At 37.0% G+C, this 72,089-nt stretch overlaps 1 protein-coding gene across 1 annotated transcript; it reads right to left on the bottom strand.

Annotated features, from left to right (window-relative positions):
• Positions 1-11,954: 11,954 nt before the first annotated feature.
• PLPPR4 (phospholipid phosphatase related 4) lies at positions 11,955-56,439 on the bottom strand. Its single transcript, XM_036839477.1, has 7 exons — positions 56,264-56,439; positions 36,099-36,284; positions 29,281-29,410; positions 19,950-20,145; positions 18,253-18,310; positions 17,335-17,508; positions 11,955-14,168 (listed from the first exon to the last, which is right to left on the bottom strand). Exons 1-7 carry the CDS (start codon positions 56,339-56,341, stop codon positions 12,843-12,845), a joined length of 2,148 nt encoding a protein of 715 aa, XP_036695372.1. The 5' UTR covers positions 56,342-56,439; the 3' UTR covers positions 11,955-12,842.
• Positions 56,440-72,089: the final 15,650 nt, after the last annotated feature.

Genomic DNA, 72,089 nt, shown 5'->3' with positions numbered 1-72,089 from the left:
CTTCAGTAACCACGTTTGGATTGAAAAGTGAGTTGCAAAGATACGCTTTAACATCTTAGTAAAGAGATGTGCAACAATTTTTTTTTTCTCAATATTTTTCTCCCTTGAGTTAGATGAATTGAATGATCAAGGGTAAAAGTAAAGACTGAAAATCCAGTCAGGAAGTAAAAGTCTATCTCCTTTTTATCAAATATACAAAATTAATAATTTAGAAATAAACCTTTAAAAATTGTTTAAAAAAAGAATTCATAGTTTGAGATGTTCTATTGGAGAAGCCTTCCAATTATGTGGAATTATGAATTGGCTCTTTAGTTACTATGATCACCAAAATGTTCATGTCCACTAAAATTGACATGTGGAAACCTAATGTACAATGTGATGGTATCAGGAGGGTGGCCTTTGGGAAGTGCTTAGGTCATGAGGGTGGAGCCCTCATAAATGAGATCATCACCCTTAAAATGCAGGACTGAGAAAACTCCTTTTCCCTCTTCCACCATGTGAGGTTACAGGGAAAAGATAGCCATCTAGGAAGGGGGTTCTCACCAGACATCAAGTTGGCCAGCACTTTTTTTCTTGGACTTTTCAGCCTCCAGAACTGTGAAAAATAATTTTCTGTTGTTTTTAAACCAAATAATAATAATAACAACAATAATTTAGAAGTAGCCAAAAGAGGCCATTTAACAAGACTCTTCAGTAAGTGATGGAAAAACAAGAAGTTTCTTGAGGGCAATGATCCACTCTTACCCACATTTTTTTTTTTTTCTGTAGAGCCTAGTTTAGAATAGATCCTGGATAACATTTTTAAATTTTTTGAAACAAGGCTAAAGGCCTTTAAATGACTCAGGTCATAATATTTTCAGAGTCCTGTATAAACTGAGTACAGTTCAATTTTTGGGACTTGAACTGGAGACTGGAATTTTTTCATAATAGCATCATCTATTTTATGATTTTTAGAATTAATAATAAATTTTTAAAATTAATAATACATTTTAAAATTAATAATAAACCAATAATAATAAAATAATAAGGGATATATTATCTACAGGCAGTCAGTCGTGGGGCAAGCTCTGCACCTAAAGAGCCTGGGTTTGAGTCCTAACTTATGACATTGGGTAAGTTCTCAATCTTACAGTTCCTCAGTTTGCTCATCTGTAAAGTGGAAAGAATAATAGTGTCTACTCTGTGAGGTTATCCTGAGGACTCAAGTACACTGCTACTGCAGGTGGTAGGCACCTGTTGAGTTGGTACTGGAGTTCTGCACAGGTGCAAAGAATGTCTGCTATCTGGTTTCTAGTTTGTCACAGCATTGAGCACAGCTTGCGACAGCAACAGCAACACTTGCAGTGCTTCTTAAAGCAGTTGTGCTGGAGCCTGCATGGCCCTGAGTCCCATTGTTTTGAAGGGAGGAGAGGAAAGGAGCCACTTTGGTTCCACATTGAGGTGGCAGCAGTGGCCTCAGGGGCTGGGAAAGCAACTCCTTCCTGGTGCAGAATGGAGTTTGCACTATGTTCTCCCCTAACTGTTGATTTATACAGTGACTAATATTAGTGTAAATAAACCAACAGTGCTTTATGGCTGGATCTTATATTTCTTAAGGTCCTGCTCTAAATGCCATTTTCTTTGTAATTATAAAAATGTATTTATTTAATATTTGAGCAGTAGATTTATTATGATTTTAATAAATATCAAGTAGCTTATTCATTATAATTTCAATTACTATACTGAGATAGTATAGTCACATAACACAAATGGCACTCCTGTCTCCTGGTGGCAGCCAGCTGAATTACAGGTAGAAATACTCAAGCATTGAACATGCCTTGTCAAGCCACAGATATACTTGAACTGTTCACTGAAACCATTTACTTGAATATATCACAACTCATTGGATTTACAACCTCAACTATTTATAATGAGGAAGTTAAAATGTAAAGGGGATAGCAGGGCAGATAAATTAGGAGTTTGGAATTAACATATACACACTGCTGTATATAAAATAGATAAACAACAAGGACCTACTGTATAACACAGGGAACTATATTTAATATATTATATTAACCAATAATGGTAAAGAATCTGAAAAATAATATATATATATAAATATATATATAACTGCATCACTTTGTTGTACACCTGAAACTAATACAACATTGTAAATCAACTATACTTCAATTTAAAAAATGGTTAAAAAACCCACAAAGTATCTCCAAATAAAAATCTAAGCTCATTCAAAAAAAGTAAGTTTCTTATCAAACAAACCCTAAATTATTCTCTAATTTATATTCATGTCATTTATTAGTCTGTGGTTTTAAAAGAAATTGTACATGTATCATCTATTTGATTCTCAAAATTCATATCCAACTATCAAGAAAAATTACAAGGCATACCAAAAGGCAACAAACACAATTTGAAGAGACAGAGCAAGCATCAAAACAAGGCATGGCAGGAATGTTAGAAATAATAGAATGAAAAGAAAAGCCATAGACTGGGAGAAAATATTTGCAAAAGACTCATCTGATAATGAACCATTATCCAAATTATACAAAAACCACTTAAAACTCAACAATAAGAATACAAACCAACTGATTGGAAAATAGGCCAAAGACCTTAACAGATAGCTCATCAGAGAAGATATACAGGTGGTAAACAAACATATAAAAATATGCTCCACATCATATGTCAGCAGTGAAATGCAAATTAAAACAACAAAGAGACACCACCACACACCTATTAGAATGGCCAAAATCTAGAACAGCAGCAATACCAAATGCTGCCTAGGATGTGGAGTAACAGGAATTCTTATACATTGCTGAGGAGGATGCAACATGGTGCAATCACTGTGAAAGACAGTTTGTCAGTTCCTTACAAAACTAAACCCACTCTTACCATGTGATTCAGCAATCACACTCCTCAGTATTTATTCAAAGGATTTGAAAACTAATGTCCACACAAAAACCTGCACATGGGTACTTACAGAAGTTTGTACACAATTGCCAAAACTTGGAAACAACCAGATATCTTTCAGTCGATGAATAGATAAGTCAACTGTGGTATCCAGACAATAGAATATCATTCAGCTTTGAGAATAAACAAGCTATCCAGCATGAAGAGACATGGAGGAAATTTAAATGCACACTACTAAGTGAAAGAAGCTGATCTGAAAGGTTACATGTGGTATGATTCGAATTATATGATATTCTGGAAAAGGTGAAACTATGGAGACAGTTAAAAGATCAGTGGGTGATCATTTCACAATATATACAAATATCAAATCATTATATTGTACACTTGAAACTAATATAACGTTATATGTCAATTATATGGCAATGAAAAATACAAAACCAAACCAAACCAAGAAAATATCCATGGTTTCCAGGAGTTGGGGAAGGGGGAGAGCAGGATGAATAGGTGGAGTACCCTTCTATAATGGTGGATACATGTCATTATACATTATACATTGTGTAAACCCATAGACTATACATCACCAAGGGTGAACCCTAATGTACACTATGGACTCTGTGTGATAATGATGCGCCAGAGTAAGCTCATCTGTCGTAACAAATGTACTGCTCTACGGGGGGTCATTGATAATAAAGAGGCTATGCATATGTCGGGGGGCAGGGAGTATGTGTAATATCCCTGTACCTTCTGCACAATATTGCTGTGAAACTAAACCTTCTGTAAAAAAATAGTTTAATTTTTTAAAATCCTGGAATATTTGTTTAAGATAACAGGGCAGTAAAGATGTCTCTGCACAGTCTTTCAGCAAAGGGTAGTTTCCCAAAGACAACTCTGATTTTAACTTGAGGCTTAATCAGAAAGGGACCGGCCTGGGATGTATGTAAAGGTTTGGTTTTTTTTGTTTTTGTTTTTGTTTTTTGTTTTATAGAGGGGGACTAGATATCCAGGAGGACAGAAAGAAACATGATAAACTGAAGATCAGTGAAGACTAAACCAAGGAAAATATTGTCATAAAGATTAATCAACACTTGTTCTTGAATATCAAGAAATAAACAATTCTCTGAGAAAAGATATAAAAACTCAAAGAGTCATAAGAAAACATAAAAGAATGAAAACAGATAGCGGTGCTTAGAAAAGAAAGGAAGGAAAACAGAAATATTCACTTTATAAAGAGACACACAGAGAGAGAAAGAGAGAGATTGATTCAATAGTTAACTGGTGAAAGAATCAATTGTCCTATCTGCAACTCATTCTGATTCTCAAAGGGTCCAAATTTAAATTTCTTGGTGGAACTTAGGCAAAGTCCTTGCCACACTGTTCCCAGAACCTCTCTTCCTAGGACCTCATTCTAACACTTAGACAGAACTTAAGAAAAGATAGATGGTATGGGCTGAAACTGGCCCCTGTCGGTAGGAAATGAGAGATTTGCTAAAGGAGATTAGAAAAAAGAAAAGATGTTTCAATAATAAAGAAATTGAGGCAGAGTGAGAAACTGAGGCAATCAATCATGGACCTTTATGAAGAGTTTAACTTCCTAGATTCTTTTTTCTTTAATTATAGGAAATTAATTTTTAGCACAAAGTGTTAATATTTTTTCCTCCTACGTTTATACTGATAATTCCCTATGATTACTTGGTTACATCAATATAGACTCACATGTATGGTAGTGTGGAGAACAAAAGAATGGAGCAGCAACAAGAATTTTGCCTTTCCTCACTCTTCCTCCCATTAAACCTAAGTGAAAAGAACAGTATTGTGTTAAGCCACCATGTCTAATCGTCCTTGGTGGTGACAAGAAGGGAAGTAAGAACACACCAGCACAGCAGGCTGAGAAGCAACTGGTGGGTGGAAAACTCAAGACACAATCTGAGATAACGATCAGCCTTTATTTCCTAAAAATACTAGGACGTGACTCTTAAAAGAGATGACAAAAGTGACGATTGGTGTACACATTTATAATCTTAATTCTCACAACAAAGCATTTTAAAATAAATTTATAATTAAAAAAATAATAAATGCAGAGTTCTCAGGAAGGGTGAGAGGTTGCTCAAGGTCACAGAATTGTTGAGTGATTGAGCCAGGACTGTACTCAGTGCTCTCCATTTCTAAAATGTGTTTCCTCTTCACCACTCGTGGCAGTACCATGATGAATGGTAAGGGAAAGGAATGGATTAAGTCATAGTTTAGATATTTTTTTTTGCTTTAGCCATAGTAGTGGGGGAGGATAGTTTGCTCTTACTAAGATGGAGAAATAAATTTGGGAATATAAATCAGAAAATGTATTTTGAGAATGTTAAATTTGAGATAATTATAGATATTTAAGTAGAGATATCAATCAAGTAGGCAGTTGTATATTTGGTTCTAGAGTTCTAGGGAGAGATTAGGACTAGAGATAAAGAAGTCAAAAAATAATGCCCAAGATTAAGAACTAATATACTGCCACACAGTGTTTTAAATGCTTTGCCTATATTTACTCATTTAATCTCCATAACAACGCTAAATTATTATCCTTATTATACAGAAAAGAAAACTGAGGCACACAGTAGGTAGAGGTGGAATTTGAATACTTGTCAGCCTGACCCCAAAGACTCTTTCACTACTCCATAATTCTGAAAATAATTGTGATATCCTAGTGGCAGATTGGGTGACAATACGAGACCAGTGGACATGCCAGATCTAAATAAATTATTGATACTATAGTCCCTGGACTCTAATATCTAATTTTGAACTTGAAAAATAACCTTGAATGCTGACTACAAAGAGGGCTTTCTACTTTTTTTCTTTTAATGATAGGGTAAGTATTCTTTATTGGCACTTGCCTCTACGGAGATTACTGTGGAGGTGGGAACGTTTGAACAAACAACTTTTGCAAAATCATATCTATTGTGAGGAAACAGCTTGTTCCAAGAAATCTGGCTTAACACCATGTCAACATTTTTAAAAGATGCTTCAAATAAGAAAAAAGAGAAAACTATAGATAAATTTGGCTTCAAAGTCGTGAAGGGATTTCTGAGAACTATGGGACTTCAGGGAACAATTAAATGGACACCCATTTTTTTCTCTTCCAAACACCCTCATATTTTTTCCTTCGTATAATATATTCTATTTACTTATTTTCCTAAATTTTTTACACATAGTAGGTAGAATATACTGTATTCATTCAATTCTTATATTTATTGATCACCTACTGTGTTAGGTGCTACTTATAAAGAGCTTACAATTTAGTGTGTAGTAAATATTCAATGCCTTGTTAATTAAGGTGATTAATTGTACAAACTATATAATTGTGAAACATTGACCATGCAAAACACAGATTTATAAATATTCTCAAAAGGGAGAGATAGCTTAGCCTTTTTGAAAAATGTACCAACTCTGGTGTCATAATGTTTCATTCATTCATTCATTTCAAATGTTTGAGTGTCTAACCTATGTGGCAGGTGATGTGTTAAACATTAGGGATTACAAAATGAACAGAAGATAGTTGTTTCCCTCTCTCAGTGCCCTTCTGACCTCTACCAGTAGTGTGACTTTGAGTATATCACTTCTCATGTGTTTTACTTTTCTCATGTGTAAAACATAGATAATTATAGTGATTATACCTAAAAGGATGAGTGATATCTCAAATCCCTTCTAGCTCTAAAGTTGTATAAGGGAAGATTGAGATTTAGTCTTGAAGGGCAAAAGAGATTTAAAAAGCAGTGCCAAGACTCTCTGGAAAGAGAGTTAAAAATAAACCACATGCACACAGGCAAACACACACACAAATGAAGAAGTGAAGCCTGTTGCACCAGTAGGTTTGCATGGAGAAGTAGTGGCCTATAAGGGTCTGTAGGTTGTACTGTGAAGAGTCTTGAAGCTGTATGACAGAGACTGATCATTCTCATCTAGGAGCCATTCTCATCCTTTTCCATCTAGTTAGAGAAGACACAGACTTTTAGCTGGTAATAAGGCCTTTCAGCTAGAGACTAACTACGTCTTCCGGCCTTTTCTGCAGCAGGATGATCTAGTTTGCTCCAATTGGGTAGATTATACATGATAGATACAACTTCAGTGTCATCTTCTTAAAGAGAAAGCTGCTTATCCTTGACTTCCTCCTTCCCACCGCCAATCCTGCTGGGAAATCATGACAACTAGAGAAACTTCGGAAGCCATGAGTTACAGAGGGTAAAGCTACTTCTCCAACTACTGGCTGCTCATATCTGTATTATATGGAATGGAATCATACAGGGTGTAACCTTTTGGCTTTTTCATTCAGCATAATTCCCTGGAGATTCATTCAAGTTGTGTGTATCAATAGTTCATTTCTTTTTATTGTTGAGTAGTGGTCCATGGTATGGTTGTATAACAGTTTGTTTAACCATTCACCCAAGGAAGAACATCTAGATTATTTCCAGTTTTTGGCTATTATTAATAAAACTGAGATGAACACATAGGTACCATTTTTCTTATGGACATAAATTTTTATTTCTGTGGGATAAATGCCCAAGAGTACAATTCCTGGGTAATGTAAGTGTATCTTTAGTTTTTTTTTTTAAAGAAATTGCCAAACTATTTTCCAGAGTGGTTATACCATTTTACATTCCCACCAGGAATGTGTAAGTGATGCAATTTCTCCACATTCTTGTTAACATTTGGTATTATCATTACTTTTTAAATTTTAGTCATTCTTATAAGTATGCAGTAATATCTCATTATGACTTTCATTTGTATTTCTCAAATGGCTAATAATGTTGAACATCTATTTGTGTGCTTATTCACTATCTGCATATCCTTTTTGAAATGTCTGTTCATGTCTTTGCCCATTTTTTTATTTTTACTGTTTTTCTCTTTTAGTCTTTACTGTTTACTGTGTTACTGATTTTTTACTGTTGAGTTTTGAGGATTTTTTTTATATATTCTTGATTTGACTTTCAAAAAACAGCAAGAGAAAAGATAAATTGGACCTCATCAAAATTTAAAAACTTTGCTCTTTCAAAGACCCTGTTAAAAGGATGAACAGATAAACTACAGACTGGAAAAAAATACTTGCAGACACTGTATCCAACCAAGGACTAGCAGCTAGTCTTTGTTCTATATCCTAAAGATTTTCTCCTGTGTTTTTCACTACAAATTTTATATTTCTACATTTTACATTTAGGTCCTTGACTCATTTTGAGTTTATTTCTTTAAATACCTCTTTTTATACCTCCAGAAATATCCGTGATTATTTAATTTAGACAAAGAATAGGAAAGATTGGGCTGGGAGTGGAGTGAATTAGTTTTCCTAGTACTCAAAGATGACATATCTTCATATCTTTTCTCAGAGGGCTATCACAGGCTAGAAGGTACAAACCACACAACGGGGGGTGGGGTAGGGAGGAAGTTCCTACTATAGAGAATATCTAGCTTGTTTTCTACAAGGTAGTAGCCAGGTACAAAGTGTATGGAGGTGATTAAGAGAAAGGGAGATTTTATATTAATACAATTTTCATATTTTTTCTTCAAATTCATTCACCCACTTGTCAATTGTACTATTTTTAAAAGCTAACATTAGAGCTTAGATGGATTTTTCTCATAGGCAATGGCTGAGAATCTTAAGGTAGGGGGAATAAAGGAGATAAACTGGGCACTCAACAAGTTTGTTAAATAGAATTAGTGGCAGAACTATAGTTTTGTTCAGCTTGCCCCTCTTTATCACTGACAATAGTGCACAAACACTAGCAATCAGGGACTTTCATTGACCATTGTATGGTCAGTGAAATGGAAGTCATTTCTCTATCAGAGGACTCATCTAGACATTTTTTTTTTTGCAATTAGGAAGCATGGTCACTGGGGATTTCCTAAAATTGGGTCTTACGTGTAATATCATATACTACTACTGAAATCTATACTTCCTTCAAACTGCAGCATTTGATCCTAGAGCATTTTAGAAGCTTTCTACAGAATTAAGACAGGAGACACATTTAATAAGCTGGGGAAATGAAATATCCAGTCACAAACAGACCATTACCCATTTTCCAGGCCACATTTTCCTTTTAGATTAAACCATTTCAATTCCTTTTGGTTTCCTTCAATTATTTTAACTAAATTACTCTCTGAATCATGCATAAATTTCCATATTCCATTTGAACTGCAATATGAAATGACCCATAGATATCAAGTAAAGACTTGACCTGTAAAAGGCAGAAATGATACTGCTCTAATGATAGTTTCTTATGCATATAACCCAGAATCCACTCACCTGATACATCATGAGAAAGGTATTAGGATCAGGGGTACCTGTATATAAATCACCTGTTTTGATATATTATGTAGTAAAATGGTTGATGTAGGCTTTTAGCAACCCCATTGGCTTGCTTATATAAACTTTGTCGTCAAAGATGATAATACTCGTTAGTCATTTTAGACCAGCAAGTTATTTTCTATTTTCTTGTCAGTTTTTGCTCTCTGGATAAAATACATAATAGTAATCCATAGAAAGAACATTAGGATATCCTTTAGAAAAGATAATATAGCTGAATGTCCCCATTCCAGAGATGAAAAATTCAAAACCCAGAGAGCCTTAATATTATATTTCAACCGTTATAAGGTACACATCAATTTTTCACATGTTAATGTTTCTAAAACAAGTATGTTTTCTATAATCAGTAGCATCTTACAGTGGCTCTTGGCCAGGTGGCTATCATGGTGTAGTTGCATGGTATGCATGAATTTGGTTGCTGTTGGCACTTGCATGAACTTGGTGGCATCACTGGACAACTGTAACTTCATGTTTTAGTGAACCAGCCACTTAAGGATCATTTGATTAAATCATAAGTTCTGGCTGTGGTCTAAAAACTTGTGTGTTAATACCTTCTAGGGAGATGGACAAAGTATTAGCAGTACAACTCATATAACAGGTGTTAATGGCTTGGAAAACAATCCTGGAGTTAATAATAAAGCATTCTTTTTAAGAGAAGCTGACTCAGAGGGTAATAATGCACATCAACTACTCTTAGTAAAAAATTGATTGAGAACAATTGACCCTGACTCTTTCATATTTTCCTTTTCAATACTCTATAACATTGATATGTGAAAAATCTATGTCTAAAAAATCTAAAAGAGCTTCTTTATAAGCATAAAATCAAAATTCTAAAAGATAAGGAAACATTATATCATAGTTTGAGAAGCTTTTCCTTCTTAGTGCAATACTCTTTCTTCTAAATAATTATGAATATAATCAGTTCTGAGTCATTCTTATTTCTTCAGTTGTTTTCCTATAAGTCAAATTATTATCCATTCATACTCCATCTGAAGTAAAAGACCAAAATGCTCCAATTTTGATGAAGAAATCTAATCTTTATTTCTATGATGTTAGCACAATATACTCACACAATAGCTCTGATCTGTACTTAACAAAATACATTATAGCACTTTACAAACTTTATCAGTTTGGAAAACATTGCATAACATTTTATTAAACACAATACTTTTTATATATATCATATATATTTTCATAATTTTATTTACTTTAAAAAGATAATTAACTCTCTTTATTCAATACTTGATTTTATCAATGAAGCACAGCCTAACAAAGGAAGAAGTGCTCTCATTAGCAAATAAGATAAATAGAATACTAAGAAGAGATAACACCTGTTAGTCTCATTTATTTTAAATTAAGGTACCAGTGGAATGTAAACAATTTTTTTGTAATTTTTTTTTTACAAAAGATGTGTTATCAAATATACATGCAGAGGTCTGAGTTCTAGTGACTATCATTATATTTCCTTAACAGTGTGGTATAATTTAAGTCATTAAAAACTGTAGCCTTTGGCACTTTGAGTAGAAAACGAATATATCAATATTTATGTAAAGAAAAAAAAACTTCGATGACTAGAGAAGTACTTTAAAATCTTCTGTTAAGAAATAGGAAAGATTAGGAAATATCATACTGCACCTGAAATGCTGCAGCTTTTTTTTTTCCTTCAGAGCACTAAAACCAGTCCCCCTTCCTCTCTATAAATTGGCAAAAGCCTGTAGGAGTGTCATAATGGTGGTGGTAGTGGTTAAGAAGTGGGGAAGGCAACATTGTACTCCCACTCCCCTCTCTGAGATGGAAATTGCCAGAAGGGGTATAGTTGAATCTGTATTTTATTGCCAGAAGGGTTATAGTTGGATCTGTATTTTATTGCCAGAGTTTTCAATTCTGCTGGTTTCAGCTAAATCCCTAATGATTTAGGAGGTTGGTTACTCTACAAATCTCTGCCCTTTTCCGGTAGAAGTTGATAAGAATGTGGTACTACTCATCTCTAAACAACTACTTCTGTTCTCACTGAAAACTAAACTGAGATCAGATCAACCAGCATTGTTGTTACCTTTTGTCCCCTTGGCAATCATCAAATGCACATTAGAATTCTTCAGAAATAGAGTAAAAAGGTTTAATACTAAATAACAGGAACCAAATATTTCTTCATACTTAAAATAAAATTTTAACTTGGAAAACACCTCAAAATGTTTTGTTTTTATCTTCTTCTTATTGATAATATTGGTTTTCTTTGATTTAAGTTGAAGGCTTCATTCAGGATAGGTAGCAAAAACTGTCATTTGTATGTTGAGCACAAAAATTGTGCCTATCTAGATATTTTGAAGAAATACATTCTTAATGTATACTGTGAGTTTCTTCTTAACAATTTACATTTTTTTCAGATTCTCCCTGTTGGTATCCAATTAACAAAAATACTTTAGAGAAGACGGTAAAACCCAACTACTGTGGCTCTGATTTACTGGTTATTAGGATATCAAAAAAAGTTAATAATCTGGAACAAAATAGAAATTTTTGGATTACTTAAGATAGCAACTTAAGCCAGCTGGCTGGAAACATCTAAAGTTGGACATGACCAACACTGCTGTCAATGTAACCCACAATGTCAAGTTTTGGTTCATATTTGCTTATAAATTCACAGCAGTATGTTTTGCTCAAAGAATGTCAACTGTTATTTTTGCTTTAAAAATAGAACAACATATCTATAACATAAAAAATTTAAATCCATAAATAAAGGAGAAGGCATAAAATGCAAAATATGATCACAACAATTTCAAAAGACTCTCTAAAACAGTATTTTTTAAATTATGCAAATTTACTCACTAAAAACAGATTTTTCATTAGCAGTAACTATATTTAAATAAAAGTAAGCAGCAAAAAGCTATGCAGAAAAGTATTCTCTTTCACTGAAAGTATCCCTATCAATTTTTGTTGTTGAAGAAGTATAATTTTGAAGAAATGCACAAAACCTTTTCATTTTTTTGACTGTGACAGAGCCACTACAGAGAAGCTGCAGGGTGTCCTATTCTAACACAAAGAAGCCAACATCTTCTTAATACAGTAGCATTTCTTTGACAAGGAGTTGCACACCACTATTTCACAGCTAAATAGAATTTGAGAGTTTACATGGTATATGCACTATAATAATCAGCACCACCCATATTGAGCTTTTGGTGCAGATTCTGCAAAATGAATATATAATACTGCATGGCCTCTGCTATAGGGAAAACCTGTGTTCTGGATTCCCACAGCTAATTATAAAGAAAAATCCCTAAAGTTGGCACATTCAGGAAGTACAATAGTATACATTGAAGGAAACCACTTTCTTTTGATACTACCCTCTGCAAACCATTTGAGTTTGAAGGAAGGTCTTAAGAAGAGTCTTCACATTATCACATTAGTTAGGTTCTTGCATTGTGCTTTTCCCTCCCCTTGATGTGAAGTCTACAAGCTTGGGTAGAGTAGTTCTCAAGAGTCACTGAGTTCCGGGCTGATGGTGGATAATCTAGTTTGGTGAGAAGGTTCCCGATTCGCTGGAACAGAGCACTGGTAGAATCTACATGTGGTCTTTTGGGGGTGGCCCAAATGATTGAATGGCCATCCCTCAATCCTTATAAGCCCGTGTTGGGGAGGTTCCTTTGTAGAAGATATTCCTGGTGTTTTCGGGGCTGTTGCTTCTTTCAGGAATTAAGATGATGTTGCCCTTTCTCCGCAGGGTGGAGTCGCGGGAAGAAGAAACGGACAGGGTCTCTGAACCAATTTCGCTGCCCTCTACTGGGGTGACGCGGATGGTGGTGATTCCATGGTGGTGATGCTCGTGGTTATCAATGTTGCTTCTCTTTCGATCTCCAGAACCAAAACTGTCTTTCAGGGACTCACAGCTTTCGGAGTCCCTGTTGAGATCGTTGAGTTCATAAGTTTGGCGAAGGCTGCCCTTTTCAGGGGCTTTCCATTTCCAGGAGCCACTGCCTTCGCCTTCGGTGGACGGGATCTGTATGACGGGCCTGTTGTTCTCCGGGTGAGCCTCAACCCTCACGATCCCACTGGGTTCGTGGTCTGTCAGGGTTTTGTAGCGGATGGAGCCAGTGCAGGAGACTGTACTGCCTTCGGTGTTCTTGGGGCTGCTTTGGAGGACGCCCTGCTGCTTGGACATGGCTATGACTTGCATGATTCGAGGCTGGCTGTTGCTTCTATTACAGGCCACGGTCTTCTCCGCAGCTTTCAGCCACTTGGCCCGAGCGGAGCTGCTTTTTGGGGAGGTGCTTATGTTTTCCTGCGTCTCCTCAGGGATGTGCACTAACTGTGAGGACCCGGGGCGGGACTGAATGGACACTCTTGGTCCCCCAGGCATGCTGTTGTTACACCCGGGGACGGTGCCAGGCTGGATCTTGAGGTACTGATTGCCGGGACCATGGTGGTCTCCATTGACCCCCACCCTCGACGGCTCCGAGCTTGACCTCATTTCAATGGATCTGGGTGGTGACTGTCCAGGCTCGGTCTCTATAACCTGCAGGGACAACTTCCGACTTTCATTCTTATTCTTCCACTGGGTGAGGAGTTGCTTGGATCTAGCAGAATCCATAGAGGCATGAATGGTGGCGTTTCTTCTCACAGGGTCTTCCACGGATGGGGTGTTGGCTCTAGGCAAGGTATTGCTGAAGGTAACCATGTTTTCCTTCCCCATGGGGCTCCGTGGAGTGATGATTTCTACATCAGCATTTGCCCTTTTGAGGTTTGTCAACGAGCTAGCATCTCTATGGTTTCGGTTGAGGATGCCTTCTGTGTGAGCAATTCCGTCAGTACTGCTACCATTTTTAGCAGATAAAACTCGGCTGGGGTCTTGATTGAGGTCTGTCAGAGACCTGAGGGCTTCTCTGTGCTGAAACACACTCTCTTCGCTAGGCAGAAAATTCCCCACAGCATATAGACCCTAATGTTGGAAGAAACAATAAATATCATGCATTAGAAGACATGGTTACCAGGAGTTTGTTTTGGAGGATGTACTGAGGCACATAAATAAGTGTGTGTTCTCTATAAACCATTGACTAATACAAATAACCAAAGCCTGAAGGTACAATTACTCAGGAAATAGTTTGTAAGTTATATCATAAATCACTGAACTAACTGTTCAGAACTATGGAGTCCATTACTTTTTATTATTAGTTGGATTTTCTCTCCTTTCTCCATCCCACTGGGATGTTTTTGACAATCTTGTCCTCTGTTTTGAGAAGAGAAGTCAGACAATGAGAGAAATCAGGGCATTCTTCCCCTTTTCAAAGGAATTCATTTTTCTGGATTTATGAACCACTTGTTGAGTGACACCTCAAATGGCTTAACCGATTTATTTTGTCTTCCATTTTCAATCATACCTCATGATGGAAAGCAGAAGAGATGTGGAAATACAGAACAATGAATCATTCATAAAACATGATATCAGATTTTGTAGTGGGGCCAGAGACACGTATTTTCACAACTCACATGGAGCACAGCCCTGTGTTCAGCATTTTCCAGAATGTTCTGGGAAGAGAGGGCAGAAACTGTCACTAGATTGGGGCATTCATGTTCTTTCCTCATTTAAACCTGGTCTTAAATTTTGAAAGCAATGTTTGATCAACTCAGTACTATTACAGTACATTTGAGCCAAACTTTATTTAATCTTGTCTTCATAATCAGGTGGTCAATTTTTTGTTTGTTTCAGATTTGGGGGATAAAAATCTGAAAAAGGTTAAAGTTCAGCTTCAGAAATTTTAGGCTTTTGACACATAGATGCTCTAATCCCAGCTGGATTTTCAGTTTTTGAGATGTTTAGTTTAGAGATAAGAGCCAGCAGCAAATACCTATTTGCATGCTAATTTCAATAGAAGGTAGCCACTGTTTGCTTTTCAAATCAAATGGAAGGAATTTCATGGATTTGACATTTTATAGAGTGCCTAAAAATGAACAACAGCATTGGCTTAGAACTGATAAATTTACAATTTCAGGGCAGAATGTAAGCAGGAATGGAATAAAGTCAAGCTTCTGCCTCTCCAAGTACTTTAATTCCTAGTTAAAACCTTCTTCTTAATAATACCTATCTACGCTCTCACTGCCAGAGTTTCCAGGATGAACAGTCCCTCCCTAATGTTCCATTAATAATTACTGTATAGCACAGGGAACTCTACTCAGTGCTCTGTGGTGACCTAAATGGGAAGGAAATCTAAAAGAGAGTGGATATATGTATATGTATGACTGATTCACTTTGCTGTACAGCAAGAAACTAACACAACATTGTAAAGCAACTATACTCCAATAAAAATTAGTTTAAAAAATGATTGTATTTAAATTCGTAAGTCTAGGACCATCCTCCACTAGACTGTACATAACCTCTGCTTATATTGTTCAAAATTCAGTGCCCAGCACTGGGCTTAATAAATATAGTTGTTTAATCCTTGTTATGATATGAGGCAGATAGTTATTATCCTCATTTTATAGGTGAAGAAAACTTGGCCACATAGAAGGAGAATTGAGATTCAAGCCCAAACCCTTGGGACTTCAGGACGCCATGAAAATCAGACATGTACAAAAGCAATGCATGAACTGGAGAGAGACAGTTCTCAGTCATACTCTGTAACACCTGTTGCCAATGAACACTCCCATGGGCAACCCAGGCTTATGCACAATTCCTGACACATTAACTTTCATTTGATGTCTTTCTCCTCCACCGAAGAAAGTATATGAGGCAGTGTGAGATTTGAAGTGACGATCCTGACTATGTTAGTATATAAAAATGAAAAAAAATAAATCAATGCTCACTTCAGTACGTTTACTATTTTTTGTAAGCATTTTCTCATAATGCCTTTCACAAGTACACCAAGACCACAAGATTTAGAATGGCTCCAATAGACAGTTAATTTTTATTTCTCTGTAGATCCTCTTAGTTTCTTTCATTATTCCCTTTTTTCTTCTGCATGCGGCTTGCATATTGGTGCTTCCCTGGCTCCTTTTGTTCTTAGGACCTGGCAATTTTATATACCACCATAACTATAATGGTACTTCCACCGATAATGTCCATGATTCCCAAATCTATTCTCCACCACTCATTGCTACTTTAAGCTCCAGACCCAACTATTCAACTGCCTGTTGATCCTTAAATTGAGCTTGTCCACCTCCTTTCCCTCCACCAATTTGCTTCCTCTATCATTTACCAGGTCGGCTAATGAAGTCACCATCTGCCAGTCTTCCAAGCTAGAACCCTGGCCATTATCTCTCATTCCTTCTGTTCCCTCACCTTCCACTTAGACTTGCTCATTCACATGTCCATCTTTTTGCATATGCAGTTTCTTCAGCTTGGATGCCCTCCTTTCTTTACCCTAAGAAACTCTCATTTTTTAAAAACCGTATCACTTCTATGAAGACTTCCCTAACTTCCCTGGGCAGTTTGCTATCCTCAGAGCTCTTTGTTCATACCCTCATACATCATTTAACATGTTGTAACTTTTATACTTTTATTAATCTTTGCACTGAAACACATAAAAGATGTACCTTATTTATTAGTGTTCTGATGCTCAGTATAGTACCTGGCACGGATCAGATATTGAATAAATGTAAAATGAATGAATGAATGCATGAATGAATGAATGAAATGGACAATTTCAGTTTCCTTATGCTAAGGATATTCTTGATGGAAGATCGGGCTTGAAAATAGAGTACTGCTAAAGAATTCAATATTAGTTGGATCGTAGTTATATCCAGATGCTACATTTGTGTTGTTGGGCAAAGTACATAATTTTCCATTAAACTTTCACTTTCACTAACCTTACTTTCCTTATCTATAAAATTATACTAGTAATAGTAGTCCCTGACTTTTTTTTTGGTGGGAGGGGTAAGGGTAAAATGCAAGAATCTTTCTAAAATCACAGTTTCTGGCCCATGGTAAGAGTTTAGTAAATTATTTTACTGAAACTGAGATATATGTTTTGGCTTAGAATGGAGATGTAGTCCGAGATTTTCTCATAGATATAAACTATATTGCAAGTAAATTATTACAGTGCAAAACAAATTTTCTGCATGTTTTCCATTTTAAACTGTGCTTTATTGAATAGTAATAAATTATTTACCAAGTACAGAGCAATTCCTCCTCCTATTAAAAAGCCACAATAGACATCAACTGGGTGGTTCTTATACTGAGTTATCCGTGTTAGCCCACAGATGATTCCACAGATGATAAAGGTGAAGACCAAGAGAGGTTTCAGAAGCTTAGAGGAATCCGTTAGTGTGGAATTGAAGTACATCTTTAAAATGAAAGAACTGGGTTAAGTATTTAAGAAAGGTCATTTTACTATTCAATTATAATCAAATAAAAAGGTAAATTCAAAAGTCTGATACACGTGACATCAATTTTACTGTTCCATCCCCCCTGCTATGGCTACATTCTATACCTGGAAAAAAGGAAATACATGACAAAATTCATCAAATAAATAACAGATCTCTCATATAATTACACAAAAGTCTGGAAAAAAAATTGAAGCCATAGAATTAGCCAGATAACTGGTTAGTCTCCACGTTACTTGTCACATAATTTCAATCCATTTTTTCACATAAGATCTAGTGGACTATTAATCAGATATGGGGACAATTCATTGTATAGCATTTATCAACACTGACTTCGAACTCACTGTTACATAAAAACTGAAACAAAAATGTGTGTGTGGTGTGTGTGTGTGTACTTAACACAATTCTTTCAATTTTAGAATTTATAACATTCACGTAATTTACAATACCCTCCCATGAAGTATAATATTACATTAAAGAGGTGTGAGGCTAAATAAACATTATGACTGTGTCAAAAAATTATCTTACTGTTTATAGTAGCATCCAATTTCTACTTCTGATGCCATTGTATTGAAGGACTGCTGTGCTAGAGTTTACTGTTCTGCCATTACACAGCTATATAATCTAATTAGTCATTGGAGACAACACTCATTTCTCTGATTTTCTCTAGGACGCAGTTTGACAAAAAAGACCCAGTTACTTACCGAAACGTACACAGCTGCAAAGGCAGCAAGGGTCGCATGTTGAGAAGGGAATGATTTTCTGACAAAGGAAAAGAGTCAAATTATGCCTTCTGTTTCTGATACACTGCTAACAATCATCTCAAGAACACTGGGTGGTTACAGTGTTCAACTTAAAAGCCTCAAGATAGTAAGCAATAACTTTAATTTCTGTCTAGTTTTCTGGAGAAAGATCTGAGTGGTAAAATAAACACTGCTAATCACCGTTAGTATTAAAGTAGAGTAGTGATGCACTTTCCAATGTAAAGTGTTAGCTTTGTTAGGGATCACTTCTTTATACCATTGGAATGATGGTTGAAAGTAGAAATGGAATGGAAAGCATTATAATTGTTTATTGGTATTATAATTATGTCAGCTTAAAGGTTTATAAAACCTAAGATTTTAAAACTTTTAAACTTTTTTCTATGCTCTTAAATATATGGTTTCATTTACATACAAATTTAAAAGACAAAATTATTTTCTCACAGCGGTGGGTCTAGATGTGTTTTTTTACACTCTAGAGAGCATTGAAAAAGTCTAATTTTAACAAAATGTTTCTCTATCTATCCCACTTTAAAATAATCATTATCTCCAAAATCACAGAGTATATTATTTAGTGAAATAAGAAGCAAGGTGGGAGAGGTAGAACAGAGGATAGTGAGAGAGACACTGTAAAGGACAGACAGATGGAGAATAGAGATTTCTTTTAATGGATAAAAAATGGAAAAAATAAAATTCCGTTTTATTAATGTCCTCCTAATTATTTGGTACCCAATAAAAAGGACTACCATTCAACACAGACAAGAAAATGTAAAAGAATTGAGAAAGAATAGAGAGCATAGGTCTTAAATGTAGGTTCAAAATTATTGAATTGAATGGATCATAAGAACGTGAATGTATATAATTACATAATATAAGGCTCTGATTCTTCAAGTGTACTTAACTTATTTTTGACTCTTAATCTTTGGGAACTCAGTGAGTGAAAAATACAATTCTTATATCTTTTTTTGTTGCCCTTCATCCTTCTGTAATTTATTTCTTTTTAACTTCTCTTTCCATATAAGTTTTTTTTTTTTTTTACTTTATTGATTGAAAACAATTTAATGCCTTGGTAGTTTCTTGGGTTTTTCAGTTTTTATTTTCTGAAATGCAAGGTCAGAAGCTGTACAGATTTTCTGGGTTTACTCAAAGAAAACATATGCAATCCTAGATGCTATTTCTTTTAAAACTCTACCAAAAGGAAAATTCATATGATTTCTTTTTTTTAAAATAAAATATATAATGAAGTTGGAAATATCATAGATATCTAGCCTTCCACTTAAGTCACTACATGACACATACTGATTATAAGCCATGACTAACTATAAATATCTAAAATACACCAATTGTGATAACCTAAAACCATAAGTAGTATAAGGTAAATCACAGAACATGATTGGGGTTTGGTGATATGAAGATGAGTGGCATGAATGTGAGGCTGAAATTTGGAGACAGACAGAAGGATTCAGAATGAACCACCAGTGGGTTTCTATGGTATTATCCCTAAAGAGATCACTGAATTGAAAAGAAAAATAAAACCAAAATCATTATGATTGAAAAATGTATGCCTGCGATGATACCCCAAGCTATTAACGAACAATGAAAACACTGACATGGAAATTTTCATAATCTCCATTTCTAACCTGCCGCTGTTGATAACTGTAAGATCAGATCCTGAACAAATATCTTCTACAATGTAGGAATTTTCTTTGCAAGACACATTTAGAGAGGTATAGTTTGGCTTGCACACAGTCAGAAAGTACGGTGCCTGGTAGCCTGTGGACAGCTGGATGATATCTGTGATGAGAGCTGTAGAGCAGAGTCCAAACACATGAACACCTATAAGCAAAAGGAAAGAAACTGTTACCAAGTTAGTGCTTAATGCTGATGTGCCATCATCAACCATGCTTATTACACATTAACATGACAACCTTCACATCTGTTGTGATCATTTTCTCTGAGTTTATTTCAGGAAGATAGTAAAGAAAATGCCTAAACTTTCAAACAGATACTGAAATCCAAAATAAGGGCAATGAGTATTTCCAAAGTAGTCATTTGAGGTATTTTTGTCAGTTTGGTTAAATTGGGCCAATTCTTAATATCATTAACCATAGATCACTAGACAGACACTTGGAAAATGTTAAGGTGACAACTGTGTGATTTGAGAAGAATTAAACATGGGGAATGAAGCAAAATTCAAAATCGTTGTAAATTGCTTAGCACGTTTGAGCTTCCAGGGCTCTCTCTCCCCAGGAGTCCCTATCTGCAGCCACAGTTGCCAAAAATGTTAATCATACCAGGAATTCTAATTAAAACAGAGAAAAGTGCAGGCCAACCTTGTCATGGAAACAATAATCATACAAGAGGAGATTAACCAAGATGGCGGAGTAGAAGGACGTGCTCTCACTCCCTCTTGCGAGAGCACCAGAATCACCACTGGCTGCTGGACAATCATTGACAGGAAGACCCTGGACTTCACCAAGGAGGATACCCCGCGTCCAAGGACAGAGGAGAAGCCACAGTGAGACGGTAGGAGGGGCGCAATCAGAGTAAAATCAAATCCCATAACTGCTGGGTGGGTGACTCACAGACTGGCGAACACTTATACCACAGAATTCCACCCACTGGAGTGAAGGTTCTGAGCCCCACGTCAGGCTTCCCAACCTGGGGGTCCGGCAACGGGAGGAGGAATTCCTAGAGAATCAGACTTTGAAGCCTAGAGGGAATTGATTGCAGGACTTTGACAGGACTGGGGGAAACAGAGACCCCACTCTTGGAGGGCACACACAAAGTAATGTGTGCATCGGGACCCAGGGGAAGGAGCAGTGACCCTGGGGGAGACTGAACCGGACCTACCTGCTGGTGTTGGGGGGTCTCCTGCAGAGGCGAGTGGTGGCTCTGTTTCACCGTGGGGATAAGGACACTGGCAGCAGAGGCTCTGGGAAGTTCTCCTTGGCGTGAGCCCTCCCAGAGTCTGCCATTGACCCCACCAAAGAGCACCGGTAGGCTCCAGTGTTGGGTTGCCTCAGGCAAAACAACCAACAGGGAGGGAACCCAGCCCCACCCATCAACAGTCAAGTGGATTAAGGTTTTACTGAGCTCTGACCGCCACAGCAACAGGGAGGGAACCCAGCCCCACCCATCAACAGTCAAGTGGATTAAGGTTTTACTGAGCTCTGACCGCCACAGCAACAGTCAGCTCTACCCACCACCAGAGCCTCCCATCAAGCCTCTTAGATAGCCTCAACCACCAGAGGGCAGACAACAGAAGCAAGAAAAACTACGATCCTGCAGCCTGTGGACCAAAAACCACAGTTACAGAAAGATAGAGAAGATGAAAAGGCAGAGGGCTATGCACCAGATGAAGGAACAAGAAAAAACCCCAGAAAAACAACTAAATGAAGTGGAGATAGGCAACCTTCCAGAAAAAGAATTCAGAATAATGATAGTGAAGATGATCCAGGACCTCGGAATAAGAATGGAGGCAAAGATTGAGAAGATGCAAGAAATGATTAACAAAGACCTAGAAGAATTAAAGAACAAACAAACAGAGATGACCAATACAATAACTGAAATGAAAACTACACTAGAAGGAATCAATAGCAGAATAACTGAGGCAGAAGAACGGATAAGTGACCTGGAAGACAGAATGGTGGAATTCACTGCTGCAGAACAGACTAAAGAAAAAAGAATGAAAAGAAATGAAGACAGCCTAAGAGACCTCTGGGACAACATTAAACGCAACAACATTCGCATTATAGGGGTCCCAGAAGGAGAAGAGAGAGAGAAAGGACCAGAGAAAATATTTGAAGAGATTATAGTCGAAAACTTCCCTAACATGGGAAAGGAAATAGCCACCCAAGTCCAGGAAGCGCAGAGAGTCCCATACAGAATAAACCCAAGGAGGAAACACGCCGAGACCATAGTAATCAAAGTGGCAAAAATTAAAGACAAAGAAAAATTATTGAAAGCAGCAAGGGAAAAACGACAAATAACATACAAGGGAACTCCCATAAGGTTAACAGCTGATTTCTCAGCAGAAACTCTGCAAGCCAGAAGGGAGTGGCATGATATACTTAAAGTGATGAAGGGAAGAACCTACAACCAAGATTACTCTACCCGGCAAGGATCTCATTTAGATTTGATGGAGAAATCAAAAGCTTTGCAGACAAGCAAAAGCTAAGAGAATTCAGCACCACCAAACCAGCTCTACAACAAATGCTAAAGGAACTTCTCTAAGTGGGAAACACAAGAGAAGAAAAGGACCTACAAAGACAAACCCAAAACAATTAAGAAAATGGTCATAGGAACATACATATCGGTAATTACCTTAAACGTGAATGGATTAAATGCCCCAACCAAAAGACATAGACTGGCTGAATGGATACAAAAACAAGACCCATATATATGCTGTCTACAAGAGACCCACTTTAGACCTAGGGACACATACAGACTGAAAGTGAGGGGATGGAAAAAGATATTCCATGCAAATGGCAATCAAAAGAAAGCTGGAGTAGCTATACTCATATCAGATAAAATAGACTTTAAAATAAAGAATGTTACAAGAGACAAGGAAGGACACTACATAATGATCCAGGGATCAATCCAAGAAGAAGATATAACAATTATAAATATATATGCACCCAACATAGGAGCACCTCAATACATAAGGCAACTGCTAACAGCTCTAAAAGAGGAAATCGACAGTAACACAATAATAGTGGGGGACTTTAACACCTCACTTACACCAATGGACAGATCATCCAAAATGAAAATAAATAAGGAAACAGAAGCTTTAAATGACACAATAGACCAGATAGATTTAATTGATATATATAGGACATTCCATCCAAAAACAGCAGATTACACGTTCTTCTCAAGTGCGCACGGAACATTCTCCAGGATAGATCACATCTTGGGTCACAAATCAAGCCTCAGTAAATTTAAGAAAATTGAAATCATATCAAGCATCTTTTCTGACCACAACGCTATGAGATTAGAAATGAATTACAGGGAAAAAAACGTAAAAAGGACAAACACATGGAGGCTAAACAATACGTTACTAAATAACCAAGAGATCACTGAAGAAATCAAAGAGGAAATCAAAAAATACCTAGAGACAAATGACAATGAAAACACGACGACCCAAACCTATGGGATGCAGCAAAAGCGGTTCTAAGAGGGAAGTTTATAGCTATACAAGCCTACCTAAAGAAACAAGAAAAATCTCAAGTAAACAATCTAACCTTACACCTAAAGAAACTAGAGAAAGAAGAACAAACAAAACCCAAAGTTAGCAGAAGGAAGAATCATAAAGATCAGAGCAGAAATAAATGAAATAGAAACAAGAAAACAATAGCAAAGATCAATAAAACTAAAAGTTGGTTCTTTGAGAAGATAAACAAAATTGATAAGCCATTAGCCAGACTCATCAAGAAAAAGAGGGAGAGACTCAAATCAATAAAATCAGAAATGAAAAAAGGAGAAGTTACAACAGACACCACAGAAATACAAAGCATCCTAAGAGACTACTACAAGCAACTTTATGCCAATAAAATGGACAACCTGGAAGAAATGGACAAATTCTTAGAAAGGTATAACCTTCCCAGACCTGAATCAGGAAGAAACAGAAAATATGAACAGACCAATCACAAGTAATGAAATTGAAACTGTGATTAAAATCTTCCAACAAACAAAAGTCCAGGACCAGATGGCTTCACAGGTGAATTCTATCAAACATTTAGAGAAGAGCTAACACCCATCCTTCTCAAACTCTTCCAAAAATTGCAGAGGAAGGAACACTCCCAAACTCATTCTATGAGGCCACCATCACCCTGATACCAAAACCAGGCAAAGACACTACAAAAAAAGAAAATTACAGACCAATATCACTGATGAATATAGATGCAAAAATCCTCAACAAAATACTAGCAAACAGAATCCAGCAACACATTAAAAGGATCATACACCACGATCAAGTGGGATTTATCCCAGGGATGCAAGGATTCTTCAATATACGCAAATCAATCAATGTGATACACCATATTAACAAATTGAAGAATTAAAACCATATGATCATCTCAATAGATGCAGGAAAAAGCTTTTGACAAAATTCAACACCCATTTCTGATAAAAACTCTCCAGAAAGTGGGCATAGAGGGAACCCTACCTCAACATAATAAAGGCCATATAGGACAAACCCACAGCAAACATCATTCTCAATGGTGAAAAACTGAAAGCATTCCTCTAAGATCAGGAACGAGTACAAGGATGTCCACTCTCACCACTATTATTCAACATAGTTCTGGAAGTCCTAGCCACGGCAATCAGAGAAGAAAAAGAAATAAAAGGAATACAAATTGGAAAAGAAGAAAGTAAAACTGTCACTGTTTGCGGAATGACATGATACTATACATAGAGAATCCTAAAACTGCCACCAGAAACCTGCTAGAGCTGATTAATGAATATGGTAAAGTTGCAGGATACAAAATTAATGCACAGAAATCTCTTGCATTCCTATACACTAATGATGAAAAATCTCCGAAAGAGAAATTATGGAACCACTCCCATTTACCATTGCAACAAAAGAATACAAATACCTAGGAATAAACCTACCTAGGGAGACGAAAGACCTGTATTGCAGAAAACTATAAGACACTGATGAAAGAAATTAAAGATGATACCAACAGATGGAGAGATATACCATGTTCTTGGATTGGAAGAAGAATCAACATTGTGAAAATGAGTATACTACCCCAAAGCAATCTACAGATCAATGCAATCCCTATCAAATTACCAATGGCATTTTTTACGGAGCTAGAACAAATCATCTTAAAATTTGTATGGAGACACAATAAGACCCCCGAATAGCCCAAAGCAGTCTTGAGGGAAAAAAAATGGAGCTGGACGGAATCAGACTCCCAGACTTCAGACTATACTACAAAGCTACAGTAATCAAGACACAGTTATGGTACTGGCACAAAACAGAAACATAGATCAATGGAACAAGATAGAAAGCCAGAGATTAACCCACACACCTATGGTCAACTACTCTATGACAAGGAGGCAAAGAGTATACAATGGAGAAAAGACAGTCCTCTTCAATAAGTGGTGCTGGGAAACTGGACAGCTACATGTAAAAAGATGATGAATACTCTAGAATACTCCCTAACCCATACAACAAAATAAACTCAAAATGGATTAGAAACTAAATATAAGACTGGACACTATAAAACTCTTAGAGGAAAACATAGGAAGAACACTCTTTGACATAAATCACAGCAAGATCTTTTTTGATCCACCTCCTAGAGTAATGGAAATAAAAACAAAAATAAACAAATGGGACCTAATGAAACTTCAAAGCTTTTGCACAGCAAAGGAAACCATAAACAAGACGAAAAGACAACCCTCAGAATGGGAGAAAATATTTGCAAATGAATCAACGGACAAAGGATTAATCTCCAAAATATATAAACAGCTCATTCAGCTCAATATCAAAGAAACAAACACCCCAATCCAAAAATGGGCAGAAGACCTAAATAGACATTTCTCCAAAGAAGACATACAGATGGCCACGAAGCACATGAAAAGATGCTCAACATCACTAATTATTAGAGAAATGCAAATCAAAACTACAATGAGGTATCACCTCACTCCTGTTAGAATGGGCATCATCAGAAAATCTACAAACAACAAATGCTGGAGAGGGTGTGGAGAAAAGGGAACCCTCTTGCACTGTTGGTGGGAATGTAAATTGATACAGCCACTATGGAGAACAGTATGGAGGTTCCTTAAAAAACTAAAAATAGAATTACCATATGACCCAGCAATCCCACTACTGGGCATATACCCAGAGAAAACCGTAATTCAAAAAGACACATGCACCCGAATGTTCATTGCAGCACTATTTACAATAGCCAGGTCATGGAAGCAACCTAAATGCCCATCAACAGACGAATGGATAAAGAAGTTGTGGTACATATATACAATGGAATATTACTCAGCCATAAAAAGGAACGAAATTGAGTCATTTGTTGAGACATGGATGGATCTAGAGACTGTCATACAGAGTGAAGTAAGTCAGAAAGAGAAAAACAAATATCGTATATTAATGCATGTATGCGGAACCTAGAAAAATGGTACAGATGAGCCAGTTTGCAGGGCAGAAGTTGAGACACAAATGTAGAGAATGGTCATATGGACACCAAGGGGGGAAAACTGCGGTGAGGTGGGGATGGTGGTGTGCTGGATTGGGCAATTGGGATTGACATGTATACACTGATGTGTATGAAACTGATGCCTAATAAGAACCTGCAGTATAAAACAACAAACAAAACAACTAATACTAAACTTTCATTGGGTTATTTGTATGGAAATATGTTAATATAAATGTTTCAGACATTACATGAAATTTCTAAAAATCTTATATTTGTATTTGTATGGAAATATGTATGGAAATATGTTAATATAAATGTTTCAGACATTACATGAAATTTCTAAAAATCTTATATTTGTATTTGTATGGAAATATGTATGGAAATATGTTAATATAAATGTTTCAGACATTACATGAAATTTCTAAAAATCTTATATGTTCTGGTATAATGTTATAAGTAATAATCCTAGTTATTACTTTAAAATGTATATCTCAGAAATAACTAATTTTCTTGTCAACTGCATTATTATGAACTTTCATCAAATCTTTAACCGTGGTCATTTTTAAGTCTTTTGTCATTTACAGACAGTTCTGGGTGTACTCTGATGATTTTGCAAATATGTTCCTATAAAAGGGTTTCATCTTCAAGAAATTCATGGAAAAGACTCTGACAAGTACAGGTTTCTGGTAACTGACTGTACTGCTGAACTGAATGAATAAGCATTTTCAGAACTCTAATGAAAAACTGATGAACTCATAAAAGTGCTAACAAAAGATCAAGATGAAAAAAAAATTAATTACATGGGACTGAGTGAACTGATGAGGATGAGTATAATTTTTGTGACTTTCTGTCTGAATTAAAAAAAAAAAAAATCCCACAAGGACTCAGAGGCAAAGAATATACAAATCAATTTTCACTGCAAAGTAAAGGAGCTGTTACAGTGGAGGATTACTGGACTGAATGTCAATATTATGACATAGTATGAGTGTGTTTCATGTTTGGTAATTGCAATCATTGTTGCTTTTGTTGTGGTCATCCATGTACAATGCTTGGTGTCAGTCTATTTATGTCTTGTAAAAATAAAATACAGTGTGTGTGTGTGTGAATAAAAAAACAAAAAAAAAAAAAAAAAAAAAAAAATCATACAAGTACAGAGCTGTAGGGAGGCTTCCTTCATGTTTGGAATTCGGAGATGATATTCTTAAACCTCCCGGTTGAAATTCTATCTTTCTTTTATCTCCTGGGCCCAGTATGAAGCCATAAACTCACAAACCCTGATGCAGGCTTGTACACTCAAACTCCATTCCTGCTTCAAGTCCCTTGCCTGGCTTTATCCTTGGGAATCTAGCTCTGCTCACATACACATGATCTGAACTCACCTTCTCCCTCTACATTGTCTAGACACCCTGGAGTCACTCTGACTTGCTAGCCTGGATTCTGATTTATGATTTGCTCATAGAAATCACTGTGACAGGCACCTGGGTAACTCATCAGTGGACTCCTCCACACCGAGATGGTTGGCCTGTATGTTACCTCTTTTTGCATTTTCCTTCTCTGCTTATTGCCACCTAAAAACCACTCTCCCAATTATTTCTCCACCCACTCACCCGGATTCATGACACTGGACTTTTATTTATACATTCTAATTCCTAGCAGCATGCAAGATCTTGGAGAGGAGTATGGATAAGTGAGGAAACCCACCCATTTTTACCTTTGGAGAATGAGAATCTCTAGGGCCCCCAGGGGATGGGCATTGCTGACTCTGGGGCACACTTCTCTAGGATAGGTTGGCCCATCCTCACCATCGTGAGGCTTTTCAGAGAGGTTATGTGCCCCTTTGCCACAGCATTTTGTTACATTAGGAAAACTTCTTCTGAGATCAGCTATATGTCCTGAAGTTTTACTTCTTTGTCTTAGTTCATGACCCTGGTAAGGGGATTATTCTTGCCGTATAGTCCTTGTGTGGCAAAGATGTGCCTTTCATAGTGGGGCAGAGTCTAGGGCATGATTTAGACCAGATTTTTTCCTCTAGCGGGAGAGGTGATTGTATTTAATTATCTACTAGGTATTAAATGAAGCTATGTATTCCTTTCAGCTGAGACATTAAAGGTAGAAATAACTTTTTACTGATTTACGGGGAATCAAAACATTTACATTGGGGTGATGTACTTTGGCTTGAGTTTTCAACTCAGTTAAAAAAAAAAAGGTCTGTGACTCAAACAATATTAAGATAGTCACATGCTAATCAGAAGAGATGAAGGCTTAGATCTGGCTTGATTCTGACGCAAGCCCATTGATTTCCTGTAGGTCTCATAAAATAGGAGGTAAAGTTAGACGATATAACCAAGGAAAAATAGCCTTGATGCCGTACTCTATGGTGACATTTCTATGGATGGTAACTTCTCGATGAAAACACTCCAGGACAATTGAAATGGAATCACTGATGTGGCTAAAGTAGTTTCCGAAGGGTTATCCATTCATACTGGCCTGCTGACATTTATTCTCCATTTTAAAAAATGAACACAGATCCAAGAAACTCTTTTAAAGTAAATTCATGCTTCTACCAGAGCTAAGACAAAAATATACTGAAATGCATGGCATGTTGGCTCTCAAACAGAGATTATAACTGTAAATAACACATTTTAGATACAAAACTCAAATTTGGGTGTTTTAATGGGATTTTTAAAAATAATGTAAAATTCATCATGTATTTGACATTATACATCTAAATTATAGCTTTAAGGACTTAATATCTGTAATTAAATATAACATTTCTATTTGAAAAACATTTCCTTTCTTTGTGGTTTCCCACACCCACCAACGAATCTGACAGCTCTTCTAAGGAAAGAGTTGAAGTTGCAGCCTCCGGCATTAATATTGGGCTCCAGGCCAATTCCATTCCTTCTTTTGGACAGGCAACAGTAGAGAATTCCTTCCCCTACCATAATCTGCAAAGACAAGAGGGTGTTCAAAATGGACTTAACGGGTACAAATGAAGTATAAATTATCTCTTAACATGCCATATTTTCAATAAAGTAAAGATGTATTTTTCGTAAGACCTTTAGAGATGTGAGCAATGTCTCCTGAGTATTTGAGGGAGCAGTGAGAAGTAAGCAATCAGGGCACTGTAAAGAGCACTGCTGGATCTTCTATGCTCCTACATACTGGTCAAGGGTGTGATAGCATCCTGGCATTTTAACGCAGTTGCGTTAAATAATTTTGTTTCTTTCTTTGTAATTATACATGTAAATAGTGATTCACATCTTATCCATGAATGCTAAATTATATAAGAATTTATTTGTTCAGTGCCATTAGGGAAACGTTTCTTATACAACACCACAGTTATTATCTCAAGTGACCTTGAGACTTCCGGAGTTTTAATTTAGTCGTTTAATATGCTCAAAACTCATATGTCAGGAGAGCGCTTTCATACTCTTTGGCTTGTTTATGGATAGAGGTTTCTTGTCAGTATTTTGACTTCACCCAACTCTCCCTCTCTCTACGGAGCACATTAATTTTCTCCTCACACTACTATTCATTTAACCTTGACCTACATGTCATTGTATGAATTTTCGAAATGATTTAATTTGCTTTTTTTTTTTTTTTTTAATTTTTTGACTGTGCCGCGTGGCATGTGGGATCCTAGTTCCCCGACCAGGGATTGAACCAGCACCCCTTGCACTGGAAGCACGGAGTCCCAACCACTGGACCGCCAGGGAAGTCCCTTAATTTGCTTTAAGACTGTGACCCTATGCCCAGCAATACCCAGTGACACCTAAGTGATTAATCGCATGGTGACTGATTCTGCTCTGACTCTTAGAATCTTGACATTTCATTCTTAAAACCATGAAAACAAGATGCCTGAGGGGAGAATAAAATAAGTACCAGAGTTAGAATCAGGAATATTTTATTAGCATATAGTTTCAATAAAATAATTTGGGATTGACCAGAAGGATCAACCCATGAAAAGCATACATGAGGGTAGAAAGGTGCTTCCTAAAGCAGAGCTGTCCAATAAAATTTTCTGTGATGATGGACATATTTTCTGCATTGTCCGATATGGTAACCACGATTGAGCACTTGAAACAGCACTACTGACGACTGAGCACTTGAAATTTAGCTACTGCAATTGAGGAGCTGAATTTTTAATTTCATTTCATTGTACTTAGTTAATTATTTAAAATGTAAATCAATTAGATTTAAAATGAAATAACCACATGTGGCTAGTAACTATCTTATTGGAGAATGTAGATTATAAGAGAATCTAGGTAAGCAGTAACTCCTGGATGAAAACCCTCCAGGACAATTGAAATGGAATTGATGTGGCTAATTTCTGAAGAGTTATCTACTCATACTAATATGTCATAGGTATGAAATATTTAGAAAATGTGTTTACAGTGAACAGAGGACCATACTTAAGATAAGGAACAGGGCACTTGCGGTAGGATTCTAGGACATAGGACATCAGTGAAGAAACTCAATATATTTTAGGCATCATTTCCTTCAGGAACTTTTCCCTGAAATTCTTTACTATACCCTAAATTGAATTATGTCCCCTTCTATGTGGCTCCCTTAGTATCTTGTCCTTCCCTCTAGCATAGCTTGATTAGTGCACTTTGATTATTCATTTGATTATTGCTCACTTGACTATGACCCTCTGAGGGAAGACCATTTATTTCTTTTTTACCTTTTATCCTCCCTATCTAGCAAAGTGCCTGGCATTGTGGGATTTGCTTTTGTTACCTTCGCTGTGGGATTCTCATTGGCTAATTACCTTAGGCATTTGGGCTGGTAGCTATTCTGTTTAAGAAAAGCAAGATTTGAGATTATGAGTTTTATTTATGCAAAAAAATCTCAAATATTTGGGGTTACTGTGCCAAAGAGATTATTGTGAAATTAGAGTTGATATGGGTAAAAATGTGGAACTGAGAAAAGTAAGGAATGGCAGTCCCTTAGATATAAGTGATCATGTCATTTTAAAGATTATCACCATGATTATGAGCTGAAACATATTTTCCAAGCGAAACTTCCCAGTTCTCAATACCAACTTAACACTTATTTTATAAAGTACTTAAAATTATCTTTTTTAAAAATAATGACTGTAAGTCTATGACCTTATGCTTCAAATGTTCAATCTGCTATATTTAGTATCATAGGCAATATGGTGTGTGTACAATTATAAAGAACCTTTATTTGTATAAAAATAACTTTCCTAATGAAACTCTACCAATCACCATACATGTGTGAAAATCTTGTGGCATACATGATAAACTCCTTTATGAACAATCAAATAGAAATAATCAAGAGGAATTTTTTTCAAATCATTGAATACTAAGTTAATTATTTATACTTCTTGAAAAATATCATACTACATTATCACTTTAAGTTAGACATAGAAACACAACAGATTATTCTGCACAGGAAGACACGACATGACCCACCATGCATGTAGAATAATATCATGGTTATCTCAAATTCATCATTTCAAAAAAATTAACCACTCATTTCTGAAATGTGTTCTGAAATGCATTGAGATTGATTTCATCTTCACTTCTTCAATAATAATTCTGTGAATAATTTTGTTTCTTTCTTTGTAATTATACGTGTAAATAGTGATTCACATCTTATCCATGAATGTTAAATTATATAAGAATTTATTTGTTCAGTGCCATTAGGGAAACGTTTCTTATACAACACCACAGTTATTATCTCAAGTGACCTTGAGACTTCAGGAGTTTTAATTTAGTCGTTTAATATGCTCAAAACTCATATGTCAGGAGAGCGCTTTCATACTCCTTGGCTTGATTATGGATAGAGGTTTCTTGTCAGTATTTTGACTTCACCCAACTCTCCCTCTCTCTACGGAGCACAATTAATTTTCTCCTCACACTACTATTCATTTAACCTTGACCTACATATCATTGTATGAATTTTCAAAATGATTTAATTTGCTTTTTTTTTAAAATATTTTGACTGTGCCACATGGCATGTGGGATCATAGTTCCCCGACCAGGGATTGAACCAGCACCCCTTGCATTGGAAGCGCGGAGTCCCAACCACTGGACCACCAGGGAAGTCCCTTAATTTGCTTTAAAGATAGAATTCTCTTCAGGGAAAGGGGAGCTGCTTCCTGATGTATTTCCAAATGCGCCTGCTTGTTTCCCAGTTCTGAATGGCACACTGTTGTGATGCAATTTAGTTTCAGGGATTAGGTGTTGACAAGAAAACTATTTGTTGATCTTGTCATTTGGAAATATAAAACAGTCTATGACAAGCATCTTCTCACAATATTCTGTTTATGCTGTATACAAGCCTGAAAAGAAACAATACCTTTTTTTTTCCATGTCAAATATCATGGACAGATTTTTGGAAGAGATTCTAAAGTGACTCAGCTTCAGGGGAGATGTAGAGAGGAAATATATTGCTTATTATTACATGGATACTGCCCTTGGAATAGCCACTTAAAGGAGATTGTATAGTCTCCTAAAGCTTAGATTACCTTCTAGAAACTATAATCAAAGTTCAATACAAATCTTCTATAAAATTAGATATACTTATCCTTTAATCATATGCAACAAAATTTTACTTCCAAGGAAGAGAACATATACATTTTTTCTATTCATGTAGACTTCATGAAGATTTATGATAAGCCTAGATATTCTGTGCTATTTTCCCTGAGAAACAATCTCCAAAGGACTAAACAAAATGCTTGTTTCATTATCACTTAAAAGTAAATGAAAAGTTAATATTAAGGATGAAATTTTCCAATTTAAGGACTATTTCAGAGAAATAAGAATATGCATTTCACAGACACGCAAGGAATTTTTTCAGTTTCTTGTACAACATCACGAAGACAAGGTATTTTTAGTAAAAAGTGAAAAATTTACGCATTTTGAAGAGAAACCAGAGTATTGACAAGGTATTTTTAAAACACCCTTCAAAGCATAAAAAATAAAACCCTGAGAAGCAAACACTAAATGATTTATATGTAAATGCCTGTATAAAAAATCAGTTGATCTTCCTTTTGTTCATATAAACGTCCTTTTAAAGAATATTACCCATATGTGGTTGTTTGTTTTGCTTTGTCTTCTCTTCATGTGAATGGGTGAAAATAGGAAGTGCCTCTCCTCACGCAAATGGGCTCTGAAAGCATTTCCAAAGGAAGAATTCAGCCTGCCTCTCTGCTTCCCCCACCACTCCATTTTGGAACAGATTAATACTCTGCCATAAAGATAAAAAGAAAGTGGCATCCTTGAAAGTCAGGGATTAGAGTCTGTTTTTTCCACTTTCAGGAAGGGGGGGGAAGGAGTTGGAGCAGAAACGTATGTAGTAAGATTAGAGACAGAATTATGGTTCTAGAACAGAATGACTACAGACACAATAGGACCAGTGTTTTGGGGAAAGGCCTTAAAAACAGAGGGAAAATGAAATTAGAAAGAAATTTAGAAAAGCTATGATATATGTTTAGAGAGAAAGGTGTGGAAGACAGTATCTGATGCCCATAAAGTCAGGATTTGTTTTACCATCAAGTTGTTTACTCAAAATCCATGTAGCCAGTGTGGAAGAAAAGAATGACTGACATCCTGGAATATCCTGAATGATATGGGGAAAATTAGGGATGCTGTGGTGTAAATATTTCCCTAGTTTGCTTCCTGTGCCATTAAGAGGCATTGCAGCAGCTATGGAGGCCCTGTAGAGACCCAGGAATTCAGGCGGTCTTTGTGGAAGGAGTTGGCATTCGTTTCCCCAGGTCAACTTGATAGAGGGAGACATAGCAGATTTGTTCTTTCACTTCTCAAGGCTCCAGAAAGAAAGCGTTGACCCAGAATCCCCCAGAAAGCATCCTTAATTGCATACTGAGAATTTATTACTGGAAATGAGGGAGTCAGAGAAGAAGGAACACAATGATGAGGCCAAGGTCATTGTCTCCAGGACATGTAACAGTGTCAGCAAAGGGATCAATGTGAGATCAACAGTGCTGGCAGGGAGAGCCACAATTAGACTTGCTTTCCTAGCCACTTAGTAAAACACCCTAGGGAAGAAAGACTTCTGGGTATATAAAAAGCAAATTATTTAAATGATTAAATATCAACATAGTCTTTTCAGCAGAATCATGAGCATTTGTACAGTACCTTATGTATTTTATTTCAAATACTATATCAACTACAATAAATTTCTGTATTACATTCCAACTAGGAGAAATGCTTTCTGGTCTACTAGATTTAAAGCATATATTCTTTCTGCTCTTGTCAAATGACTGGATGATGTAGATTTCTTATAAGTCATTTAGAGGAATGACCAGCAAATGCTGTTATTCTGAGCAATAATGCACTTTAAATCTGTTTTTATTAGTCTGAGTCTCAGCTACTTCCAAGTACATCATTAATAGTTCCAATCACCCCAGAGTTACTGAAGCTCAAATAACTCATTTATTTACGAAGTATTTTGAGATCTTTTAAGTATGATAAAGTTCCAGGGAAAATTAAGTTCCAGTTTTATCTTCTGATAATATTTTATATAATTTATTTATAGTGTAGATAGCATGTTATGATTATTTAATATAGGGAAATTTTTTAAAATAAATTTATTTATTTATTTTTGGCTGCGTTAGATCTTCATTGCTTCTCGCAAGCTTTCTCTAGTTGTCGCGAGCGGGGGCCACTCTTCTCTGTGGTGTTCAGGCTTCTCACTGCTGTGACTTCTCCATAGCTATATAAAAGTATAGGTCTACGCAGAGACTTTTCTAAAACTGCTGCCGTACTGAACCAGAATAGACCAATTCATTAGGGAATCTTATAAAAACTCCATTCAAATACAGCTCTTTACTTAATAACCACTTCCTCTGACATTCATGAGCATGATAAAAGTAAAGTAAAATTTTGTACTGTTAGAAATAAATATTAACCCTGAAACATGTTTCTTGTCCTTTAGGTAGATTCTGGGGGTATAAGAGATGGTGTAAAAGCTAGGCCAGTGTTATTTATTAATGAATTTATTGAAAAGTGTGTTATTCACAATGTGTATGTTAGCAAACCAAAAACAATTATGTTTTTTTTTAAAGTCTTTATTAAATTTGTTACAATGTTGCTTCTGCTTTATGTTTTGGTTTTTTGGCCATGAGGCATGTGGGATCTGCTCCCCGACCAGGGATTGAACCCGCACCCTCTGCATTGGAAGGTGAAGTCTTAACCACTGGACCGCCAGGGAAGTCCCAACAATGATGCTTTTAATTCAATTTCAGTAGGTTAGGGTATTTCTTTCTGTCATATATTTTAAAATGCAAGTGAAGTGCTTGTTCTGAATCTAAAGTATTTTATTTTGTGTGGGGGGCAGGAATGTGAGTTCTGCCCTCTTCACTGTACAGTTGTGGATACCCAGTGTTCAGAATCAATAAAAAGTGCTAACCTGGTAAAAAGTGAGAGCAACATGCACTTTTGAGAAGAAAGTCTGTTTGCTATAGAATTTTTTCTTCCCCACAGTTTCCCAGACTTCAGATATGACATGAACACATGAAAAATATGTTAATGAGGAAACATATCAGAAAGTTTTTGGTTTACTTTTAACCCATTTATTACATAAATGTGGTCATTCTTCATCTTCTGGGGCTGACAAACACTATTTGGGGGCAATTCTTACCGTAATTGCAGGTCCGGCGAAAGCCAAGCTAAGCAGCATGAGGAATGGAATTGCCTCCTGTGTGGGTTCAATGTATGGCATGCTAAGACTCCGGTCATAGCAGCTGAATCCAGAGTGCACAGGTTTGAAGACATCCGTGAGTTCCAGGAAATACAGGCTAACCACCGATGATGCCAATATAGGCAACTGAGAATGAAGGACATAGGAGATCAATTTACTCTTATACACAGGCCATACATAGAATCAGTACATCTTGAAATAAGAAACATGTATTTCTCCCTTTCACCGCTCCTCTCTGATCTCAGAATTAAAATCATTCATACTTACTATTGCTTCTGCCTTCAAAATAAAGCTCTAATTCATCCACCTCTGTCACCAGCCTGCTCTGAACCCATGTCATGCCTCCCCTTTGCTCTTGGATTACCTCCTAAATGCTGTTCCATTTTCACGCTTACCCTCCCCACCCCATCTATCCATTTTCAGCCCAGCATTCCAAATATTCTGAAAATGTTTTAGGTCATAACACTCCCCATTTTAAGTACTCCAGTGGTTCCCATTCTACTTGAATAAAATCCAAATGTCACACCATGGAATGCAAGTTTCTGCATGATCTGGCTCTTACTTCAGTTTCTTACATCTTTTTATACCATATTTATACTATTCCCCAGCTCCCTACCCACTACAATCCAATGGGACTTCACTTTTGTTTTAATTGAGAAATAATTGACATATATCAACCTAAAACATTATATTAGTTTCAGGTGTACAACATAATGATTCAATATTTGTATATATTGCAAAATGATCACCACAATTAGTTTAGTCAACATCCATCACTACACATAGCTACAATTTTTTTTCTTATGATGAATACTTTTAAGATCACTCTCTTAGCAACTTTCAAATATAAATACAATATTATTACCTATAGTCCCCATACTGTACATTACATCCCCAGGACTGATTTGTCTTATAACTGAACGTCTGTAACTTTTGACCCCCTTTACCCATTTTCCCCACTGCCCATTCCCCACCTCTGGCAACCACCAATCTCTTCTCTGTAGCTATGAATTCGTTTTTTTATTGCTGTTGTTGTTTTAGATTCCACATAAAAATGAGATCATCCGGTATTTGTTTTTCTCTGGCTGCCTTATTTCACTTAGCATAATGCCCTAAAAGTCCATCCATGTTGTCCTAAATGGCAATATTTCCTTCTTTTTGAGGGCTGGATAATATTCCATTGTATATATGTACCATATTTTCCTTACCTATTCATCCATTGATGGACATTTAGGTTGCATCCATGTCTTGGCTACTGTAAACAATACTATAGAGAACATAGTGGGGGCATATATCTTTTCCAGTTGGTGTTTTAGTTTTCTTCAGATAAATACCCAGAAGTGGAATTCCTGGATCATATGGTAGTCTTATTTTCAATATTTTTGGGAACCTTCATACTGTTTTCCATAATGGTTGGAGCAATTTACATTCCCAAACAGCGCACAGTGGTTCCCTTTTCACCACATCCTTGTCAACACTTGTTATTTCTTGTCTTTTTGATGATAGCCATCCTAACAGGTGTGAGGTGGTATCTCATGGTGGTTTAATTTACATTTCTATGATTAGTGATGTTGAGCATCTTTTCATATACCTATTGGCCATCCATATGTTGTTCTTTGAAAATTGTCTATTAAGAGCCTCTGCCCAATTTATAATCAAATTGCTTGGTTTTTGTTTTTTGGGGTTTTGTTTGTTTGTTTTGCTATTAAGTTGTATGAGTTCCTTATAAATACTTTGGACATTAACCCCTTATAAGGTATATGATTTACAGTATTTTGTCCCATTTGGTAGGTTGCCTTTTCATTTTTTGATGGTTTGATGTGCAGAAGCTTTTTAATTTGATATAGTCCTATGGTCTTCACTCTTTTTTTGTAACAGTCAAATTCATTTCTACCTAGGGGTTTTTGCATTTGCTGTTTCTTCTTCCTTTTGTGCTCTCCCCCAGCTCTATGTCTGACTGACCTCTCCTCATCCTTTAATGATGACTTCCTGTACTATCTAAGGTAGTCATTGATCCATCTTTCCCTCTAAACCCTTATCATCTTGCTTGATTTCTTCATAACTGAAATTGCCTTGTCAATTTAATACTTCACTTATTTATTTTTCTTCTCCCCCTGTCTTTCACTGAAATACATGCTCCATGAAGTAAGAGTCTGCCCGTGTTATTTATTGTTGGGTCCCCAAGGCATAGCATTGTTCCTGGCACATGGTAGGCAAGCAATACATCATTTAACAATTTAATGAAGCAATAATACTTGTTGATAAATGACTAACTGAATAAACAAATAAATATTAATTCATTACCATAGCTAGACAAGATTTAGCAAATGAAAATACAGATCACTCAATAAGATTAGAATTTCAGGTAAGTAATAAATCATTTTTAGTGTTAGTGTGCCCCATGCAATATTTGGGAGATACTTATGCTAAAAATTATTTGTTGTTTATCTGAAATTCTAATTTTACTGGACACCCTCTAGTTTGTCTGCTAAACCTAAACTAGGCACAATTTACTTTCTAGACTTTGTTTTATGGATTCAGTTATTCATTCCTTCAACCTACAATGTGCCAGGTACTATGTGGGTCCTTACTATAATATGGCAAACAAGACATGGGCTTGGTCATCAGGATCATAAGCTTAGTGAGACACCTGCTCTCGGATAGAGAAAAAGTACTGCAAATATATTGTTGATGCTAGTCCTTTCAGAATCTGAAGATGCAGATTTCTGTAACACTGAAAAAATTATCTAGTTTAAGGCTTTGTTGCTTGTGGAGGAAACAATATTTATTTAACAAAACAGAGCAAGTTTTGATAAAAATATTATTGACCATCCATGATTTCTGGTCATTTGGTTTAAAAAATAAACAAATTTACAAGGCAGCATTATGCCTTCTATTCCCAAGAGGTTTTTTTTGAGGTGAGAATTAGTTTTATTGGAAAAATTAATAATGTATGAAGATTAATCTGGCACTTTCTGGTTTTCAGATGGATGCTTTCCAATAAAGAGAGCAAAAAGCATGTCAAAACACTTACATTTTTCTTACTAGAATCCATGATCATTTGACCACTCTGAATATCTGGTCATTCCTCCTCACCACTTCCCTCTCCTGTAAGGAATAGTAGCTTCCAGTCTTGACCAATAAATCAATACTTCATGGTTCATGTGAACAATTCATATTTTCCATTTAAATCCACTTAAATATATTTTAGTTTTAATTTAACAACTACTTCAAATAGCACTTAATGTGCCAGACAATTTTCTGTTTTAGAAATCTTAATTAATTTTATTAATTGATATTAACTCATTTAACTAAAAACTTTCTATTACGACATAAGTGCTACTATTATCCACACTTTGCAGGTAGATAAGCCCAGTCTCCTCTAGCAAGTGGCAGAGGTTGGATTTTGAAGCCATGAATTGTAACCTCTACTTAACCACTACTCTATGCTTCCCTTCCAAAAATGGGAGTAGAGTTTTAGGGTAATGAAATACAATTAGCGTCAAAGAATGGGGTACAGTGTAGCCTACAGTTCTGTTTAATGAAGAGTTTCTATTTGCAAATCTGTAGTTAAAAATATGTATCATGTAGCATAAACATTATCTTCAAAATATGGTTTCAATAAGTTTAGATTAAATTTCCCTCCTTTAATTTGAATGTTAAATATTTAATCAGATTTGATGATCTACATTATTTCCTTGATGCCATTAGTTCATATTTTAGGTCTTCTACATAAGACATCACCCAGATAACATCTGATTACCTCATTTTTAAATGTTCATGCCCTGGTAAAGTGAGTTTGATGTCTTCTATAGAAAGGTGAACAAAACTTTATCAATTTGGTAAATCTAAAAATTAAGTAAATCTTCCCTATTAAGGACATTCTTCACCATTGAATTTTGTGGATTACTTCAGAATCTGCTCAAATGTGCCAATGAAGATATTACATAGCCATGGAATTAATGTGCTATTCCGTGTGTGTGTGTGGGTGTGTGTGTGTGTAAATGGGGAGAGACACTCAGAATTCTACATACTGTAGTGAATCCAGTGGGGCCATATGGTTTTCAAATCACCTAGGAGGTTCTTTGAAAATAAGCTCTTCTGTTCACTACTAGTGTGACCTTGGAAATGGTTTTCTTAAACCTGTTTTCTTATCTATGAAACAGATACATGCTAAGTACCCATCATCACAGCAGTTTTTTAAAGGATTAAATGAAGTATTACAAGTCATATTCAACAATAGTGGAGTGAAGACTAGTTTTTAAATGTTAGTTTTCTATGTTGCTGTTATAACTATTAACAATAATATACTCATCAAATGTCACCCTTTTTCCACTTGCCTTACTTGGTGATCCGTTTTGAGAGTAATTTCCTCTTTCTTACTTCCCCAGTACTTCTTTTGATGAAATTTCTCCACTGTTCTTTACTTATATTTATCTGGTATAAATTAGTTATAGCTTTGGTCCTGCCTTCCCAGATAAAAATCTCATTATAGATAGAGACCCTACTCGTTTTTAATATTTAAACTAGTAATATACCTATAGGGTCTTTTAAATATATATGTATACATATAATAAATTAATATGAGAGAAAAATATGTCCTTCATTAATATTATGTATTTTAGTCCTTTCAGACATCAGCCTCTTGAAACTGCCAATTTTTCCAGTTTTTTATCCATGTATTTTTCTATCCATATATTATTTTTTATAGTTCTATTGAACATGTTCAAGACCTTCTTCTGTCTTCAAAATAAGAATCATATTTTTCTTCCCTTTTTGATATGTTTCTCTGACTTTTTAAAAAAAGTATCTTTTATTCTTTGTCTTTTACATCAATTTTGGTTTTTAAGAAAGAGGGATTTGAACAAAATGTTTATAATATTTGGGGAAAAAGTAATTTTAGACATGTGTTTTCCTATACTGTATTTACTACTGGTCAGTGTGATGGATTAAATGACAATGTTTGCTTCAAACATCCTTGTCTTTCAAAGGTATCTTTTATCTTTTGAGGTACTCAACGACAACTTTCTTTGAATGTAAGACATTTAACAACGGGTTGTTGCTAGCTTTGGCATAGATAGAGAATTGATATATATGTAATAAAATCACCTTTTGATTGCATTTAAAATGAGATTTAAAAAGAGATTTTAAAAGGTCTATATAGTCAGGAATTAGGAATTTTATTCTCTAGTTATGTTGTAGCCAAGAAAATAGTGTGAACAATGCTACTTTTATGCAGCAATACAGAGAAGGGAAATTATCTGAAGATTAGGAAAACAGTTTTCAAAAAGAAAAGATTTATTCTTATAATGATCTCTGCTAAGGGAACTTGTGAGTAAAAATAATGAGCAATTTTTAAAGAGAAAAGTATAACAGTTTTAGAGAAGAGGGCAAAAGAAATGTGTTTCAAAGACGGCATTTGCTAGATAATATTGATTTTTCTGATGCCAGTTTGAAAAAGACAATATACAAGGTATATATCAATGTTAGTGAAACATTTTATGGACTCTATCATGACATTTTATCTAAGTCATATAGCTTACTTGCTTTTAGCATCTTGATAATAACAAACTTTTACTTCTCATTCAGGTAGTTCACTTGCTCTTAGCCTACAGACATGTCAATTCCATTCTTTGCCTTTTTCATAGCCATGGTAAATTCAGAGTCCTCTGAGACACTCATAAACTGGTGGGATCATAGTCACAGAGGATCAATTACCATATATGATATTCATGGCTCATTTACTTATTCAATCAACAAATATCTACGGAAACCTACTAGTTCTAGGAGTTGTTCTACATCCTGGAAATACGGCTATGATAAAACTCCAAGTCCTTTTTCTGATGAAGATTTCATTCTTGCTGAAGAAGGCAGATAAAAAATTAAAAATTATAATACTAGAAAGAACATATATTACAAAGATGATAAAACAGGGGGCTGTGGTAATTGAGTGCCTGGATTGCTATTTTAGATCAAGGAAGGCCTACTAAATAGGAATCATTTAAACAGAGACTTGAGTGGGCAGAATGAACTAACCCATATAAAAACCAGGTAAGAGGCATAGTCAAAAGGGAGCAGTGATATAAGATGAAGTCAGAGAGATGGATTTGGGACCAGACTTTGCAGAGAATTGAAGGCCATGGCAGAATTAGTGTTTTATTCATTCAAAGTACGTTTGGAAGTAACTTTGGAGAGTTTAAGCAGAGGTGCAGTAAGACTTGAAATATATTTTACAAAGATCACTCTGGCAGTTGGGTTGAGAATGATTGTGATGGGTCAAAGATAGAAGCAGGGTAAAAATTAGAAGGCTCAAAAAAAAAAAAAAAATTAGAAGGCTCTTCAAAACCGAACAAATACTTAACTAGTGCCTGGTATGTGCTAGGCACTGCCCTAAGGGTGAAGAATATAATGGTAAACAAAATAGAGAAAACTCCCTGCACTCGTGGAGTTTACCTGCTAGTGGATGCCTGGCAATTGCAGTAATCCAGGCAAGAGACGATGGCAGGTTTTACTAGGATGTAGAGAAGTTTGCAGATTCTGGATATAACTTTGGAGAGAAAAAGACCGGACTTCTTGATGAGTTGGATATTGAAGAAAAACCAGTAAAGGTTGATTTCAACGATTTGGGGTTTGAGCATTTGGGCTGGGGGTGTCATTTACTGGGATGGGGAAGGCTGGGAGAAGCTCAGTAGGAGGAATCTAAGGTTTTGTTTTGGAAATAGGAAAACTGAGATGCCTCTTAGTTATCAAAATGTCAAAAAGAGATTAAGATTGCCAATCTTGGCTAAAGAGAGTCCAAGGCTGCAGGTTGAGAGTCATTGATACATGATGATTTAAATAACATCATTGACGTATGATGATTTAAATAATATCACCTTTACTTTTGAAGAACAACACTTGCACAGGAAACTTCAAAGTTAAATTAACTTGGTTTTGATATGACTAATGTCACAAGAACCAAAGAATATAATTGTGTATCTTCATACTACTCATATGCAAGAGATAACCTAAGAGAAAAAGAATGTTTTTTATATTAATAACAAATTTTAAATGGGAGGCTTGGAATCAATTCTAAGTACCCCCAAGTCATATAAAATGTGAACTTTAAAACATAAATGCATTATATTCAAATGAAATTAAAACAGGAAGAAATATTAGCAGATCAAAGTAATTTTATTAAAGCTGGTGGCTGATAAGCATGTTGTCATAGGTCAACACACACAGTGATGATAGAATTTTCCATTTCCTACAGTACAATCTTTAATGACATTCCTTAGCATTTGTGCCTTGTAGCTAATACAGATAAATGTTTCCTTTAAACATGAACAATAATAATAACTGATAATATAGTATAGGGCTTTGTGCTTTATAAAACTACTTCACCATAATTGTAGCATATTTAGGTTAACTATATAGATTATAAAAAGCTCACTAACACTGTAGGGTCATTAAGAGTAGGTCAGAATGAGTCTATTACATTATTCAAGGTCTAAAAATCTAGTTTTCACAAATAGAATGGATGTGGCTTATATGACATGCATAGATACCAATTAAAACAGGGCAGTGTAATTGAGGAAAATCAGCGCTGGCCTCAGAACCAGCAACATCCAGTTTCTCCCCTCATTTATTCCACTAGCTTCTGGGATTTGGAGCAAGTCACTTAACCTTCCTGGGTCTTACTTGTCATCAGTGAAATGAGGGGTTTTTTACATTGCCATTTAGTTCTAGAATTCTCCATGTGCTGTCATGATGTAAAAAACATTCCTCACATTTCTTTGACAGTCTCACTACCATATATAATGTATTAGATTTTTTACCACAATTCTCTCTACAATTTGTTTCATCTTCCACAATGCTTCCAGGCTAGTTTTTCTAGAATTCACATCTAATCATGCCTTTAATAGTGCCCCACTAATTACAAAATAAAGTACAAATTTCCTAGAATGACCTTTCATATTATGCATGATCTTTTGTATTATAACCTCAATCTGCCTTTCTTGTTTAATTTTGCTCTTTACCTCCTCTCCACTCTCTCAACCCATGAACACCTATGTTCCCATTACACTGATGTTCCAAACAGACATGTTCTAGTCTCTGCTTTACATTTTCACTTTTGTTTCCCATAAAAACTGTCCTCATAAAAGGTAAGATCACATAACTTTTTCTCCCTGAAACCTTCCCCATGCTCTCCATTCAGAACTGAAGATTCTGCCTCATGGACTCCATATATATCTTTATTGTAAGACCCTGTTAGTCTGCCTTGAATTGTAGTTATCTGTATATTACCAGCCCTTCTCTTAAGATCTGATACTGTAAAGTGAGGCCTTTGTAATTCACAGAGTGCTTTGAAAATTTTGGGTGTCCAGAAAATATTTGCTGAATTTAATTGAGAGAAATCAGGACATTACTATTAAATAAACAGAAAACATGGACAATTTCTTAATCATACATAGAAAGTGTTGAGGACTTAGGTGCCAGAGACAGTGCTAAGTTATATAATAGATTGCTGCATTCAATCTACACCTTATAAACCGTCTATTGTTATCCGTAATTCACACATGAGAAAACTGAGACAGAGATAGGTCACATAAATTGGCCAGTGGTCACAAAGCTGGCGAGTGGGAGCACCCAGATTCCTACCCAGCTGCCTAAGTCCAGGAAACATGCTCTAAACTGCTTTGCTCACGGGTCTCAAAACGGTTTCCCTCTCGACATTGCTACAATGGTTGCAATTCCCAAATGGGAAGAGGGCTTGCAGAGGGTGCACGCAGTTTGAAAAAAGTCTCCCTTGCTCTTAACTCTTATTAAATCTTAATACTTATTTAATACTCTTATTAAATCTCTTAATACTCTTATTAAACAGTTTCTCTGAGGATTTCCTATAAATTTTCCTATGAAAATTGCTTCTTTTGTGCAAATCTAATATCTATACTTTCTAGAGGTCATTTCACTTTGTTACTGAAAGAATTTATTGAACACCTCCTCTTACATAAAAAGAAAAGAACATTTATTGACTTTTTATTTAGACATTTCCCCATAAATTATCTAATTTAATACTCACAACCTCCCTGGGAATTTTACGATACATTTTAACATGAAGACCCTGCTCCAGATAAGGTAAACAGCATGCCTGGCTTACAGCAATTGGAACCTGATCTGTTAAATTCCTGGAAGCATGAGTCCCACTACACCCTGCTGCCACTTTGGTACATTTCACCATTGCCATCTGGCACTAGTCTGGTGCTTTTCAGGAAAAAATAGCCCCAGGCTTCAGTGGAAATGCCAATTTAAAGGACAGAAGTGAGAGATAGCCATGTGTGCAAGGGGTTTAATGGCCCCAAGAGCGAAAGGGTGGCAGGCACTTTCAAATCATGTTCTTAATTTTATGGTATTCCAAGGTCTTGAATGTTCTTTCCCGTGCAGTTTTCTCCAATGTTATTTTAATTTTTTTGGTAATATCTCAAGAAACTTTAATTATATCTTGGATGTGGTCTGCTTTCATCTTCACTTCTGTTTTCCCTAGGGAATGACTTCTAATATAAAATATCAGGAATTGGGCACATTTCAAGCTCCAGATGCTTTCCTGTCGTGTTTCCTTTGGATCGCTTTCTCTAACTGCACAGAGATGGCCCGATGAATGCCTCTGTCATAGCAACTGTCATATGGGATGACAGTTGTTCCTTCACCTTTCTCTCTTATTCAATGAAAAGACCCTTGGGAACAGAGAAATTGTCTCTTTCACTTCTCTATCCCCAGGGCCTTATATTAGGCAGGACCTGACATACTGGGTACCCTCAAGGTACCAAATTAATGCATGTATGGATGATGATTTGAACAGAACTGTTTACGCAGTTCTCATAGTGTAGTTAACATGATGAAAGAAAAACCCCAAGTTAAAAGATCCTTGTTTACGTCTACCATAGAAAATGCGCCTACTGTGAATTTCTAGAATTCTAATAATTTTTTTTAACATTAAAGAACACAAAAAGCTCAAATTGAGTCCTCCAAATAGCAATGGTAATTAATAGGGAAGAGAGAACAGATCTAACATATATGTTAGGTTTAATGGGAAAAATGTGTTCTATGTCTTTATGCCCAAATATAAATTACATCTTTACAGCTCTAAAAAGACTAATTACAATCACTCAATGATCTAACAGTAAAGTTTAAAATAATGGTATGTGATTGTTTTATTACCTGAATATTGATCTAACATTAGGCTTGGAGTAGTAAGCTCTGTAGTCCCAGCTTTAACCTCAGGTCCTGATTTGCTCCTCTTACACAATTAGACACAAGTACTATGTGTATTGTCTTGGAAAGCATTTTGTTCTTTACACCTAATTAGAGACTAAGACCTGAGGCTGGGGACTTGTATTTCAATTCTTAAAAGTAATTGCTTTGAAATCTTTCCTTACAGCTGTAATTTCTTTACGCTTAGAACATATACCTGTCTTTTAAAAACATGGGTACGACTCACAATTTAATGCTACTAATATTTGCTAGGTACCATTTAAAGTTCATACTTTTACATTTCTGAACTCATCCAATCTCCACAATACCCCTTTGATAAAGGTACTACTATTATCCCCATCTTACAGAAGAAGCAACTGAAACATGGAAAAATTACATGGTTTGTGAAAGATCTTTATTAGCTAGATTATAAACTCAAGAAACCTGAGTTCACGTTTATAGTCATTATACCTACTACCTCTTGCTAAAAATTTTTAACACTGACCTTACCTTCCCAAAGGCATTGAGAAATAGCAGAAAATAATATAATGTACATTTTCTTTATATACTGTGAATGTCACCTGACAACTTTCACTATTTTCACTATTAGTGGGATTACTTTATTTATATAGAAAAAGCAAATATATTTTGACCTGAACAGTCTTATAAAAGAATACATAGTACCTTTCGGGTCCAACATATATTTCTTAATACCAAACAAAATAGGAGTTAAGGAAAAAAAATATTGTCATTGTAATAATGCCAGAGAAATGAAATTAACCAAAAATTCTGTATTTGAGATATGGAATAAGAGGAACAAATTTATTTTGAGATCTAATGTGATAATCTTACATACACATAAATTAGTGAATTAAAGACATCAATATTTTTAAGTTACTTTTTTTGAGTTGTTTACTAAATTCAGGTATCAAGTTTATCCTTAAACCATTTTATTTAAGCACCGTAAAAGTTTATATTTTCTCTTATGTAATAATTAGTTTATCTAACAAACATTTATTGAGTGTATACTATGTGCCTGATATATTTCATTTGATCCATAAATTATCCAGAGAGAATTTCTAATCTACTTTCAGAGATGAGAATTTAACAATGTATCATGAATCACTCTCTTTTTCCAAGCTTGTCTCCTACATACTTAGATCATACTTAAATGCACATTATGAGCCCACCTTCAAGACTAATGGTTTTCCAAGGTGGCTTAAAACCTTATTTACTTGAATGTATCTGTGAAAGGGATTGATGAATATAGGAGATATTGAAGAGGGGCTCTTAATGTGGGATATTAAGAACTTTTATTTTCCAACAACTTAAGGCTGTGATTAAATTAAGTATAATTGTACTATGTTTCATTGTGAGATGCAGCAAAATGTCATGAACAAATATATAAAACAAATACAATATAATATGGGATACAACTATATCTGACAAAGAAGCACATTTTATTACTAAAAAAAAAATGTTATCGTTTGTTCCACCATAGCCACAAAAAAATTGTCTTCACTGGCATGTATACGTTATGTAACTAAAATAATTTTCTATGAAAATTAAAACTATAAGTCCTTTGTTTAAGTGATGCCTCTCTTTGAAGTCTCAAATCTCAACTATCCATAGGTATGCTCTAGATCATAAAATGAGCATAAATATTATTAAGAAATGAGGCTCACAGACCTCGGAGATTGATTTAATCTTAACCTTCATCACCACTTATTTTATAGATAAAAATGTCTCCACTGGCTAAGAAAAGTAAAGGAAAAATTTATGTATATAACTGTCAGTCTTGTTTTACTCCATCCATTCAGGCAAACTTCATTGAAATCCTACTATAGATTAGGAAGTATGCCAGTAATGATTCCATATTATTTCCATTAATTTAACCAAAAGGTACATAATAAGCAATAAATTAATATTTATTCAATGACTAAATGAATTTTCATGGAAGTACAAACAGAATACACCCTGGTATTTTACTTTGGCACCCCTGTTTGGAGTGTATTTAACATAAGATTGTTCTCTTTTAGACTATCCATGAAGGCCCAGTTTCTGAAGCATGATTAGAACTTTATTAAATGGTGGTTTTACCACTAAGGCAATCCTACAGCACAGGCTTTGGTGAGGACATTAAGTTGTAGACAACATATCCACACATATTTCCATGATTCTCACTCCCCAACAACAGTCCACTAAATGTACTGATACCTTGTTTTCCTTTTCCTGAACACACATTGATTTTAAATACCTGTATTTCCCCTTCTCTTTAACTTATACCTCAATGGTCTAATGTCAGTTTTAGAAGAATGTACAGAAGCCATCTTATGATAGCAAATAAGAAAGCAATTATCCTCCTTTACGTTGATTAACGTAAATGTTTTGTGTTAAAAACAGCTAAACAGTGATGGACCTAAGAGGCAATTGATTCAGTGCCTAATTACTGACAGAAAAACAACTCAACACTAATTGTGTCAAAATTAGCATTTCTGTCCTTGGCTTTCACATTCCAAAATCCACTTCACTGGGAGGAAATGACTCCATTCCATAGTAATCTGGAAGTACATGTCTCAGCTAATTAATTCTAGAAGAAACCAAAGAAAGCTGAGAGATACATAATTAGACATTTCACAGTTTAAATACAAACATTTTTCTCCTCGTGGCCCACAGGGGAGAAGAGCACTGCTTGGGATTTAGGCAAGTTCTTGGACCTTCATGAGTCTCAGTTACTTAATTTGTAAAACAGAGTTAATATCTACTCCTCAGTTAATATCTACTCCTCCTTAATTTATAAAACAGAGTTAATATCTACTCCTCAGGATCAAATGAATCAACGTATATGAAAAAATTACATTAAACTGTAAAAGAAAATTCAGTTATTTTGTTACTGATGTTGTTAATTGTATCCTCACTCCTTCCAATGTTTCCACTTTCCTTTACTGTCTGTCAGAGACCTCATGTCCAGAGAAGTAATTGTGAAATTATAGGTAGACAATTGGGCAGTGAGAAAGAAAAATATCACTTCCAATTTTATGATTTTTAGCTGTAACCATGCTTTTCAAAGAGCCTAACAATTTAGAAAAGCAGAGGATCCATTTGTAATTGCTTTAACATGTTTAATGCAATGTGGTATTATGAAATACATAAAGGTACTTAGATGGAACTTTCAAACAGCCGGCACAATTTGTTCACGTGTAGAATTAGAATGACCTGTATTGTGTTATAATCCAGGGGGAAACCCTCTAATGTAAGAAATTCTACAAATAGTATAATTAGAAACGAGCACTAGAAGTCAGGAGACAGGCTCTATTCTTGTCTGATATTAACCATAGTGTGTTTTTAGGTAACTCAGTTAACCTTTTCAAGCCACAGTTTTCTCATTTGTGATAGGAGAATCAAACGAATGTTGTGATAGGAGAATCAAACCAAATGTTCTGGGAGTATATGATTTTATTAGACAATTCTGTAATAAGACATTTCCTCACTTTTTGTTGTTGTTGTTGAGAGCTTGCATGAGAAATAGCCTGTTATGTATACACATACTGGGAGGAAATCCTTGTGATAATATTTGTAACACATTCCTAAAGTAAACAGTAACAACTGGGCCCTAAATGCTTTTTATTTAACAAGCTAACTTAAGACAACTCCAGTGCCTAAAGGAATCTCCATGGCTTGCTCACAGATGCCCATTACCCTCACATGCCCTTCACTCCTATCTTCTATTTTTCTCATGCTTTTTCTCCTAATCCTCCTTGGCCTGGCCTCTCTCTGTTTCTGTTCTCTTAGGAATTCTTTCCTCCACGCTCTGTCATTCTCATAGACATACACAGTCTACTTTTCTAAATTTTATTTCAGTTCCAACTCTTCCCTCTCACTCTACCCGGAGCTCCGTGTTCAGTCTTCCTCTGCAGAAGCCTCATGGGTACCATCTGTGCTTTCCCAAAGGAAGCAGCTTTTTAGGTAGACAGTCATTGTTCCATCTACACAGCCATATCAGAATTAAATCAGTTACTCTAGGTGAGAGATAGCATTAACAAAGCCAAGTTCAGTAGCTGAATGAAGGGAAAACTCTATTCCGCAACTCAGACAGAAAGAACCTCAACAAGCATCTTCCACGTACATGCCTTCAGATACCACAAAGCTAGCCAAGTCGCGGCAGAGACAGGTCTCCCCATCCCACTCCCTCATTAAGTTTAACATTATCATTAGAGTCATGTGTGAGGTGGAGTGGGGGGGAATGGTAATGCAGGAGGAGATGGAGATGGACAAGCACCCAAATCGTGGCTCCTTCGCTTAACTGCTGTGTCCCCAGAAAGATATTTAGCTCTTTGAGTTACAATTTGCTGATTTAAAAAAATAAGGATAATAATGCCTTCCCGATATTACCTTAATACAAATAATCCAGTTCTCAGGATTATAGATAATGTATACAGGGTCTGTCATATAAAGGAGGCTTGAAATTGACTATTCCTTGTTATTATTGTTATCATTATTATTAATATCCCTTTGAGAATGGTAGAAGGCACCCATTTTTTTCCTACGAGAGGAAAGTAGGACAAAGATTGCTATGAGTGATTTGTCCATGAAGACACAGTAAGATAGTGGGGGAGCCTAGGAATAGTATAGAATTCCCTAACGGCGGGTTCTATGTTCAATACTTGGTCTCGGTATTTGTGGAAATGTCCTCATTTAGTCTCTCTGAAACTTAGGACTCTATTATCGTCTGTACTTCATTTTTGTTTTTCACCAAAGGACTTTGCACATCGTGACCCTAAAAGAGGAGGAAAGATTTGTCAGCTCATCTCTGTTGGTGGGTTTGGACTACTTCTTTGAGGGGACTATCTATGCCATCTAGAAAAGGGAAAAAACCTGCAGCTACTATTTTGGTACGTGCAATGCAGAAATGTTGTCATTTTGTGCTTCCTACTGATGCTAAAGTTTATGTAAAAGGAAATCAGCTAGCTATATTTCCCAGCAAGATCGTATGAGTTACATAATTTTCACATAGATCTTGAGCTAAAACAGAAATCTTGCGAATTAATGTTTGCTACAATTAAGATACAGTGGGGACTTTCCTGGTGGCGCAGTGGTTAAGACTCCGTGCTCCCAGTGCAGGGGGCCCAAGTTCGATCCCTGGTCAGGGAACTAGATCCCACATGCCGCAGCTAAGAGTTCGCATGCCACAACTAAGACCTGGTGCAACCAACCGAACAAATAAATAAATATTAAAAAAAAAAAAAAAGGTACAGTGGACACGTTCCAGTGGGAAAGAAATAAAAAACATATTAAGGTCTGTCAAGACACCATAATGTCTAGGCATGACGTTCAGACTGAACAAACCAGGGTATCTTTGCTAAAACAAAGGCTTTTTGAACTTCTTCAGGCAGGATGGTAAGAGAGAAATGATGGCTTTTACTCCTGAACACAATGTCTAGTTTACTGACCCTAAACTGTAGTAATTAACCTGCATGAACAAAATCCTGAAACATATCCATTGTTAAGTACAATATTCAAATTAGTGAAAACTTTCTGTATAATTTCAAGTCTGTCATGTTTAAAATATTTTGAATCTGTAATACTTCAGGTACAGTTATTTTACACTCAGTGGAGAGAGGCTATTCTCACTCCCTCTGTGTTTGTGCATGTCTGTATGTGTGTGTGTGTGTGTGCGTGCGCGTGCGTGTGTGTATGAAAAACAAGAAATTTCAAACTATCTGCATCTATAGCTCTATAAAAATACTTTGCATATAGGTCAAACACTGCTCGTTTACCTCCATAAAGTAAACATTAGATTAGTAACAAAAATGTATGCCATAAAGCAGAATGTTTAAACGAGAAGAATCTTTTTCCCATTTATTTATTAAGAACTTGTATCTTTTTGGTTTAAAGAGTAATTCATCATTTGTTTGTATTACATACTGAGTCAATGTGAACCCATATCTTGGAACAGGATGACTAATGAGAATGAAACTGTGAGTTTGAGCACAGGTGGCACCATTGTAACGCTTGGCATAAAGGAAATGCATTAGGCACACAGACAACCAGCCTTCTCACGTATAATATTGGGTTAGTAAGCTGAAAGACCTTTTACTAATTCTAGGCGTGCTGCTGGGTGCAATTGCACTGTAAGTGATACAGCCATCACTTGGAGAGTGTTTTGGAACTTTAAAGGCAAGAGAAACCTTTTCTTCAGTGGAATGTTCCTTTTAACTTGCTTTCTGTTCAACCTGATAAAGCTTTGGATATGCTTGTTTGAGAGTTCCTTTCATAATTTGACTTTTCTATTCCCACATCGAACAATGCAAAACTGAATTGTCAAACTTGTTCATAAAGTGAGGTACCATCTTGGAAATCACGGTGTGTTTTCAAATCACCATGTAATATTGATATATTTAATTACTGTCAACCATAAACCCCTTTATCAGCATAAACAATTGGCAGCATAAACCAAAGATGTAAGAAAAAATTAGCTCTATCCATTAACTTAACGTTTGTTTAACATCAAGTTTGGTGGTCAGCTGAGACATGATTACTTGATTTTAGTGACTGAACACCTTGGCATATATATAGGATATAATCTCTATACCCTGACACCATGCAAAAGAAACTGATACATCCTGAGTGCCTACTCTAGCTCAGGTATGATATATGGTATCTTTCATGCTTTAACCTCATAATATAGTCTAAGATATATAGTTACTATAATTTCTATCATATATGATTACATATATTTATATTACTTCATATAATTTCTATTACATATGTAGAAACTGAGGATGAGAGAAGTAACTTGGCCAGAATTATCCAAGTAGTATGTGGTATAGGTGGTATTTGAATCGGGTCAATCTGTCTGTAAGGCCCAGGTTTTTCTGCCATAATTCAGTCTAACTTGATTTTAGCCTCCTCTGGTTGGAATGAAAGTTGCTCCTCAGTTTCCTAGTTAGTTTCTTCATATTTCATGCCTATCATGAATAGCAATTTGAAACAGCCTGAACTGCTTGAAGAAAGGCAAAGTTTAAACTGTCCATGGTGTCACTGACTTGAGACCCAGAGACTGTTTTCTTCTCTAAACTTTCTTTAGAGCATCTTCTGTTACAGAGAAACTTTATTTGGGACGGTAGAAAGATGTGTTAGTCTTTTCCTGTATTATTTCTGACTTTGGTAATATGTTAAGAAAGGCCTTTCTCACTGTAAAATCTAAAAATATACTTCTATGTTATTATTATTATTTAGTTTTTTAACTGTTTCTTAAAAATCTATATCATTGGTCTGTCCAGAATTTATTTTTGTATGGTATATGGTAGGAGCCTAACTTAATTCTTAGGTCCTATTTTCTCCTCAAATTCTGGTCCTTTTTGCCTCTTTTTGTTCCTTAAATTATTGTCTGAAGTAACAGAAAAGGCTTGAAATATGTTCTTTGGGCTGATATGTGATGAAAGATTCACTCATGTTTCACTTTTCCATTTTAATTACAAAGGTCTGGGGAAACTATGTTGGAAGCAAAGTGCCATTACCCTAGAGCACTTTACTGACATGTTAATTCATGCTATATTTATTCATCCTCCAAAGCAGCTACAAAGCTCATTCTCACTGGCCTCAAAATGAGTCTATCCAAAGGAGTTCAGTAGTGCATTCTGTCAACCCCTTAAATAATTGGGGTACTAATGTCTTCCCCCATTTTCTGGAGGCTCTTTAGTGGCTCATCATGCATTTAAGTTTCAGAGAGATCATTTGCAATCCAATTTCGTGGCTCTCCCTTTGAAATCTGTTACCCCCAAGACATAATGTCATAAATGCGCATTGAAACTCCATGAACTGTCCTCAAGTAATTGTTCTATAGCTTGCCCTGCTAAGGAATTTGTAGAGGGTATCTGAATGGGTCAAAGTGAAGGTAATGATTTTGGGCTATTTCCACTCATGGAAAAGAATTAACATTTGTGAGATGTTTGCTCCTACAGACACATTTCAAATGCATTATGAGGCATTTTTACTTTTAAAATTTTAGATTAAAAATAATGTACTCCTGTTAAAGGTACCTCAAAAGTGCACACATAGATTCTTTTAAGGCACATCCTTAATTCTCTGGTTTGCGTCCTCTTTCATGAAAGTATTTTCCTCGAAGCCATACAGCTGCAATCCAAATGTGGTCAGCTTCTAGCTGACCTCAGGTGCTCCGTCCTGGAGGCAGAAGCCAGGAATTAACTGATGTCTCCTAGACAGATGTAATAGATCCAGACGTGAATCAAAGTGCTTTTGGACAAAACCACAGTGGATTAGCAATGCGATAAGTGGCCTGACAGGATTTAACTTCAAGGCAGGGATCCTATCTCTCTATTCCTTTACCCCTTTCACCATGGAATCTTCTGTGCCCACATTTTTTTTCTCGATAAAACTCTTCGTTAGCTTTCAACAAAATTATCTAAACCATGGCCTCAAAATCCCTTGTGAAAAGAGGAAGGGCAAAAAAAAATGAATCAATTAATTACTTTAAATAAACAGGTCAATTTTTTTCCTTCTTTTCTATGGGTCATGGATGAAGGAGTCACCCATCATTTCTCTGAGACTTATGCAAATCACGTACATGTTTCTTAACACTGAAACCATTTTTAAAATTTGTGAGACCTAAGAGAAACTTGCACATATACTGCTTTCTATAAAAACAATCTGACAATGTCTCTTCTCCCAAGTTTCAAGACAGTGACTATCCCTCAACACAGATAAGCCTCACAATCATCAAATACAGAATCTACTATCTACTAGCTAGTACTTGGAAATGCTAAACCTCCATATTTGGCTGAAAAGACAGCCAAGGAAGGATATTTATAATTCAGCAACTGTCTTATAATTCTCTATGCAATCCAGGCTCTAATTACACAGAATATAGTTTTATGCTTAAAACCATATGATTTCACTAAACCTATCCAATACATCTCTTCTCTACCTATGATTTAATAAACCTCTTGCTTAAAAATGTCTTCCTAATGCAACGGACCACAGTGCATGGAATCACTGTACCTGTCAATCTTTATAACCCTCCCATAAATTTTTCCTTCTTAAATGTTGCATTTTGGTAAGTTAGCGGTTCATTTATGAATACATCTGCATGTTAACTGCTTATCTGTAATACTGCTCAGCACCTAATAAATGCACACGTACAAATCATGTAAAATCAGATGATGTCACTTATTTTAAAAATATTATACATACATACATATACATATGTATACATATACATCTATTTGTGTATATGCATATAATTTTTGTTAACCATGGAAAAGGACCAACCGATTGATGCCTAGAGATGTGGACCCAATTTTAGAAGCTGATGTGAGCACCGTAGTAATTTTAATAGGGGTAGGGCTTTGGGGGTTTTTTTGTGTGTGTAATAAAGCAATCAATATTCCTAATCCCACGTAAACATCCCCAGCCCCCATACACCCCGGGCATGGCTGTGTATATTTGAATTCCTATAGAAAGCTCACAGAGTTCTAGATACGTAGTCGCAGGTTGAGGACACAAATCCCGAAATATCGGTATCATGGCCCCTCTGGGCCACGGACGACGCTGTGCACCCAGGCGGTCCAGGAGGGCCAGGGAACTAGCCCCACGCTCACTCACACAGGTATCTCCCGTCTGCAGGCCACCTGGCAGTGGCATCGCTAGTGCTAATCACCCCTGGCTGGCGGGCACTCACAGGCACACTCGGGGGAGCGCCCGAGAAACCTGGGGGAAGGGGGAGCGTGGCGCATTTAGGGGCAGCAGCGCGCACCCAGGCACGGGCTCCGCGCCTCCAACACCGCCCGGGACCCGAACTGGCTCCGGAGTCACCCGGAGGATCTGCATTATGCCAAGGCGCTGGGCCAACTCACCTCCACGAAATAAAAGCAGGGCAGGAGGGTCACGCTGTCCTTGGTCACTTTGCCCTTTGGCCTCTCCTTCGCCGACATCCCTGCCGCCTGCCCGGGTCTGCGTTTTCCCCGGGGCGAGGTGTGCACAGCGCAGCCGAGGCGAGATGCCTCCTCCAGCGGCAAGCGCCCGGCGCCGCTGATGTCACATTCCCCGCGGGCACCGCTGGAGCCAGCGCGGTGCAGGCAGAGCCCCCGCCTCTCCCCGCCCCTCTTTGCAGCAACCCAGCGGCTCCTAGAGACAGCAGGTCCTCTGCCTTGCCTACTCTGGCTCCCACCCCCGGTTTTTCTCGGCGGAGACGTCCAGCTGCTTCCTCCAAGCTGTTGCTGCAATGGCTTCCCCTCCCCGCCCCCCCTCCCTCTGCTCTCCACCGCGCTGGCGAGGCTTCGCGGCGGTCGGGGCTTGACGTCAAGAATCGGAAAAGAGGGACGCACCCCTGGATTCTGCAGCGGCGAGGCTGAGGAGACGAGGCACCCACGCCCCTCCCCAGGAAGCCTCCTGGATCCCTCTAGGAACTCTAACTTCGGGATTGCTGGAGAGCAGAAGCCAGGATCTTGCGCACTGGCCCACAGCGCGAAAACCGACCTCTATCTGCGCGAAATTAAAACTTGGATCGCATACTGAAAAGTAGGCCGTGGTGGGAACTCTTTGAGAGCTGGCTGCTATCCAAGAACGACTTCCCCGACTGAGGACTCTCTGCCTAGGAGACTCCCTGGCTCCCTAGGATATGCCGACTCACCTGCTGATAAACATTCACTATTGCCTGTCTGGGAATGGTGAGACATTAATGGAGGCGGATGTGTGGGCATCCTCATTGAGCCCAAAAGCCAGGGTGTGCTGTTACCTCATCATCACACCCCCGGAACCACGTCAGTACTACAGTCACAACCGTGAAAGTAGGCACTTCTCAGACATTAAGAATCCAAATTAAGTCCTTCACCTTTTGGTGATGTCCTTGGCTTGTCTCAACTTTGTGATTATTTTGGCAACCCAGAAGAGTCCAAGGATACAGAGGAGAAAAAACCCAGAAAATATAAAACGTTGTATTATACTAATTAAGGTAACCCACTTGCATGATAACATGCCCCTGGTCATTTCCAATATCTTCAGTGTCTCCACTTCGAGCATCTGAGGGCCAATTCCTACCTCACTTTTCGACTCACTTCTTCAATTGCTAGCCTTAGCTTGGCCTTCTATCAAACAAACAAATAAACAAACACATAGACTGGGTAGCGAAAAAAACAGACATTTGTTCCTCACCATTCTGGAAGCTGGAAGTCCCAGTTCAGGGTGCCAGTGTGGTCAGGTTGTGGTGAGGACTCCCTTTTTGGCTATATGCTCACATGGAGGAAAAAGAGAGCTACTTTTCTGGTCTCTTCTTATGAGGGCACTAATCCCATCATGAGGGCACCACCCTCATGACCTCATCTAAATCTAATTACCTCTCAAAGACCCCCACCTCCAAATACCATCACTTTGGAGGTTAGGGTTTCAACATATGAATTTTGAGGGGAAACAAATACTCAGTCCATTGCATACTCCAGTAGACCTTTGGCAGCATCGGGACAATCTGATCTACCAATGTGCACATTTCTGATCTACCACTGCCACTACCACCTCATGCCCTCACCTTCTACCAGGCTTAGGTTTCAGAGTCCAGCAGTATAATCTCTCAGTTCCCACTCCTTGTTCACAACACTCACCTGGCAAAATCCCAGCCCCAGTTAAACCCAGTTCTCTGCCTTTACCAGAATAACTGAAGGTGGATGGAGAAGAACACACGACCATGTGGTCTTGTGTCACATTCGACTCATGACCACAAACTTCAAATAGTCCCCACTACCTCACAATCCTAGTAATTTCTCCATAGTCTGTTCACATTCTCACTCTCTGAGAAGTAACTCATACCTTCTCCAGTCTCTTCAAATCTTGACATTTTCAGCTAATGACTTCAACTTTTATTTCACTCAGAGAATTTAGGTAATCAGGAGAGAATTATGCCATCTTCCAAAGCTGACTACTGGCCTCCAACCTTCACCCTCCACACCTACTACCATCTCCTTCCTGTACTGGCACAATAGGCTCCTAAGTGTTCTACCAGCTTCCACCCTTGCTACCCCTATAACCTACAAACCACTCCTTATACAGTAGCCAGAATGATATTTTAACAAGTAACTCTAATTGTGTCATTCTGCCCAAACCCTCCAAGAGCTTTCCATTACATTCAGGAGAAAATCCAAACTCCCCACCTCTTCCTCAAAGCCCTACCCAAGAACCCTGCCTGATTCATGGACTTCATTCACATTGCTTTGTGCCTTATTGGTCTGGCAGTCCCACTCTAGCTTTGTACTGCCTCAGGGACTTTACACTTACTGTTCCTTTGTCCAGGAACGCTGTTCTGCCAACATCACATGGTTTAAGCTCTGGCTCCATTCATACCTTTGCTCGAGCTTAAACTCCTCAGGGAAGGTTTCTTTGACCACTCGCTCCACCTAAGCATTAATCACCCCAGGCCTCCATTACTCTACTCTTACACATTATTTTCTTTTTCTTCATAGAACTTATAACTATCTGATAGTTTATAAAGTATTTATTGGCCAATTTTTTCATTGCCTTCCTCTCCCACTAGAATGTAAACTCTATAAGGTCAAGCATTTCATTATCATTATGTGTCTGGCTACTGGAGCTGTTCCTGGCAAATAACAGATGTTCAGTAAATATTTGTTAAAGAAATGAATGACTCAGTTAAATTACATGATGCATATAAAATCATGTAACATAGCTTCTTCCACATGCTAAATGTTCAAGAATTGTTAGTTGATTCTGTTTATTATCATGTTATCGATCAGCTATACTTCTCACTACTACCAAACTTACTGTGTGTGAGTGTTGTTTTCTTCCATTTTCTTAGTATCCAAACAGAATTTACAGTTCTTGGTAGATGTAAAAAACAAGTTAGAACATTCGTGAATTTATCATCCTGGAAACTCAGCATTTATATATGAAGGGAAGGTGAAACATAAGGCTGAAACTATAGCTCCTTAATTTCATTGGCCAGGAGCTGAAAATATGTGATAAAATATCAGAGATGCATGCTGACCACACCTCAAACTTCAAGAAAGTATTGAGACATAAGAAAGGTACTCTCCTTTCCTCTCTAGGTAGTTTGACCAGCTTGACCTGACCACATGGTCAGGGATCAGGGAATGCTTCCGAATTCAAAACCAATTGCTATTGCAAATTCTTTATCCCTCCCTTGCCCAGATTCTCTTTCCTTCTTCTTTCCTTCTTTTAAAACATTCTCTTTCCCATCTAAAATCATTTCAAAAAACAATCAAGCTACTTTATGCAATACCTTAAATGCTAAACACAGTAATAATGCCTTACATTGGGGTAACAGTTGATGCGTTTTGCCTACTTAAACTTTTGATGCTCAAAATGGTGCAGTAAACAGGGCAAATTGTTTCCTTATTTTATAGAAAAATCTTCTAGACAAGATTCAGAGATGGAAAATAAATAGATAAATAAATAAATACATAAATAAATAAATAGTTGAACCAAAGGAGAATGAGATTTGGAGTCAGAAACCTGATTTGTTATGTTTGAAATCTTCTCTTCAGCAAGTCACTTAATAACTCTCAGCTTCTGTTTCCTAATCTATAAAATGAGAAAAGTACTGGTACCAACTGACAGCAATGTTCTGTAGCTCAAATGTGACAATATATGTGAAAGCAGTTGGTAAATTTTCAAATTGGTCCATCCATTCATACGTTCATCCATTCAGCCTACAAATATTGATTGATTCCCCCACTATGCAAGAGGCATTTTTCTTTCTGGTTACTCACAGGAGAAAATAGATATGGTACCTGCCTTCACAGAGCTCACATTCAAATACAGGTGGAGAGGGGAGAGACACAGATAATACACTAGTCATAGCAATAGAAAACACATGATGCTCACTGCGGACAAGGCACTGTTAAAAATGCTTTTCACATGTTACCTCATTTAATTCTCACAACATCCTTAAAAATGGGTACCACGGTGTCATATGTCTTCAGTAAAAGAAACTGAGAGTTGGAGAGGTTAGTTATGATTATGCAAGTGCAACAAGTATAATTACTATAATCAGTGGAGCTGAGGTTTTGAACCCAGTGGGTTGCTACAGCTTTGTGATCTTAAAGGCTGCACATACTGCCTCTCTTAACAAACATATAATTACATCTTGTGATATATACTACTGAAGAAACCATTCGGATGCAGTGGTAATTACCATGAGAAACTTAAGTATGGTGGCCAAGGAAGACCTTGGGAGGAGTTGCCATTCAAGCCACTTATGGCATCGAGGCTCCTAGAGGACATTCCTGAAGCAAAAAATATGCTCCATCCCATCTTCACCATGTAAATCCACCTTTAGGCCAAGGACAGAACTTGTATGTGGAATGTTGCTTCACGTATGCTAGCTGCAGGTCCTCATAATAATAGTGGCATTAAAAACAATTTAATGTGCCTCACAGAACTTGAATATTTTCCGTGGAAATCCTGTTCCAGTGCATTCAAATGAAAAACGGCACCCACTGAAAAAACAGCACTGACATTTCACAAGAGTACTTCACAGCGCAAATAACCTGGAAAAAATCAGCCTGAAAATGCATTTGACATCATCATTAACACTGTCAAACTCCTGAGATAAGAAAGAAGTAGCTTTCCTATGTATTGGTTTTGGTTGCCCACAGCCAAATGCAAACTCTTCTTCAGCTTCCCGGCAACTATTCATCCTCAGGATATTTGTCTGACATTTATCTTTAAGATCATAAAAAGGTGTATTTAATTTAGTAATGTGTTTCCCAGAAATCAGCTCACTTTATAGCATTTCGAGAAGACAATGTAAGCTTTTATTTCATTTTTCTAAGAGAGAGAGTTTTAAAAGAACTGAATATGCAGATGTGTGAAGGAGGAAAAGTACTGGAATGAGGAAAGTTCCGGAAGATGGTAAAATGATGTTACAGTTCTGGCCTCATCATTAACTAACTGTGAGGCTGTGGAGAAGAACATTTTACCTCAGGGACTCAGTTTCCTCATCGAAAAATGGAGTTAAAATGGTGAAGCGGACATCTGTTGTTTCTGTTTGTCTAAGATCCATTGTTCCTTCTTCTTGAGTCAATTTCTTGAATTTTCCTGATGGACCATCCCACTCCCCACAGTCAGGGCTCTGCCTGTAATGAAGATATTCAGCCCTCTCTGGAGTTCCTAGACTCTATTCCCAGGAACTTGAAACTTGAGGGGAGACATACTGAGACAGAAAGTTCTTGGTGTTGATCCACAGCAGAAGCAGAGAGAACAGCAATTAATGTTGGTCTTTCAATTCTCAAACTGCCCTTGTTTCCTTCCTTTCAGAAGTCTGGCTTTTCTCCTTTTTTGTTTTGTTTGTTTCTTGGCACATCCCATATCCTTTCAAATAAATTCTTCTCTCTGTCTCTGTCTCTCTTCCTCTCTCCCTCTCTCATTCTTTCATTAATATAGCCAGAGTCCACTTCTGTGACCCAAAACCCCTAACTAATATGAAGAGATCACAAGACATTCATTTGCTAAAAGATTAACTTAAGACCTAAAACAAAAACAAAACCAAAAAACCCCTAACAGTATTCTCTGGCAGGAGATACAGGAGATACTTTTCAATCAAATCTTACGTTTACTATCAATGACTGGCCCATCATGGTCCCCCGTGATTCACTATCAGGGCATGGTCGAAGGTGATTTGCACAATTCTAGTGAATGTCATTCCACAGAATATGTCCTTGTTCTGGCAGTAGTGACTATCCCAAGAAATCCCATAGCAGTGACTCAAGGAACAAAGCACAATTGCATTACAGAGCTTTGCTGTGGGTGTGTATTGGCATATTAATGTGTTGGGAATGGATTACAACTGTCCCACAAAAAATGTATCTCTTCAGGGGCATGGCAGGATCTGTGCAAGAACATCAGTGCAGGTTGCTTCTGGTTGCGAGCAGCCTGGGAGCATCCTGGGTGGTGGCGCATCCTCTGACAGCATGCCCAGAGGGCTGCAATCGAGAAAACCAGAAGAGAGGCATCAGAACTTGATGCTCCACCCCAGTGCACTGAACAGAGCCAAGAAGGAGCCCCACCACCTGGAAACCCACTGAGCAGAGCACGGAACCACTAAACACACATGTGGACAGTCAGCTGCAGAGCATGTTTACTGGCATGGCCTCGGGTGTGGCATGTTGGGGGTGATGAGAGAGTGGAAAGAACCAGCAGTCTCTTCATGTATACAGCTGAAGTCAGTGGCTAGTACCTTTGTCTTAGATCTGTTAACTTTGTCCACGGGTTACCAGTGTGTCTTCTATGGGGTGCCCCAGATAGCTGCATAACAACTGCCCCCAAATACATGCATATTCTGCAAATAAGAGCATCATTTTTGTTTTGAAACCGTTGACATAAAAATATTTAACTGGATTTTAAAACATCCAAGTTATCACAAAACAATTAAAGGTTACTTTTGTCAATGAAAGCAGAGCTGTTGGAGTTTTTCAATGTATTGTCATTTCAGGGGTTGCTATATTTTCAATGATTGCAAAGAAATGATTTTAGATTCTTACTAGCTACTTGTGCAAAGTTTCTCTTCAATGATGACTATCAAGAAGTTAAGTACCCAAAATTTAAAATTTTGATCAGAAAATGTAGCCTTTCCTTGTACAAAATCATCTTATGGAAATAACTCGAGTTTCTCATTAAAAAATTGAATAGATTTTATTTGGAAATTTTATATTTAAATTATTTCCCTAAAACTTGATGTGTCTTCATGCTTACATACTATAAAATGTAATTAATTTTCCACCAAGTTTTATATAGCTGCCCTCAATTTCCTTTTAGTTTACCCTGGTATGCTCTATTAATACAAAATTTCATGTGTGAAAAGGTTGAGAAATACACATGAACATAAATTGGCTCTTCCTTTTCTTTCAGTGTCACACATTGCAAATGGTTCTCCACCATCTTACTGGTATGTAACAAGAAGCAACTAATTAAAGTATAAGATAGATCCAACCACTCAGTCTAAAAATCTTACCATCATCTTGGATTTATTCGTGCCTTTTATCCCCTATAGTCTCAAAACACTTTTGAACTTCCAATGAAATTTTGGTCTTTCATATTCATCTCTTACCTATTTCCACTAGCATCAATTAATGTCTGGTTTCCTACAAAAGTCGGCTGTGACCTCCAAGATCTTCTGCCAGACCACACTCCTCTGGATAAGTGCCCCGCTAGACCTTCCTTGTCTCGGCTAAACAGCCTTGTTTCCCCCTCTGCGGACTGTGTCCTCTCCTCTGATGAGCTTGTTTGACCCATACGTGGACCACGTTCATTGTGTCCCTGTGCCTCCTCATAGGCTCTTCCCCTCCCCTGAAATGTATTAACATCTCACGTTTCTGAATTTTATTCATGCTGCTCCAACTTTCAATGACCTCTCTCTGAACACCAGTGGTCCTTATTTTGCACTGCACACTCTAGCCCTTGATTATGAACTGTTTTGTTTTATCTGATACATTCTAATCTTGTACTCCCAACTGTAGGAGTGAAGTGGGGGAGAGACACTTGCCATTTCTCTTCTATCCATCTCCTTCCCTTCCACCTCTACTCTCCCCATTTTGTTCAATTCTTCATTATCTCTATGACATTATAATAGCCTCCAGGCCAATTTCCCTGGATTCAGCTCTTCATTTTCTGAATCAGTTCTTTACTTTTGCACCAGGATAATTCTCCTAAAGCACAATTTTGATTATGCCACTCATTTGCTCAAAAATGCTCCATGGTTTTCCAGCCTCTACCCTAGCATTTAAGGGCTTCCTTGGTCTGGCCTCCACCAATCTTTTTGTCTCACCTCCCATTCTTCCCTATGCAAACTGTACACTCAAGATACCCCAACCTACATGGTACTGCATAAACCATACTCTCCTGCATTGAAGTCTTTTATGTGTGCTTCCTTTTCCCACCCTCAAAATTTGCAGACAAAAAGCAACTTCCTGATTAAGCTTCCTCAATCTTTCCCATGTCTATGATCCTTTAAGACTTTCCTTGGACATTGTTTGTAGATCATGTTATATTCTGCATTAATTGTCTCATTTTTCCTCAAAGATATTTTGCTTCTTGGAAGTATGGAGCATGTCTAACTCACCTTTCTTTTCTTCTCTTTTTTCTCTTGAACCTTCAGCATAGTATTTTGTACATATCAAAAGTTCAGTGAGGGGCTTCCCTGGTGGCGCAGTGGTTGAGAGTCTGCCTGCCAATGCAGGGGACATGGGTTCGAGCCCTGGTCTGGGAAGATCCCACGTGCCGTGGAGCAACTAAGCCCGTGCGCCACAACTACTGAGCCTGCGCGTCTGGAGCCTGTGCTCCTCAACAAGAGAGGCTGCGATAGTGAGAGGCCCGCGCACCGCGATGAAGAGTGGCCCCCACTTGCCACAACTAGAGAAAGCCCTCGCACAGAAACGAAGATCCAACACAGCAATAAAAAAAAAAAAAAAAAAAAAGTTCAGTGAATATTTACTGAATAAATAAATTCTATAATATCTACTCTCCCCTGTGGTGGCTAGCACAGCCCTAGAACAACATAGAGATTCTGAGTACACACTTATAGATTAATTTAGGGTTTTATGAGTCATGATTCCATAGGAATAATCACTCTCCCCCATTCTCTCTCCTTCTCTCTCCCAACACTTTGAGAACACTGACAAGTCTCACAAGAAGTTTGAAAGGAGTCTGACACACACAAAAGAGAATTTATTTTAATTAGTCCAGAGTGACTCCTGTTCTCTCAATCCTTCCATAATTATTCATTGATCACATAGAGTTTGTATAATAATTAGTCCGAAAGAGGATGTTGAGCATCTGTCTGTAGCTGCTAAGACGTGTGCTCCAATCAGCAGATTTTCATCCTCCTCTCTTCTCTGCCCAGTGTCTAGCCAACAGGGATCTCTCTTAAATATTGCAGATCAAACTCTCCTCAATTCTACTGAAGAGACACATCTCTTAGGAAGCTTTTTAGGCTTGTCTTCGAGCTCTAACAACTCCAAACATCTTTCATAATCCATACGCTAGTTGTCCTCTTCTTTCTCTGAGCACTTGTGCCCTTGTGTGGTTCTTGCATAGATCCTCTGGCCTATCCTGGTCTCCTTAGCTGTTGGACTTCTCTGTGGGCTAGGACTTCTATTTTATTTGTTACACTAAACGACGATTTCTCTATGTGCCCTCTTCATTTGCCTGTCATAATGATAACCATTATGTTTTCTTTTTAATGAGGTCTAATTAACATATAATATTATATTTGTTTTAGATGTATAACTTAATGATTTAATATTTGTATACACTGTGAAATGATCACCACAATAAGTCTAGTTAATATTACACATCCATAATTACAGGGTTTTTTCTTGTGATGAGTGCTTTTGTGATCTCCTCCCTTGGCAACTTTCAAATATGCAATATTTCAAATATGCAATATACAATACTATTAACTATAGTCACCATGCTATGTTTTATAACCAATTATAAGAAAAATTAGGGCAGGAGTCAAGATGATTTTAGAAGGAATTACTGAAAGGAAACATCTTCCCAGACATGGGAGCAATGTAAAGCAATGTAAAATGATGTAAAGAAGTGTAAAAGTTTTGAACCTTTGCTGCCACTCACACCACTTTTGTTCTTGCAGTATGTACTCGAAGCACTTATGAAAAGAATTAAAGCAAGATAGGCTTTTAAAATGAAGATGTCTCATAACTTTAAAATGAAACAGATTACAGTTTAATTTCATAGTAATATATAGACTACATGAAAATTATACATTTCAAGCAACTTTTACTCCTTTACTTACACCTTTGATAAAGATTTGTTCATTGATAGTTGAAAAATAACCATATTCATGCTGGAGTTTATTTTGACGTGCAAAATTAATGCAAATTTGATTTCACATAAGTGTGGAGAGGATCTTGTCTGTCTTTGCAGATGTATAGATGGTGCTCATTCAAACTCAAGAATTCTCAGATTCGACTCACCTTTTTACATGGAATTTTATCTCACTGATTTGTAATCTAGTGAAATATTATCTTATCCAATTTTTAGCTTTTATATATTCCAGGCATAGGAAACATGTGCTGCTTTGGTTTAAGCCCACTCCTTCTTCTGAGATAGGACATCTCCAAACACAAGTTAATGTGTGGTTGTGAGGCATGGAGGCATTTACTGTCACAGAATTCACCATATTGGTCATGGTGTGAGCACACAACTGAAGTGAGGTCTATCATGTATGATACCCTATCCTCTGGCTATGGAGATTTGTCCAGAGATGGTCATAAAACAAGTGGAAGCCTATCAGAGTACTCTCCCAGGAGTTTCCTAAGTGGAGTTAGGAGTGAAGAATGCCCTTCCCTTTTTGGTGGCAAGACTGAACAAGTGTTAAATCCCAAACTGCCTGTAGTTATGTTTCCTCGACCAAGTGAAGAAAGGCTTACAATAGTAGAAGAGAATCAGGCTGAATTAAGAGAGAAGAAGATATCAAAGATACAGAGAGATTTCTGAGAGTTTTGAGTCCTTGAATTCAATTACCCACAAGACCTGCTGCAAAACAATCTTCTGGGAGATTCAGTTACATTAGTCAGCAACCAGCTCCCTCCCCAACCACTTTTGCCTAAGTTACTTTTCATTGAATTCCCATCACCTATAACCAAAAACCTCTGTGTAATATACTCTCTGTAAGAATGATACTAATGATATTGTAAGAGTTGTTCTCTGGGAATAAAATATGAGGTGTTAGCAGTCAGTGACTAACTGAGGTCAAGCTACAGTCCTACCATGCCATCGTCCTGTAATGTATCACAATAGATTACAACAGCGGTCCCCAACTTTTTTGGCACCAGTGACAGGTTTCATGGAAGACAATTTTTCCACGGATGGGGAGGGGAGCGGTGGTTCAGGCGGTAATGCAAGAGATGGGGAGCCATGGGGAGCGATAGGGAGCGATACGGAGCGATAGGGAGCGGCAGATGAAGTTTCACTCGCTCGCCCACCGCTCACCTCCTGCTGTGTGGCCCGGTCCCTAACAGGCCTTAGGCCGGTACTGGTTCCCGGCCCGGGGGTTGGGGACCCCTGGACTACAAGGGAAGCCTCAACACAAGTTATTCATCACTGCATAACTTGTAGGAAGGGATGATGATAAGGGTGTCCCTGAACCACTCTTATGTAGTGATGCTGGAGCTTCACTACTTGTGGCCACACGTAACTTGTCCACATACACAACTCACTGGGGTTAACTGAAGTTGGCAAATTTTGGCTGGTGAATTGTGCAAGTTGTGCGATAAGCCAACACTTGTGAGGTGACGTCAGGATAAAGATAAGTAGAGTACTGGCAATTTAAAAGAATCAAAATGTGCAGTGTTCTTTTAATTTGCATTTTGGATAATTTAGTTTTATTCAATTTAGAAAGCCTCGACTTTCCAGAAAGAGCTTCTTGCATCCCAAGAAAATGACCTCACACCTGACTAAGAGCTTCTTTGAAAGAGGACTAACTTTTCTTTTTATGATGACAAACTGCTAGTTTATTCTACAGGCAAAGAGAGAAGTCACCTTGGAGCAGATCTTTGCTTTAAAAGGGTTAGCATAGGCATATGTAAATTAAACAGGATCCAACATCCTTAGAGAAGGATGTCACAAAGTTTTGTGGCCGGGAAAGCTGCTTTTCTGTTTTCTTTGGTATGATGAGAGATGAACCTGTTTTATAAAAAGTGAGGATCATTATGGAAGAAAGGGACCCAGACTCCGACACTTATTTTACTGGATAAAAGTTAAGGGAGACTCTCCAGGTGACCTAGGGTAGCCCTAAACAAGAGGCCTCCTGGTAGGAGGAGACATGAAAACTCACAGGAGGAACACGCTGGAAGGAAAGAGTTTCTGATTTAGTGACCCCTGTCGAAAATAATAGGGCCCAAGAGTTGTCGAAGAAGGGCTAGTTTCAGAGGGATATGTAACTAATATGGGAAGCCCCTCTGGACTTGACCCTGACATGGTGTGGTGCTTTGAGGAACAATGGATGAGCATTTGCAAAATAAGAGAATTCTAACCTGGTCATCCCAAAGTGGGGTGCTGCTGTAGCCTGTGCAGTGTTCCGAGTCACTGAGGGAACCTCAGCAGCCTTAGGCTAATCCGAGTTGGGCTGTGGATGGCAAGGGTGTGGCAGCAGATGGATCCAAAATGCCACAGCCAAGTAAGGCTTGTGATTCTCTCTCTTCTGGCGTTGGCAGCGGACTGAACCCTTTGAGCAACAAATCAGCCCATGGGGTCCTTGGTCTCTCCAGAGCAGGGTTGGTGACTGACCAGCTCACAGACCAAATCCAGCCTTCTTTTCTAGTGTCACTAGGACACAACCACTCCCATTCCTTTCTGTATTGTCTGCGATTGCTTTGGTGCTCAGGTGGCAGAGTTCAGTAGTTGTGACATAGATTATATCACCCACAAAACCTAAAATATTGACTCTTGATGTCCCTTACAGAAAACTTTGCTGACCCGTGATATTCAACAGCTTTCGAAATTTTGTTTCACTCCATTTATTCTGACTCCCAATTTTAGTTTCTGAGTTTACTCTGAGCCCATGTGGTTGCTTTTACTGTCTTCAGAATGGACCATGACTCTTTCTTCATATACCATTCTCACCCATCTCTCTTCTGGCTGAGTTTGTAAACAACATCCTACCCCACTACAATGTCGAGTGCTTGATTCTTCAACGTCACATTCTAGGGACATGAATTCACTGAGGACAGTGAATTTCTGACATGACTTCAGACACATAGAAAAAATATGAACACAAAATAAAGTCTAAAGTTTATGTTTAAAGATTTGAAAGAAATTAAAAATATTTCCTAATATGTCACAAAATACCTTGGAGTACTAGTTTTAATATTATATTTAAATTTCAGATATCCCTGTGCCTTTACAAATATTATTCAGAGAAAAATTTAAGCCTTCAAATGTCATAAAATGGCAAAGGCCACATTAAACAAATATCTTTAATTTGTCCAATATGTGCTGAGTTCTTTCAAAGTTATTTAAAACAGCATGCAAATTAGAGTAAATTAAGCAATTTTTCAGGAAAAGCAGATGGAACCTTGGTCTTAATGTCATTTAAACACTGAATCCTATTGACTAGAATGGAATATGACTAGATTTAATGGGAATAGTGTTGTATTCCACTGACCTGTTACTCATTGCCATCATACACAATACAATTTTGTACGAGAGAGGTAGCTACATTCTGGCATATATCTGCCTCTGCATAATTAATCAAATCAAATCAAATCAAAATTTAATAACATGAAATGGGCAAGTAAGAGCATTTTTTCATATTATTTTAAGAGGTAGATGAGAAAAAACTTTGAAGACTGATATCTGTTTTCTAAGCATTTGATTTTGCATAACTTCCCTTAGCCTAGTATGCACTTGTTGAGAATGGAACTGTGCTCATTCATCTCTACCTTTAGTACTGGGTGCAGTTCCTTGAATAGATGAGCACATTTGTTTTCTCAATTTCTTACAAATATATCAAAATATAGTACCAAGACATAGCGAATGACTCTAAACCATACTTTATTCATTCACTTAGGAGCACTCTGTTTATCAAGTGAAATTTATATGATATAAGAAATAAAAGGAACCCTATAAAATTAGAAATTATTTATTTTTGGAGTTTGCCCTTTAACTTCAAGTAAAAACTTATACGTTTTTGCCGAATCTATTTCAAATATCACTCAAAGTACTAAAATATGAAACAAATGATCATATAAATAGACAAAATAATTATTACACATAAATTGATTAATATTTTTAAGGTTAATAGTTATTACATTTACAATTATGAATTTGACCAGCATATCTCCATCTGTGGAAGATAAATTGATATTAATTAATTTAATTTAGTTGCTTAAATTCAACATAGTAAATCCCAGGTTGCATTTTGGGGATCTGCTACACCACAATAAGAGTCAAGGTGGGTAGGAATTATATCTGTCTTTTGTAAAGTCAAAAGAATGTCACATTCTCATTCTCTTGGAACCCTGTGTAGCAGGTATATAGATGAGCCTGGGTTAGTCTGCTGGTTGATGAGAATCACATAGCCCTATTGTGTCCTCCAACCACCAGCCAACCACCAGAAGCAGAGCCACGTAGCTCATTGGCAGCTGATGACAGACCTGTGAGGGAACCCAGTCCAAACTGTCAAACCACAAAACTATAAGCTAAACAAATGGTTGCTACTAAATTGTGGAATGATTCATTACATAGCAAAAGCTATTTCAGCTGGAACGATTTTGCCTGGGTTTCAGGCTGCAAAATCTTTCTTTCTTTCTTCTTTCCCAAGCCTGGCTTTCAGCTTATCTGGTGATACTGAGATTCTTTATTAAATATATTCCTTTTCTGCTTAAATCAGCTAGAGATGGTTTCTGTTGCTTGCAACCGAGAACTCTGACTGATACACTTGGAATGAGATAGAATTTTGATACGCTAATGCATTTTTTTTTATTGCCAGTAATTTATAACAGTTCATAATATTTTCTTCTACTCAAAATAGCTAATACATTATATGTTAACTTATTTGGAAAACAGATGAAATATATTGCGGTGAACCAAAAAGGCAGTTCTTGGTATAGAAAAGGAACTTAGAATGAGAAAGAAAAAGTTTATCATTTTCCCCGTCTACCCTACCACCCTTGGCACCTCACCAACTCTAGAGGAAGATTGCATGGTCTTGGAAGAAGAGAAAAAATTAGAAGAGGAGTAAAGTGAGCTTCAAGAAAGATGAGTTAAAAAGGTAATGTAGATATAGATGATATAATGATATAAATTAGATATAGATTAGATATAGGTCTAGACAGACATAGAGATCGATGATGTAGATATAGATATAGGTATAAATGTAAGGCAACATTTTTATATTTGTAAAGCATCTTTTCTTTGAATCAACTTCAGATGTGTTTACTGTCAACGGAATATGAAAGTTGAAAGAAAATTTAAATTTTACCTAATTCAGTCTAAGAATTATTTTTTTCTTTAACATCACTAACCAATGTTTACTAGCCTCTATTTGATCATTTCTGACTTCAGGGTTAAAAAATCATATGGTTAATGGATTAGAGAATAGCATATTTTCCAGAAAACATACCTATGAGAAAAGAAAAATAAATGATGGAATAATAAAAACATACAAAATTGACAATTTTAACAGTCAATCTTTCATTAGAACCAGGGTGGAATTACCATTAATTGAAAAATGTAATCAGTACCTTTGGCTTTGTCTCAGGAAATCAAGTAATTCTTCCCACCTGAAAGAAGACAGAAAAAAATTAAATTCCTCTTCAGCCAAACGGCCCCTGGCTCAAGCAATAGTTTTTTACAAGCCAGGAAACTGAGTGGGTATTCCTTTTCTTGTAAATTTCTGCTTTTTGCACAACTAGCCCCATATTCTTACTTTCATTCAGAGACTACAACTCCCAAAAACCAACCAGGAGAGATTTACAGTGGTGCACTGCATGCTGGGAAATTAATTCCCCAAAGTAAACTACTATGAGCTGAAGCAGAGGACATCAAAAAAGCCTAGATAAGAGTGCAGGCCAAGCACCGCAGTTTTTCCTCGATTCCATTACTTAATTAAGAGAGAGAATCAGATAGCAGGAGCTAAAAAATCCCACTTCAGAGCAGCAGAACGGGCACAAAATGCATGCCTTGTACGCA

This window comes from Balaenoptera musculus, chromosome 1 (genome assembly GCF_009873245.2).
Source record: "Balaenoptera musculus isolate JJ_BM4_2016_0621 chromosome 1, mBalMus1.pri.v3, whole genome shotgun sequence".
NCBI classification, from domain to species: Eukaryota; Metazoa; Chordata; class Mammalia; order Artiodactyla; family Balaenopteridae; genus Balaenoptera; species Balaenoptera musculus.
This window is presented reverse-complemented; position numbering and strand designations above follow the sequence as displayed.

Bases quoted from the DNA above. Each gene is read 5' to 3' on its own strand.
- PLPPR4 (XM_036839477.1), bottom strand. From the start codon at position 56,341: ATGTCGGCGAAGGAGAGGCCAAAGGGCAAAGTGACCAAGGACAGCGTG. The intron at 20,146-29,280 runs GTGGGTGTGGGA...TTTTGCTTATAG, and splicing joins AAGAGCTGTCAGATTCGTTG to GTGTTCATGTGTTTGGACTC. The intron at 17,509-18,252 runs GTAAGTAACTGG...TTCATTTTAAAG, and splicing joins TTGCAGCTGTGTACGTTTCG to ATGTACTTCAATTCCACACT.